The 70,346-nt window shown below is 39.0% G+C and overlaps 2 protein-coding genes across 2 annotated transcripts; both read left to right on the top strand.

Moving 5' to 3' along the window:
* The first annotated feature begins 21,601 nt into the window (after positions 1–21,601).
* Positions 21,602–23,070, top strand: gsx2 (GS homeobox 2). The gene is made up of 2 exons (XM_017428767.3): positions 21,602–22,178; positions 22,307–23,070. The coding sequence occupies exons 1-2, from the start codon at positions 21,803–21,805 to the stop codon at positions 22,642–22,644; spliced, it is 714 nt and encodes a 237-aa protein (XP_017284256.1). The 5' UTR covers positions 21,602–21,802; the 3' UTR covers positions 22,645–23,070.
* A 6,308-nt stretch (positions 23,071–29,378) lies between these two features.
* On the top strand, positions 29,379–46,666 carry pdgfra (platelet-derived growth factor receptor, alpha polypeptide). Its single transcript, XM_017428771.3, has 28 exons — positions 29,379–29,566; positions 31,614–31,689; positions 31,783–32,052; positions 32,401–32,540; positions 33,517–33,679; positions 34,008–34,200; positions 34,437–34,552; positions 34,628–34,924; positions 35,003–35,269; positions 35,384–35,508; positions 35,628–35,796; positions 35,905–36,094; positions 36,244–36,359; positions 36,487–36,613; positions 36,721–36,917; positions 37,376–37,470; positions 37,665–37,797; positions 38,059–38,163; positions 39,775–39,885; positions 40,228–40,381; positions 40,921–41,081; positions 41,352–41,467; positions 41,947–42,069; positions 42,172–42,283; positions 43,773–43,872; positions 44,048–44,153; positions 44,837–45,072; positions 45,161–46,666. The coding sequence occupies exons 2-28, from the start codon at positions 31,632–31,634 to the stop codon at positions 45,306–45,308; spliced, it is 4,128 nt and encodes a 1,375-aa protein (XP_017284260.1). The 5' UTR covers positions 29,379–29,566; positions 31,614–31,631; the 3' UTR covers positions 45,309–46,666.
* The last annotated feature ends 23,680 nt before the right edge of the window (positions 46,667–70,346 follow it).

Below are 70,346 nucleotides of genomic sequence, written 5' to 3'. Positions count from 1 at the left end.
TAATAATCACTGGATGTACATCTAATACTCGTTAACTTTTGAAGTTAATCTGGTGATGATGGCTGCCAAAGCTAACTGACCTTAACAAACACAAAAATGGCTACAACTGTGGGCGGCAGTGGCTCAGGAGGTAGGGGTTTGTCCTGTAATCGGAGGGTTGCTGGTTCAAGCCCCCGCTCCGGGGTCTCAGCCGTTGTGTCCTTGGGCAAGACACTTCACCCGCCTTGCCTACTGGTGGTGGTCAGAGGGCTCGGTGGCGCCGGTGTGATGGCAGCCTCACCTCCGTCAGCGCGGCCCAGGGCAGCTGTGGCTACATTGTAGCTTACCACCATCAGTGTGTGGATGAATGGGTGAATGATTGTAGTGTAAAGCGCTTTGGGGTCCTTGGACTAGATAAAGCGCTATATAAGTGCAAGCCATTTACCATAACTCAGTTTCAAGACATTGAGCTAAACTGTGGTGGGGTACTAGCTGAGTGCAAACAAACTAACAAATTGTAAGGGATTTCTGTTTAAAACTTTGGTGTGCAAGGCAACAGACAAAATGCATTCCTTCAAAGAATAATAGTTAAATTTGAAGTGAGACTGTTTGCAGAGCTTCCTCTGGCATCTTATCTGTAGTTGACACCAGTCATAGGGATTTTAGATTGGAGAATCAGAAAGACAATCCTTTGGGGATGTTGAAATAACCACTGAATAGTAGAGGACCTTTTTGAAGAGGAAATTTCCAAGATCTACAACAACTAAAACCTCTAATATTTCATAACAATTTGAGGGCATTTATACACCGTGTAATTTGTACATGAGATGGTTATTTACATAAACATTTATAGTCATTTCCACTGGAGGATGGTAGTGTTGGAAAATGATTTGAAGTCCTTTTGTTGCAACATGAGTGAGGAAAAAAAAACATTAGTTGCAAAATGTATTGCATTAAATGTACCAAGTTTGCATAACTGTCTAATGGGGAAGTAAACATCTATTATGCATTCACTGAAACAACTAAATATTTTTGAAATAGGAGTTGTTTAAAAAGGTGAAAACTTGCTTTTATATGAGGTCTGGCTCTTTTGAAAAGCTGTTAGCTTAACACAACCATAAGATTTCTCCCTGATTCCCCAAACTAAAATTTCTGTCAGTGCAGGTCAGACTCCAGCGTATCAGAAGTACTGCATACAACCTAACTTCTAAAAATCTGAACTATTCTTTTAAGTGTCACATACATAAACACAAATACTGTAAATTGCCATATCACGGCTGATCACACAAGGGCTGGTTACTTTAACTTTAAAGGGATAATTTGGTCATTTTTGAAGTGATGGTCTATCAAATAGTTATCAGTAGTTAGTACCTTACCAGCTGTGACATCAGTCATAGAGCATAAGAAAAAAAAGGCAAAAGTCCTCATCCAGAGTAGGCTAAATGGCTAGTCAAACAAGGGCCTGTTGTTAATCATTTTTAGGCTTATAAAACAACTATTTAAAACAAAATACATTTGACAGACCATAACTTCAAAAATGACAAGAATATCCCTTTAATGTCTCACTCAGAATGGATTTGTCAAAGACTCATAACTAATGAGAAGATTCAAGACTAAATAACAGTACCATTTACAGCATGCAATCATAAATAAGTCATCACAAACATTTATTTCCATAGTTGGTAAGATAAAAAAGGAATGATCTAATAATTTCAAAGTTGGTAGCAGATAAAACAAGATAATTTATCCTATCTCCTCTCATCAGGCCCAGAGGCTTATCCCTTAAATTGCACAGTTTTCGCTGTGTGAGGGCAACAGATCCACCACCCACAGCCCCACCCTTGCGGTAATGAAAAGTGTTATGAATGTATATGCCTTAATTCTCTTCCATTAATGTCTGTGGGTGGCAAAATTAGGGTGGCCTGTGCTGGGTTTGCCTAAATAGAAAACCGTGTCCAGTTTAACCGAGCTACTCTAAGCCGATTTTTTAAGGTCACATTGGCATCAATGGGGGATTAGTTTGGTTCAGATCAATGTCTGATTGGGATCTTTCTCTCCTCCATTGCCTCCCTCTGTCCAGGGAGAATGCAGCCAAAGTCTTGCGATTTGTACTTGGGGAGAAGAAAGGGTCTCCCCTCCCATGGAGGACAAAGACACACATTAGCTCAGTTTTGCTGTGTTTTTTTTTTTCTTCTCCAGCAGTAAAGCTCTCCGTCAAAAGGATCAAACGTATGAAGACATGACCAGTGATGGCACCCCACTGCAGCTGCTGTAGCTACTGTTGCAGTGTGTGTGTGTCTGTGTGCATGTTGGATATGCTTATGCATATGTGTGTGTGTGTGTGTTAGTGTATGTAAAGGGGAAAAACAGATGCCTTCCCCAAGTGTATACACATGTTGTGAATGTATGTCACATTTTTGAGTCTGTGGGAAGAATGACCTCCCAACAAGTGGAGTCCACATTGGTGAAATGTTGGCCATGTTTCCCACAGGACTTAAAGATGGTTTAGTTAAACCTTCACCACAAATCATTCCACTCAAAGAGAAAATAAAGCAACATTTTTCTGTAAATAAATGTAGAGAAATCCAGTAATCACAAATTCATGAATAATTCCTGTCAGCAGTCCATCTCTTAGAAAACAAATTACAGAAAGTTTGTGTATTAAAAAAATCCTCTCTTATTTATTCACTGTTTTTAAACTATATCAGTTAGCTCCTAACATTATGACCATGAACCTGCAACCTATCCAGGACGTACTCTGCCTCTTGCACAATGACCTCTGGGTACCAATTTCCCTGCAATTATGAAACAAAAAAGTGGGTAAAGACAATGGATGGATTATGGCCACCTTATAGAACTGAATTCATCCCATTTTTGCCACCAAGCTTTAAACAGTCAAATTATAACAAGGAATAACTTGTTATATCTTGAGATGTCTAGTTTGAGAACATCAGTTGTATCTCTTTTGGTCCTTATGGAGGAGTTGGGATCTTTGCAGATTAGAACTAATCAGGCTTGAATTTAAGAGTTTGAAGGCCTAGGGAACACCTTACACTTTTCCTAAAAAGTACTCTCCAGGTTTACTGACATCCTACAAAAGGGGGAGTGCTGATACCATGTGAGAGGTATGACTGGTTAAATGTTGGCACATGGACAACGTTAGTTACATGAACTTGGATGCCAAGATGGGATTTATCAGTTGAACATTATGTTGTAACAAGAGAGCATACTTCTCAGTAATATTATGGTTTGTCAATGTATGTCTTTCATTTCCTTTGACTAGATTATTTTGAAAAGATTTTTTGCACATATTTTCCAGAAAAATACAATTGAAAGGATTTAGCTCATGGCAAAAACAGCAATGAGATTTGAGAAACAACCCCAAAAATTGTGCCCTGCAGAGTAATATTTTGAAGTTGTTAGAAGAGGTTGAAATTTGTCTGTAAACATAAAGCATAGAGATAATTGCTGGTGCCGTTTCACATGAAGAGTGAAATGTTTTATTGTTATGTCACTATGTCTATGTCACTTGTTCATGTTCAGTATGTTATTATCCAATCAAACTGAAAACCAACAAAATAAATGAGGCAGAACATAATTGACGTGGAAGAGAACAAACCTGGGAATGGTCACACATCCAGCAGAATGCATCAGAATTGGTTCAGGTCATGTTTTTTTTTTTTCTCATGCTTCAAAAATTACACAGCTGATGTAACTGGTAGAAACTGGCAGTTTGCACTAAAAAAAGAAATTCAGCAACAAATGGAGAAAAAAAATAAGTGAAGAAACAAAAACTGAATTATTAATAGTGGTAACATATTTTCACATAATAAAATATAAAATCTGACATTTTAAATGCTACACAGATTTGAAATAATGGATCTGATGACAAAAAATGTCAAAAACAACAAACAAGGACCCTAACGAGCCTCTATTGTTAGGGGAGTGAGAACAATTTGCAAGCAATCCAGCTTACATCACATCTCAGCTTTAAAAGCTCAACTCCACACTCTCTATTTCTGAATTGAGAAAGCTCCTCGGATGAGAAGCGAAACATCTTCAACTACAGAATAGAAGTCTAGTTGTTTTTGTTTCTTAACCTTTTTTTGAAGGTACAGAGTAAACAATACTGCGGAAGCCACACCAATCCGCATGTCAGTCTCACGTTCCATTCTTCTCTCACTCGTAAACAAAACCAGAAGATCCTTAAATTCCTCCACTTGGGGCAGCATCTCACTCTCAACCTGGAGAGGGCCATCCACCCTTTTCTGACTGAGAGCCATAGCCTCAGATTTGGAGGTGCTGATTTTCACATTTTATCACAATTGAAATGTGTGGAACCATGAAAAAGATGTGGAAGTTACAACAAAATGTTAAATATATGTGGTATTATGAAGTAAATGTTAAAGCACATGCAAAAACTTGTAATCCTATGGGTTTCACATAGTAAATTAAAAAACTTTGACATATTATTATCATAAAAAATGTTATAAAACCATGTTTCCCAAGTGTAACATGTAAAATTGTGAGGGTTTTTTTTCTGTAAGGAGATCTTTTTCTGATAACATTATTATTATTATTATTATTATTATTATTATTATTATTATTATTGTAGTCCATTAAGCTACCATCCTGACCTATGGATAATTCAAGGATTTAAAAAGGCATGTTGTTTACCATTAATACTCAGTACTATATTAGAGTCATAGTAAAAATAAAGCATGATGTACTGTGATTGTTTGAAAGAAAAAGCAAACTGGGGTCTCTGATAGAAAAGTGTGGTTATTGCAGAAAGCCAAAATCAGCAGATTAGGGTGTGAATATTGGGAACGTCTGCAAAGCTAAAGATTGGGATTATTTATGGAAGCAAAAGCCCAGCTGACTGGCTGATTTGGCCACAGTCACCTCCACAGCCTCAGGCACTGTTAGTGCCCCATGCAACACACTCTGCCACTGAGTCTTTGGACTGAATTGATGATGAGTTTTAAAGGAACATGATTTTATTATATAACGATGAAGCTAGGAACTATCATTTTAGTACAAGCATTTACACTTTTTATTGAACTGTAAAGAAATGTAATTTTCTGCTTTCTCACTGTGCTAAAAATCGACCAAACCTTGACCTCAAAACATAAACTGTATCATGAGCTACACTGTGATGTATCTAATTTGATCTGGAAGCTGCTGGACACATTTCCTTCCATTTTCTCAGCGAGGGAAATAATATGTTTGTTTTGCTCATGGGTTTGGTTTGGATATGAATAGGAAAGATTGACAGTGCACCTGTGGGCTGCCTGTAAAGAAGTGACCCTGAAAAAGAGGGGGGGGCACTAAGGGAGAGGTTCCTCAGCTCTGCAAACCACTTCAGTTCTCACTTGAGTGCCTCTCTTTGGGCCCTCACCCACACGGACCCCCACCTCACCACTTCGGATTCAAATTCCTCCACTCGGCAACACCCGGCCCTCCCCTCTGCTCGGCACACACCAAGGGGCATTCAAAATGCATTAACACCAAATCAATGGGAAACAGTGAAAAAAGCAAAAAAGGAAAAAAGGAGGGAAAAGAGAGAGAAAAAAATCTCCTTAGCAACATAATCTAGACGTCCTGACAAGAGGAGGAGTGAAAGGAAAAGAAAAAGAGAGGGGTGATGGTGGCTTTTAGGGAGGGACAGAGAACACAACACAAAGGCAGGACACACAGACAGCAACCAAATTGAAAATTAACACAGAAGAAACTGTTCCTTTTTTTCCTGGGAACACAATCAGCTACATTAAACCCTGGCCAGACCCCCACCCTCTCGCCTGTGGCTGGAGGCTCCAACAGGACGCCGCTTTGTTTCACAAAACTCCAACCACAAAAAACGGCTTGAGTTCTGATGCCATTTAACACACTTTTAGCTGCGCCAAATTTCTGGTGAACTGCATTTAAACCTACAGCTTTTTTATTTTTTATGTGCTTTTCTTCAATCACCACATAAAATATAGTAAATTGTACCCTATTAGGTAGACTTGAAATATAATGTGACTATAATATGACACTTAGGTATGAAATTGTTCCTGTGAATTTACCTGTAAGCCCTGCAGACTTTTTCTGCAAGTCAACAAACACTTTAAGCTGTCTCATCTCCTTAGATAAACACTTAATAAACTCACAGTTTTACTTTTGAGACGGTGATAAAACAGAAAAAATACTGAGTGATACAGTTTTATTATAACTTAACCTTTAAATAAATTAAAGATTGAAAAACTGAAGCTGAAACATTATGTTAAACTAAAAAAATACCTTTCAGATTGATCATATTTTGTTAAATTGTGTATATTGGCAGAGTAATTAGCACAGAGCAGGAACTCTGGCCACCAGCAGCTCTGTAAATGACCCTTGACCTCTACTACATGATCAGCCCACTGAGAGGAGGGTCTGCTTTAATTAGGAGGTCATTAAGATCCAGCCACTGAACAACACAGAGCTAGTGCCTGCTCTCAACTGGAAAACTATATCTGCACTAAAAACAAAATCATTAATTTCATGTTCATTTCATGCTTAAAACTACCTGAAAATGGTTACTTTGTAAGATACTATAAAATATATTTTGTTTTGCCATTATAAAGGCAAAAAGGTTTAGGTATGTTTATGTTTTTTAATTTAAATAACAATAGAAAAACAAAAATAAGCCCAAAGCTAATCTTCTTTTTTTGCTTGTCTCCATTGTTTTTTACTGATCCAAACAGCTCTAAATGAGCCTGGCAGAAAGATAAAGCGTTGTTTAAATTTTGATCATGAATCATGAGGTGAAAAATGGCAGAAATGGTGGTGAGCACCACCGAGCAGAGGAAAGACTAAAGATAACAAAGTCAAATAGACTCTAAAAGTGGAGAAAATAGATGACAAGGCCAAGAGTGATTCCAAAGCCCTTTTATTCAAGCCTCTGATTTCACACTTGCACAAAGCGCTTTGGGGACGTTTCATCCTTTTCACATTTCTTCTGCATTTGGTCAGTGTTATTCGGCAGGGCCGAGTCTCCAATCCTGGCGAGAGGGAGCACTGCCCCGAGAGGAGTCAGCTCCATTCACAGCTTTATAAATCACCTCAGCATGTGCAGACCGTGGCCAATCAGCCAATTACGCCCCCCTGACACACAGGGGCCGATAAAGAAGGCCCGTGACAATGGGATCACAGGCCAGATAAACGACCCTTTAATGAAGTCGCCCACAAAACAGGCCAAAACCGCGCGCCCCACTTACGTATTCCATCATGCCGTTGCCCTCACATTTCCTCTTGGTCTGTCGCCACGGCAGCCACAGCTGGGGAGAGGGAGCCGCAGAGACAGAGAGGCCGAGCCAGAGAAAAAGGAGAGAAAAATGACTCTGTGCTCTGACACTGCTAAGCCCCCCGCCCAAGGCCCCCTTTCAGACTTTTGGCCGAACAAAAGCATCTGTTGCCATACTGTGCCGCTCAAACCCCCTCCTCCTCCCCCTTACACACTTCTACTCTAGTCAGGGAAGGAGCCTCGCAGAGGTTAGAAAAGACAGCACTGGGCCGTACGCAGCTGAGGCTGCTCACCTTGTGGCACAAGCTATTGTGCAGGCCGTTCCAGGAGCTTCTCCATCCATCTTTGTGTCTCTGGGACCAACAGGGGAGGAGAGAAACTTTCTATGAGAGAGAGGGCGAGAGAGAGCGAGAGAGGGGGGCACAAGACTGCAGCTGCAGGAAGAATAGAGGAGGGAATGAAGAGATGAGGTGGGAGTGAGAGCAGGAGAAGAGGCAGCTGCAGGGTGGTCCCACCGCTCCATCCCTCCACCTCGGCTGACTTGTTTGGCTGCTCTTAGGATTCAGAACACAAACAGTTTAGTCGTCCTGTAACACAGCTGAAAGAACTGAGCAGGATGAAGGAGAGAAAGAGAAGATCTATGTTTACCTACATATTTAAATTTCCCTCTTTTTCCCCTCTTTAAGCAGCAGGAAGAATGAATCTTTTCCCACACTTTATGCTGGATTCATAAACTGTATACAGCATGAAGCTGGTATAGCTCTTCAGTCAAGTCGTAAGGTTTAAAAGAGCAAAACATCAAAACCTCCCATGCATGCACTGTTGCAACTATTTAACACGCCGTTACAAACACTTTCCAAATTCTCCTTCAACAATTTTTATATTCATTTGAGACGCTTCAGAAAAAGCTTAAAACAAAATTGATAAACACAAAAATTAATTAATTGCGACAAGCTAATAAAGTGGCTGCTGCTTGTTTCAGTTTGATCAGTAGATGCAAGCTGACAGAACTCAAAGTGAAGACAAACAAAATGGCAGGAAGCGACTTTTGCAGTCGTTTGCAAAAGTATTCACCTCCTTGATAAGCTTTCCGTTTTGTTGCCAGACAACTTGCAGTTTCTTAGGATCTTTCATTTGATTATAAATAATAATCCTACGAAAAATGCTTCCCATTAATATAGTTAAATAATGGTAATAACTTGTTTTCAGTGATTCTAAAAAATATTAAGTTGAAAACAGGTGTGTGCATATGTATTCATCCCTACAAAATCAATGTTTTCTAGAACCACCACCCATTCTTGATGACCAAACCGCTCCAGCTGCTTCACACTGGATGGCTGCTGTGTGTTCAATAATCTTTCAATCATACCAGAGGTTCTCTGTTGGACTAAGGTCTGGCATTGACTGGATCATCCCAGAACATTTAGTTGGTTGTCTTTTAACCACTGAAGTGTTGCTTTAGGCATGTGTTTAGAGTTGTTGTCCTGCTAGAAGGTGAACAATCTTGGTTTAATCTGATTATCACCCTTCTTGTCCAGCCTGTGAGTTTTGGTGGGCAATCCTGTCTTGACAGATTTGTTTAGTTCTTAATAATTATTAATACTTGTTTTGCTATCTTAATTTAAATCTGCTTTTCTTTAATAAGTTTTCTTAAGACTTGATCACAAACACTGACTCCTGTTTGTTCACATTTTTTTTGTTTTGGTACATTTCTTTTGTTTTCATGTTTATTGCTTTCAGTTTTCTGTCTTGGTGTTTGACATCTTCCAAGGTCTGTTTGTGTTTTTTATTCACAACTTTTTCATTTTCTTTACACTTGAATTGAAAACAACCAACATAGGTTGTTGCACCTCATGTGAAATTATCTTCTTGAAGGATTTTTATAATCTTGACAGCATCCTTGTAGGAATCATGTCCCTGTCAGTGACAAAATCAAATAACTTTAATTTGTTTTCCAGCTCTGTCTTTCCACAGCAGACTCATTTGCATATGTAAGCTTATGCAGGTATGCTTATGCAAATTTTAATAAATTTTCTTTCTTTATTCTACGTCAAAATAGATCCAAATTGCAAGAATTTCTTTTTTTTCCAATGTTTTGCTAAATATTCAGGTGACAAAAAAGATTATCAATAAAAATATTTAAATTAGGTTCATTTAATGGGTTTGATGAGTGTAAGCGTTTGTATATTAGCTGTATGAATTTTTAAAATCTTTTCTATTAAAAAAAGCTGAAAATCTTATATGTATAAAAATTCTATAATCAGTAAGCATTTTTTTCTTTCCATTTTTTCTTAGGAAATGGAACCATCTCAGAAATTAAAAACACCTCATTTTCCATAAACATGCAACAAAAAGTAAAAAAAAAAAAAAAAACTAACTATAAGAAAAGTGAAAAATTAAGCGAACTCCTTAGGCATCATTTTGTTTTATAAATTTGAGGTGCAAATATTTTTCAGTTAAACAAACAAAAAACTGTCAAAAAGATCAAAAGATCAGTCTGCTTTATTTATTCATTTAAGGAGGGATGGTTTAAAAACAGAATTTCCCTATTTTATTTTATTTTATTTTATTTTATTTTATTTTATTTTATTTTATTTTATTTTATTTTATTTTTAATTAAAAAAAATTCAATGCTGCATGATTAAATTTTTGGGATAAATCTGGCACAATGCCTCTGCAGCTTTAAGAGTGTAATGTTTTTTTCTGGATGATCATAACTAAATAAACTAAACCAATGATAAATAAATAATAAATAAATAACACAACTGGTATTACTACTACTAATAATAATAATAATAATAATAATATTTTTTTAACAACTTTACATCTGCTGATGCGAGTGGTGTAAAACAGTATTTGCCCACTTTCTGAATTCTTATTCTTTTGCATGACTGAGTGATACAGTTTTATTATAACTTAACCTTTAAATAAATTAAAGATTGAAAAACTGAAGCTGAAACATTATGTTAAACTAAAAAAATACCTTTCAGATTGATCATATTTTGTTAAATTGTGTATATTGGCAGAGTAATTAGCACAGAGCAGGAACTCTGGCCACCAGCAGCTCTGTAAATTACATTCTATTCTTATTCTTTTGCATGTTTGTCACACATAAATGCTTTAGATCATCAAACAAATTTAAATATTAGACAAAGACAACCCAAATAAACACAAAATTAGGTTTTTAAGTGAAGGTCTTCATTTTTAGGTGTGTGTGTGTGTGTGGGGTTCTAACCCCCCTGTGTGAAAAAGTGATCGCACCCCAGTGGTAAAACATAAATTAATTGTGGTTTATCACAACTTTTAAAAAGCTGAGTTCAATTTCTCTAGCCACACCCAGACCTGATTACTGCCACACCTGTTTTCAATAAAGAAATTACCTAAATAGGATCTGCCTGACAAACTGAAGAAGACCAAAAGATCCTCAAAAGTGAGGCATCATGCTGCAATTCAAAGAAATGAGACGCAAAGTTGAGATCTATCAGTCTGGAAAAGGTGATAAAGTTATTTCTAAAGCACTGGGACTCCAGTGAACCACAGTGAGAGCCATTATCCACGAATGGCAAAAAAAAAACATGGAACAGTGGTGAATCTTCCCAGGAGTGGCTGGCTGAACAAAATTACCCCAAGAGAGCAAGACTCTTACAAGAGTTCACAAACGACCCCACAACAATAACAACATTCTCACTTGCCTCAGTTGAGGTCAGTGTCCATGAATACACCATAAGAAAGAGACTGAGCAGAAATGTCCTGCAAGGCAGAGTTCCAAAACAAAAAGTCACTGCTGAGCAAAAACAGCACAAAGGCTCATCTTAGTTTTACCAGAAAACATCTTGATGAAGCCCCAAGACTTTAGGGAAAATACTCTGTGGACTGACAAGACAAAAGTTGAACTTTTTGGAAGATGTATGTCATCTGGCGTAAAAGTAACACAGCATTTCAGAAAAGGCACATCATACCAACAGTGAAATATGGTGGTGGTACAGTGACAGTCTGGGGCTGTTTTCTGCTCCAGGACCTGGAAGGCTTCCTGTGGTAAATGGAACCATGAATTCTTCTGTCTACTAAAAAATCCTGAAGGACAATGTCCGACCATCTGTTCGTGACCTCAAACTGAAACGCACTTCGGTTCTGCAGCGGGACAATGATCCAAAACACACAAACAAGTCCACCTCTGAATGGCTTCAGGAAAACAAATTGAAGACTTTTGAGTAGCCTAGTCAAAGTTCTGACCTGTATCTGATTGAGATGATGTGGCATGACCTTAAAAAGACAGTTCATGCTCGGAAATCCTCCAATGTGGCTGAATTACAACCATTCTATTAAAATGAGTGGGTCAAATATTCATCCGCAGTGCTGTAAAAGACTCATTGCCAGTTGTTGCAAAAGCTTGATTACAGATCTTACTACTAAGAGTGGTCCAGCCAGTTATTAGATTTAGGGGGCAATCGCTTTTTCAGACAGGACCATAGGTTTTAATTTTTTATCACCCTCCTAATAATAGACTTTAAAAACTGCATTTTGTGTTTACATGTGTTATCTTTGTCTAAAATAAATCTGATTGGAAATATTTAGGTGAGTGAGAGAGAGAAAGAGAAAAAAACGTTTTCAGAGGAGCAGATGTGGAAAGCAAAAAAAAAAAAAACCTGTCCCTCCTTCAGCCTTTGTGGGCATCTCCGCATCATCCTGTATCCTCCTCATCACACCATCTAACTCCATCACATTTCTCTCTACTTTGCTTTAATCTCACACCTTAACCCAAAACATTTCTAACAACCTTTTTGTAAAATTTCTTCATTTTCCATTTTGAGGCTAAATAAATCCTTTTAGTGCAAATTCTTTTCCTGAGTTTTGTGTGTTCTCCTAACACTTGTGTAGATCAGGTCTCATCCACAGATACTCCAACTGTATCATCCCTCAGTCACAGCAAAAACAAATTTACTCTCTCGAGTATTGTCATGCTACAGAGTGACACTTTTAAGAGTGTGTTTAGCATTCAGGTTCAGTCATTCATTCTTCCTGTCTGAGCCCAGAAATCTTTGTTTGGCTGCTCCTCTTCAAACCTTGGAGTGTCAGGAGGGGCGGGGGGATCGATTTGATTCTAATCGGACCATGAAAAGAACATGATCTAACTACTTTCAGAGCGGAGTATATTTAGGCCCACTTTTCTTTACGCTCTCCCTCTTTCCATCTCCCCCCTCCCCTCCCTACTTTAGTGCGGGAACAATGAAGCTGGCCAATTTAAAAAGCTTTGAATGTCTCGTCAATGACTTTGTGAATACGAGGGAGAGGGAGCTTTGGAGAGGAGAAGAGGCAGAGATAGAGGGACGAAAGTGGAGGAAAAGAAGGAAAAATGAGGGAAAAAGGCCAAAGAGCAGACATAAAAATTCCAAGAGTTGTTTAAGCGTGGGTGGGTTCATTTGCATGACAGCGCCATGTGAATAAGGCTGACCTCTTGGACCGCCCCAGTGCTAGGCCGAGCTGCAGCCTGACGTGCAGGCTTTGACCCAGCTCATTGACTCTGAATGGATACTTTGTCAAAAGGAGGGACCTTGCAGCTCTCAGCCGGACAGGCATCTGCAGACCTCCTGTTTGACACCAAGCTACCTCTGTTTCAATCACTACAACTAACACACACACACACACACAGGCATGCAAAAACACACAGATATCCTTAACTTTCTTATCTCTAACTTCCAGGCCTGTAAACAAATCACACACAGACATGAATAGGAGTCCTAAGATGTAAAGGAAAAACGTAAAACACCAGCAGAGTTTTTCTTACACACATGCATGCGAGCACAGATCTGACAGGTGCAGCAAAGCTCTTGCACGTGCAGCCCCATCAACGAGCTTCACTTGATCGCTCTATGATTTACTGCGGCAGGCAGGTGAGAGGACATAGAGTGGACCGAGGGGGGTGGTGATACGCGATGTAGTCTGCATACAAATCCTGCTCGGTTGCACTGAACTCCCCCAACTCGACCCCTCGCAAAGTTGTGACTCTGTGCAAACACAAAAAGCTCAGATGGCTCACAAACAGGATCTCCTTTTATCTGGTGGGCACAGAGCTGGGACGATGGAGACAGGAGTTCTTGGCCCTGACCTCAGCTGTCTGAATGTGCTCAAAAGGAAGCCCACTCCACTTGGAAATGCAAACAAAGTGAAACAAATGCTCGTTAAATTTCTATGAACTCATTGGCGCCCAGAGAAATAGATGGACAAGAGGTACACAATTTTAGGCTGCTTTAGACATGGTTTCAACAGTTTAAGAGAAGACACTGATGTGAATAAATACTGCACAACAAATTATCACAACCTGACCATCAGCCATCACAACTTTCTGTGGCATTATATTTTATACACGGTATAAAATCAACATAATGCATACTTTAAATAACTCCTGAGAGGGTTCATACTTGTTAGGACAGTGAGGAGTGTGTAAATTGTGCAATGAGTTATTATATATTTATTCAACCTTTGTTTAACTAGGAAGGCTACACTGAGATACAAAATCACTTCTTTCATGGTGGTGACTTGGATACATGTTTAAAACAGAGTCAAGTAAAAGTTTTAACGCGAGAAGACAATTAACAGACTTCACATATGAAAACAAAATAAAATAAAGCATGGGTTAAGCACAGAAGGACATCTAAAAAAAACATACAATGTAGTCTAACATGTTTTGCTAAAATCAAAAGGTATACAGGTAGGGTCAGAGGTTCAGATACACTCATTATAGGCATGAATGTCATATAATGACTTAATTAATTTGAATTGTTGGTTTGTGATTAAAACTATTACTGCTCTATTATAAAAGAATGAAGAGGCATCTGGTATCAGTTTCTTGTTAAATATTTCTCAGTTCCTTTTGTATTATCTCTTTTTCTTTTCCTCTGCTGTCAGTGTTTTTATTGATTTCACCTTTTTTATTGATGGATATCCATCCATCCATCCATCCATCCATCCATCCATCCATCCATCCACCCATCCATCCATCCATCCATCCATCCATCCATCCAGCGTTTCCAGGCCAGAGAGGATACATAATCCTTCCAGCGAGTTCTTGGTCTTCATACTGGGACATCCCAAGAAAACCTACAGAGGGAGGTATCCAGGGGGTATCCTAATTAGATGACCAAACCAGATTCCTTTCGATGTGTAGGAGAAGTGATTCACTTCTGAGTGCCCCTGGATGATGGAGCTTCTCACCCTACTGAGCTCAGCCATTAAAGGAAGTTCAGTTTAGCCTCTTGTATCCAGGATCTTGTTCTTTCAGTCATGATCTATATCTCACAGGAGAGGATTGGAACGTAGACAGACCAGTAAATTGAGAGCTTTGCCTTTCAGGCCCCGTTCCTTCCTCACCACAACAGTCCAGATCAGTTTTCTCATTACTGTGGCTAAAACCTTGATCTGCTTCAAACCGCCATCACTCATGAACAAGACTCCAAGATATCTGAACTCCTCTGTCTGAGGCAGAGACTCACCTCCAACCCAGAGGTACCCCCTTTTCCACCTAAACAACCTTTTCCCAGTGTTTACATTTTATTTGGCAACTCAGTGTTCAGATCCTCCTTTTGATTTCTGCCTCTCCTGTTTGTCTCATGTGTTGTTATGCTGCCTAAATTTCCAGCCTCATTAGTTTCTAAAATTTAAGTTTTGATTGTGATCAAATCTGCCTCAGGCTCATCTGCATTTGGGTCCTCACAACTTAATTTTAAATGACGGCATCAAAAAAAAAACCTCCCATCAAGTCTGTGACATATAAAGACATTTTAAGTAAAACATAAAATGGGAATTTGTTTTATTAATTTTAAAGCTTTTACTTTGTTACTCTCTTGAATGTTTTGTTGCTGTAATGTGCAATATTTCAACATTCAGGAGATTAAAAGTAGTGGTTGTTTAAATGCTACCAAATTAAACAGTTTCAAACATTTATTGTAGTTATAAACTTGTGTTTCTGACATTTTAAGTGCCATTTTTACAGTTAACTATGTTTAAACTTATTCACAGGCATTAAAAAATACTAAGACATGTGATGGAGGAGGCTGGTTGCCACTGACCAACCTCTGACCATTTCATGTGAAGTTCCAACAAATAAATAGCTGAAAAATGCTCGATTGGGCTTAAAACATTTTATTGGTTTCTTTGTTATTTTAAGCTTTTTGAGGGATTCTGGTTGATGCCACTTTACCATTACTGGGCAAATGAAAACAAACAAAAAAACAGTCTCTTTTATGTATGCTTTTATAAAAAGCCTGAAAGGTTTTTTTTTCCTGTCTTAACATTTGCAGTGGACTGCAGTGACTCCAAACATGACAATAATAAGAGAGCTTTGTTGGTTTGACAAATTTTAGTAGGTAGAGTTTGCATTCAGCTGATATTGTCACAATATACTGCAAACACTATTGGTTATCTAAAGTGTTCAAATTTAGACATTATTTTAGATTTTTCTATACTTGAATTTGTATTCTTACCATGTTCTCTAACAATATATATATATAAAGTTTTGTTGCTGTAATATACAGCCAACAAGCATTGGATATTGTATACACTGTAGACATCTTTACACCTGACAATCACATAAAACCAGATACTGGTAAAAAAAAAAAAAAAGGTGAAGTGAGTATTTTATAGAGTTATCTTTTCAGTATGTATGTTTCTACAAGCTCAATACATCCAGCAACTGGAATTGTTTTGCCCATTCTTCATGGAAAACCTCTACCTCCATCAAAAATGGGTGTCACTTGTGAAGAGCTGTCTCTAAATCAAAGCAAGGATTCTCAGTTGGATTGAGGTCTGGACTGACTGAACTGCCCAGCTCCATCAGGGTTATCTTTGGTCTCTTGTTTGCTTCTCTGATCAATGCCCTCTTTATTATCTTAATAATTATGTGGCCTCGGAAGGCAGCACAAAGGAGGTAAATAGATATTTTTAGATTTATTTAAAATGAGTCCTTTTTTCTCACTTGGTTTCATTAGTTTGGTGTTTTATTTAGGTCCTGTACTTATAATCAAACTAAAAACCTGTTTTAAGTCCAGGTTGTAAGGCAACAAACTAGTCCCTGAACGTCCTAAAATCTAGTAGAATAACATATGAACTTTATTCTTCAACAAGAACAGAGGAGGGAATACAAACATTAAAATGCCAGCAGCTGTAACAGTGATGAAGACAGAAACAGAGGGTCAGATCGATGTGTTCTTCATTGTCCAAATGAGAAAAAATCAGACCCAGAATGCAGCCTGACAGATTCTCTGCCTTTCTCTAAACTCCTACTAATCTTCCAATGACATAACAGATGGCAAAACATAGAATATGTCTTCATTAGGGAATTAGTTTTGCGTATTTACTTAAAAACTTTTATCTGACCTAAAATATGGAGGCAAACCAGAGCGTCAAGCTGCCTAAGAGACACTAACAGGCAACAATGAGAATCAACATGATGACAGACTTTAGTCGACATGATGCTATTTCAAATAAATAAATAATCGGCAGTACACACACAGACAAATAAGACAAACATCATTTATAAGATAAAAATAGAAACCAAAAAGCTGCAGCTTGTTTCTTTATGCTAAGATGCTAAATTCAAACATTAAATCCAGCAGGTGTAGAAGTGACAGACAGGTGTAACAGGGTGCGGATAACATGGAGTTAAAACATGTTTGGTTTGTTTGTTTCTTCAGGAAACACAGAAATGTCTATTCAAGGCCCTGGCTGCAGACAAAAAAACACAGCCCAGACAAACAATCCAGTCTGCTTCCGCTCCAGCTCACAAACTCAATCCCAGGGATTTTCCCTTTTCAGGAAAGAGAAAAAGAGGCTACAATATCACCTTGTTTCAAGTAATCAGGGACCTGTGTGATGGTGAGAATCCTGTCAGTCACTCTTTGGGACGTTTAGGCTTAACTGGAAGTCAGAGGCTCTCTGTTGTGAGCACAGGAAGGGTGAGAACATTACAGGTTTGGTTGAGCTTCCTCAAATGAGAAGAAGGTGATTGATTTCTATTTTATATGTGAATAAAAATGAGATACTTTCTGTGTGGATGGGAGTTGTCTAACAAAGATTTCAGCTATCACGCCAAGCCCAAGGAATATTCCTAAAAGGCTATCTATTAACAAAGATAAAACAGCATCTTGATCTTCTTGGAAACCAGCGAGGAGCCCGGTAATGAGCCTATACAGTTTATAACTCCTGTAGTGGGGAGTTATACTTCAAAATGACCAACAATGGAATGGCTTCTTATTGCAATATGGACACAAATTCAGGACTATCTGACAACTCAAGCAAGAACAAATTGCAGTAAGGGCTGTTTCGTGCCGTGGCTCTAATGGCACTTGCTCAGTCGTTTGGAAACGAGAGAGGAGATCCAAATGAAGGCTTTAATAAAGACGTTTTTCTGGGAACTTAAGCGTGCATTGGCGTCACTATCATTCGGTGTTTATCTCATTTTCGAGGCTCTTTGATTGTTTGGGGCTACGAAGCGCAGACTCGTACACAAGCTCGCGTTGAGTGCGGACATCCAGACACACTCGTTGGCGCTGGGGGCACACTTCAGTTTGAAGTGTCTGGTCTGAGAGAAGCGCCTCTCTAATTAGAGGGGAGCCTGGTGCAGGACATCTCTATAGGCCATCAACGGGGCCCTCTCCAGCTTTGTTCGGCAACCTCTTCTTCCACTAAGGCTGTCACTTTAGTTTTCTATGGCGCTGAGGGCCCGGGCTCCTTAATGGTGTTGTTTGTGCCCAATCACTGGAACAGTTTGTGGATAGTTTCAAAGATATAACTGCAACACAACAATTCTTATTGAAGGGAACTCTGTTTCCTGATCTATTTTTTTCTCTTCCTGCTCTAAAATGATCTTGAGCAGCAAATTAGAAAAAAAAGCTCCAAAGCTCCTGCTGGGAGACATTAAAAGGCGTTGCTTTGCTTTGTTTTTCCTGGCTAAAGCTGTCACGGTGTCTTAACGTGTGATTATTTCCAACTCAATTTTGCATAGAAACCTAATTATTCATTGAGATATAAATTAAATTCCACATTCATGGACACCGTGACCCCCCCACCCCCCACCCCATGACTCCTGCAGGACACCATTCACTGACAAGCTTCTTTCTCCCTCTCTTTTTTTCTGCAAAACATAAGATGGAGAGGAGGCACTGCAGCTGCTGTTCACATCAAACAGATAATTGCAAATGAAAAGTCATCGCGTGACATTATGTTGTCCTCGGGATCATTGTTCACTCCCTCCTCAAATCACCACTAAAATCTGTAGGACGGACCCGAGCGTTTCGCTGGGTCTTCAGTATCTGTTGCCTGGAAACTAATAAAAGGGGCGAATCATCCTCTGATGGGCCGATGATCGTCCTTGTGCAACAAGTTTGTAAAAACAAAAAAACGTTAATACAAGTTAATGATGTTTGTTTAACCAAACTTAACCAACTGACTGAGGGGAGGGGGGGTCAGCATCACTTTAACAAGTTTTTACTGGAGGTGCACACACCCTTTTTGATGTACTTGCACATACATCGCCAAATAAAATATGCTGAATGAAGTCACAAATCATCTGAAGGGGATACACTTTGTTCCATATTCCCCCATTCAATTTAAATGTCCAACTTTCTGAATAGGCCTTGTGATTAATTGCCCATCAACACGAGTTGAAAAGGGGCTGAATGGTGAAGGGGAGCTGCTACACCATAAACTAAAGGGCGCACAACACTGGAGAGGAGGAGGAGGCACACTAAGAGGTGGAATAGCCAAGGGTTTCTACATTTCTAAATGTAGAAAATGCTTTAAAAAGTCTTTGTCTGTGTGTGTGTGTTTGATTGTCTGTTAGCAAAATAAATCATGAACAGATTCAAATGAAACTCTTAAAAGGTAATCACTGTATACACACACATCTATTACTGATTAACTTTGGGAGTCAGCCCTAATTAATATGATTCCCAGCTGATCTAAAATAGAAAAAAAATGTCTCTACCGTTGTCAATTTGACAAATATTGTGCTAAAATATGATGTGGTAGTAGCTGATAGACATTCACAACACATACTCCAAGCGCTAATTTGCGTGAGATCTCGTGATATTACTTGAGATTATACAGTGTTATTTTCAAGCTTTGACCAAAACGGCTTTAACTCTGTCATCTGTCAATATAGGATGGTCTTGGTTTAAAACGTTGGCATAAAAAGGCAGCGGGCGATATGCATTCCTTCAAAGAATGCAGGGCCTTTTAGCTTTATTATTTACTGTTTAAACAGATCGCACAAGCCCCATTTGCTGCTCAGACATCTTAACCAAAGGAAAAAAACTGCAGCCCTGTCAGCCCGAGCAGAATAAAGAGAATCAAAGATTTTTTTCCTTAAATGGACTAATTTTCTCCTTGAATTATGAAAGTAATGGCGAGGTAACAGCCTGTGCTCAGTACCCGACGGCTTAATGCCTCCTAAATCCTTCCACGTGGCTCCACTAGTCCCGTCAATTAGGCCTCATTATAGCCTCATAAAGGATCTCATTTGTGGGATTTACCTAATAGACAATGAAATTTTTATCTCGCAGAATTATGGAAGAAAATAATATGAGAGCGCGCGTGGTGTGTGCTGCCTAGGACGCGCGCCACGCATCATTCCGCTCGGTTTGCTCGCTCTCCTCTTCCTCCTCGCCTCCTCTCACATCTGCACCGTGAAACAAGTGCGCGTCTTCCCTGTCAGAGGCGGAATTCACTTTATTAGAGCAATTACTGTCTGTGTGACAGACATGCCCGTTTTATCTTTGGGATGGCTGGATTTTTAAAGACTTTCTAATTCTCTCAAGGAGCGCACTTCAACTCACACTCCAATAAGTTGCCTGCTCGCTGGAGTCTTGTGCGTAAAATGTGATCAAAAACTCCACATCAAGTTTGTTTCTCATATATTTTTGCCCCCCTCTACTAAAGTCAGAGAGGAAAAGCTACCTCATGCTGTGTTGAACCTGGACCGTCTGCGCCTCAGATGAAAGCAGAGGGGAAAACCTGCCGGTGAACCCCCTCCTTCCTCACCCTGGCCCGAGGATCAAACTCGCTAATTATTGTCACAAGATGAGGGATTAACGCATTTCTGAAATAGCTGCCTGTTTACCCCCACACAGAGCGGCCATTATAAACACTTTCTAATTGAATCCTAATCGCCGTCAAATAACCGCGGCCCAGACTCTCCATCAGTTCATAACTCTTTCATTTGCTGGAAGTGAAACCTGGACCAGCCGGATTCAAAGTCTGATTAGTGCTTACTGTCGAGTGAATAAGTCCTCAAAGCGCATTTTGAGGAAAACGACCAGACTGTTAGAAACAAATAAGAAAAAGTAGGTCTGGATGAAGTCCATCATATGAAGTACTTAAAAAAGGCAATTAATAACTCATCAAAGTGGCATTGCTTTGAGGGGATTTAGTATTTTGAAATAGTCGCTTCTGAACGTTTCGGTTTTTGAGCCTCAAAAGCGGCAGACTTGTGACAAACTATTGCTTGCTTAAAGGTATAGAAAATTGTAAAATGAAACAAAAGGTTATCCTGAACTATATCAGATGGTGCAGTTTAAAGGAGTTGACAGCAGTAGTTTTCCTGATATATTGATATGCAGTTCTGAAATGTAGGTATGCACTCAATGTAAACAAAGCACTTTTATCTGCATACTTTACTCAATAAATCTGATTGTGAATGTGCCAAAACATTAAAATGTTCAGACTTCTTGTTTTCAAATGGCTCTTCCATGGGCATCGCAATTATTGACTTTTTAAAGTCATTTTAGTTGTTTCCATAGGTAAACAAACAAAAATCGGTTTTCATGACATTGCAGTGGGTACCTTTACAATTATACACTTTGCAGTTAGTCCTATTGAACAAGGGCATAATGACAACCCAAACAGACCCATTTTTACACATTTTTGATTACTGTTTCAATATTTGTGACAAATATGATATTACCAGCCATCTTCACATTTATTTTGATTTTTGAAGATCATCTGAGAACCCTAATTTAGTGTCTTATGACCCACAGTGGGGTCCAGAAACCATCTTTGAGAACCAAAGTTTTAAACTGTAATTCAACTGCGTCTAATACACAAATATTTGATCATCTACTTCATACCAAATCAAAACAAAACAGTTTTCATTGGAACTAAGTATTGTAAAGAGTTTCTTTAAAAAAAAAAACTTTTTATGGTCATTTTAGTCCTGAGGAGTATGAGTGAAGAGCTATTTTTTACTTTAGATTTCTGGAAGAAAAGAAAAAAATATATTGTAAGTTTTACATTGCAGTCTTTTCAAACTGTAGGAAAAAAATAAATTAATAAATTATCAAGTTGTGATCGGAGCCATGGAGAAACATCACGTGGTTTGGGTCACTGACAGTATAAACCCTTGGAGCCGGGTGCGCACGTGGGTGACGACGCAGGGCCAGCCCTCTCCGGGGTCCCTTTTGTTGAAGCATCAAACATAAGCACCTTTGGAGATCCCGAGGGGTTCACATGAGAAGCAGCCATTCTCCTGCGCACTGAGTAATCTCCACAGTCAGCGGCACAGTCATGTCCAAGTCCTTCTACGTAGACTCTTTAATAATCAAGGACCCGGTGCGACCTGGACCGGTTGAGCACCCGGGACAAGACTTCCTGCTCCCCATCAGCATGCACACCCCGGGCATGATGACGGTCACCGCTCCGGTGTGCCCCTCCAGGAAAACCGGGACTTTCTGCGTGTGCCCGCTGTGCGTCACGTCCCACATCCAGTCTTCGCGCAGCGGCATCCCCATGCTGAAGAGTCAGTTTCCAGGGGTGGAGGCTCAGTACTGCCAGAGGATATCCCAGCAGCAGTCTTCTGCGCTCGCGCACCCTGGACACACACCTGTCTGCACGCCCACCTTCGGCGTCACAGACCCGAGGAGGTACCACTGTCTTTCTATTGGTAAGCACCTGTTTGCTGCTGTCTCGACACCTGTTTGAGTTTTTGCGCTCAGATAATCGTGGCTCAACTTTTACGCACAACAATGCGCATCTTTTCCAACGCAACTAATATTTACCCCTCTCCCCCAGGCAGCTCCGAGAACAGCCACATCCAGAACGGCAAGAGGATGCGCACGGCTTTCACCAGCACGCAGCTCCTGGAACTCGAGAGGGAGTTCTCCACGAACATGTACCTGTCTCGTCTCAGGAGGATCGAGATCGCCACGTATCTGAACCTGTCAGAGAAGCAGGTGAAAATCTGGTTCCAGAACCGCAGGGTGAAGCACAAGAAGGAGGGCAAAGCCACTCAGCGGAACGCACACGGCGCCTGCAAGTGCACGAGCTCTCACACGGACTACTCCAGATCAGAGGACGAGGAGTCGTTATCCCCGGCCTCTGCTGAAGGAGAGAAGGTGTCGCCTGTTTAGGAAAAAGTCGACTTCACAAAGTTCCGCTTCTGGCACGCACTTACTCCCCTGCCCTGCATGCTGCAGTTCTGGGTCACGGCATCACGCAATCTCTGAGCCAAAAAAAAACAAAACATCACCTGCATGACAAAAAGTGTTGAGAATATCCACTGTGTGTCTTCCAACTGCTCAAATAAATAATGTGACTGTAGATGTTCGCAAAATATTTGGAGCCAACTTTGTGTAAAACACTGGTAGTGGACTTTTGGAGGAAATTCTTCTGCACCTGCCCAGTTTTTGCTGATTATTCCCAGAAAATGTAAATAATTGCAGATTCCAACAGTGAAATAAATGAATAAATAAAAACAATCCTTTAGAGTTAGTTTCGGTCTAACAAACCTGGAGCCTGTAAACAATATGAATATGTGTATTTATTGTAATAAACATCACGAGTTGACCTAAGCATTTGTCAGTGTATTGACTTAATGTGAGCCTATATTATTAATGATGAATACAACCCACTACCAATGAAACTTTAATGGAAATGAACATAGATGAATTTCCATTACGATTACACCAGAAAATATCAAAAGCTTTTTTAAAATATTAAAATTGTTGCTGTTCTTGTTTTAAGATTCTCACAGAAAAATAAGCTAAACTAAACCAAAATGAAAAATAATTTTTACTATGAGGATAATAAAATGTCTATTTCTTTTACTTGCCGTTTATTAAAGTCTAATTTTAAGATTCCTTTTTATTGTAAAAACACAAAGAGGAAAAATGATCAATAGCCTATTATTTATGTAAAGTAGTTTCAAAAGCAAGTTCAAAATTAATTCTCCTTCTGCATAAATCCTAAGATATTTTGATCAATTTTATTTTTTGCATTTTTGTGTGCTTTTTTTTGTTTTCGATTTCACATCAAAACTCTAGACTTGCTCAGATGAAACTGCCTTCCTTAACGCGCTTTAATCATGACAGATCTTCTTATTAAGCTGTCATTACCCCGGTGGAGGTGGTGTTGTGTTTAATATGCGCTCACTTCATTTAAAAAATCTCACGCAGAATTCAGTTTCTGTGATCTCGCCCATTAAACTCCCAATGGACGGACTTGGCTATGAAAGTGTAATTTTTTCTCCTTGGTTTTGACCACAAAAGGGTACCCGATGACGCCCCCCGGGAGCAGCCAATCGTCCATTAATGTGCGCTTTTGAAAAGAGTTTTACTTGTCCAAAGCGAGTTTAATTGCGTTTTCGGTCCCACGTTGGTTGATTATGCTGCTACTCCCTGAAACCACAGAACAAGGATATATAGAAGTGGGCTAAAGGCTTTGACAGGTTAGATTGTCCTGCCTTGGGACTCGCATTTAGCCCGGGACCCCCGCCGGCTGCGTGCTCAGAGAGCTTTGAGGGACAGCTACGGGGTTCCTCGGAGCTACAGAGGACGATTTAGTCACTGTTTCATTAGGCACTATTTGAACCTTTCAACTTATGGTGAATTAAAGGGGACATGCTCAAATAGGGACAGGGATTAGGTGGGAGGGGCCACTGGAAAATTAGCTGACGCCCAATTTAACTCGTTTCTGTCAGAGTTTGGGATACATTCCTAATTGAGAGGGGAAGCAGGTGAAGTTTTGGTCCCACGCAGGCCCTTTCAGAGCGGGAATAAATGGCCTCCTTTCACATCCCGCTGCTGATCGTATATTATTGGGGGGAAAGCCATCTAATGAATATATATTGAAGTTCCCATTAATTGAATTAGAGTTGCCTTGCAGGTGTGAAGGACCAGTGCAGCATTTAGAGTGATTAAGAACAGAATAACCCCCGGTTTTAAGATAGTCTCCCCCTCCTCCTCTTGTAGCCCCACAGGGCGTGACCTGGACTGTAAGGGCCGCTGTGATGAACTCGAGTTCATTTTCACATATTAATCCAAACCGATCAAATCGATCCACACTGAGCAGAGAGGCTGTAAAACCAAGCCAGACAGAGGTGGTGAGAAATCCAATTTTACCTGCTTATGAACAGGGAAAAAACAAGAACAAGCCGAGACGTTATAGACCATTGAAAACGGTGCAATTACGCATGACAAAGGACAATTAATAGGAGCGCTTTTCAGCCGCTCGCAGCTGCTGTCTCATGCGGAGAGATAGAGGCTGGAAGAAGCTGAAGGACCCGAAAGGTTGATGGTGATGATAGGAGGAAGGTTGGGATGGGGGCGGGATGGTGGGAGAGTGAACAGCGTTGTCTGTTTCCTCTAAAAAAAACGTCCACTTTATTAGTGAACTTGTGCGCCATGAGCTCCACAGGCGGGAGCAAAGAGTGATAATTATTTGGAGGACGGATTCTCCCATGATGGTGAAAACTTTCTACATAGTCATGCATACATCTGAGAGGAAACTCAGAAGTATGCATGACTTTAACTAAATTAAAGGCCTCGTGATCCTTGAAGGAATGTATATCACCCGCCACATTTCAGCCCATATATGTCGCTGATTTGGTCAAATCTTGAAAACAGCGTTATCTCAGGCAAGCTCACAAAATTTACAAAGTTGACTGGGTTATAGCTATTTTTGTGTTGACTAAGGTCAATTATCTGATTTTATAAGAGTTTCATTCAAATCTGTTCTGTGGTTCACGAGGTATTTTGCTAACAGATAATGTTTTACTTGCTGATCTTGAGCAGGGTGTAGTGCTCAGAATATTTGTTGGGGATCAGTCTCAACTACTGCCACATCAAATTTTATCTAAATTTCTGCAAAACAGATTAAGTCCTAGCCATTTTTGTGTTTGGTAAAACTGTTTAGCTGTGGCAGCCATCTTGAGTTAGATTAGTTCTAAAAGTTCATCAATTGCATGTATATCCAATGATTACTTTTTGAGTTGTGTTAAAATCTATCTAGTGGTTCATAAGATATTTTGCTAACATGTCAAACAAATAATCACACATACAGCTAAAAACATTATTGCCCACCTTTCACATATCAGCAGCAGCAATAAAAAGTTATTGCTGCTGCTGATATTATCTCAAGTTATTTAGTTATTTATATTTTGTAAACCATTTGTATGTAATTTCAGGGTGAACTAATTCCTTTCTTAATCTCTGAGAAACAAGTCAAATAGGCACATCCATCTTTGTATGAACAGAATCAGCTCTGTTTACACCCAGAAAAAGAGAGTTTATATATTTGTTTTGATTGTACAAATATGAGGAATTTGTCAAATGTTTGTGTTATTGGTGCTTTTAAAAATTACATTTGAGAGCAGTACAAACATTTTCACCTTTGGACCCATGGGTGTGATTCTGGTCAGATCTATTACAGCCTTCAGATCAGTTTATAATAAAGGCCTTAAGTTTAATGGATTGGGAATCATGTTACTATACTCACAAAATATAAGATGTGCATTCTTAATTATTTACTTATGATCACACATCTGGCTTGTTCATAATAAAGCCCCTGCATTGTGGGAAGTATTTGTGCAGCTTTGTTCAAAACAAATGAGATCCTCCACGTCTACTCACTGAGGAGGATGTAGAATCTCTGCAACCCTGCAATCCGCCATTCTGTCAGGTTTTGAGAAGAGGTGGACTCAGCAATGCAGACCAAACACAGGGAGCTCAAGTAAAACTGAAAAGATTTCATAATTAACAAAACAAAAAGCTGGCATGGCAGCAAATATGTAGAAAATACGAAAAAAAATTGCTTGAGGAACACAGAAGGTAAACCAAACAGGGCACAAAACACACAATAGGGACCTGCAGATGAATCAAGACTTAGCAAATAAGTGGACTGGGGCTGATGAGAAGAGTAGAGACACCTGAGCTTATGGACAACTGGGAACAGGTGAGAGAGGGCAGAGCAGAACCAAGGAGGGATGGCTGACTGAGGAAAAGCAATGAGCGTGCCTAGAGAGACAAGGAGATACAGGAGGAAAAAAACTGAACACAAGAGCACGCTAAAACAGGGATTCCCAACCCTGGACCTCAAGGAACACTATCCTGCATGTTTTAGTTTTTTCCCTGCTTTGACACACCTAATTTGAATGAGTGAGTGATTTACAGGCTCTAAATGATGAACATATGACAATAAGACAAAAAATAAAGTACCAAACACTAAGAAAACATAGATAATGGCAAAACTCCTCCATCTAAAAGTTCAGGCAGACGGCCTGGGAACCAGCAAGAATTCATGGGGACTCCTGGATTCTCTTAGACTCGGAGGAAGGCGTAAGTGAGGCCATTGCCTGAAAGCTTTAGAGCAGGGGTGTGAAACTCCAAGCCTCAAGGGCCACTGTCCTGGACGTGTTTGTGTTTTCTGCTCTGACACACCTGATTCAAACAGTCTAATTACCTCCTCAACAAATCATCAAGTTCTCCAGAAGCATGTCCACAAGTCATCCATTTTAACCAGGTGTTTTAAAGCAAGAACACATCTTAAATATGTAGGAGAGCTTGCCCCAAGGAACGGAGTTTGACACATGTGCTCTGATGAAGATAAAAAGCTACTGAGAGCTGGAGGTGTGGAGGCGTGGAGGCTCTGAAGACCTGAGGAACTCGGGAACTGGAGAGGTGGAGCTCTCTGGCTGGAGGGCTGGGGACTGGGAGGAGTGGTGACTTGGGGCTCTCGGGGACTGGTGTGGGGAGAACAAGAGAACACAGATTATGGCAGTACGTTAACCTGCCTATAGGAACTGCAAAGAGAAATTAGCCATTAATTAAATCTGGCACATCTCCTTGTGTAACCCTAAACAATTCAGCTAAACTCAACTAAGATAAACTACACTAAACTATTTAAAATAAGATAAAATAGAATAAACAACAAGGATAAGCTAAGCTAAACTAAGATAGATAAGTTTAACTAAACTAAAATAAAATAAAGATAAAGACTAGACTAAGGTCAATTAAGATAAGATAAGATTTTGTGCAGTTAGCCAGTCGACTACATGCGGGCTGGGGCAATAAAAATAGATTGCATAAATTATCTTTATTCAACTTTTTTGAGTGAAGTTTATAATGTGTCTACTCCGAAATGAGTTGTAAAAGTACTTAAGGTCTGTTTTTATTCATGAGTGATTATAAAAAAAAATCTTCATATGTTGTTTATTAATTTGATTTAGATAGATAGATAGATAGATAGATAGATAGATAGATAGATAGATAGATAGATAGATAGATAGATAGATAGATAGATAGATAGATAGATAGATAGATAAGATTTCAGCAGTTGGACAGCTCCCATAGTCTTCCACCCACACCGTCAGGCTTCACAAACACATGACCGGACTGCAGCTCATGAAGCTGATCACAACATTTTAGCTGTCTGATGACAGACATGAAGACAGAGGAGATCAGAAACAAATTATTATGATACAAACCCACCTAAAAGCTCAAACTATTTGAGCAGCAGAAACAAGATGGTCGGTATTCCAGATTGTGGTCTGGTTTGTTACCATGAGGTATGAACCTGTGTGTATTTTTGAATATATATATATAATTTTGGAATATGGAGAATGAAATTTTGGCTTAAGAGTATAAAAATTCAATACACTTTTGTATCACTCCAAAGCCCCCTGTTGGACATTTGAGGCAGGGCAGGGCGGGCTCATTAAAAGCTCTGAGGAGGCAGGGCTCCTCTCAACTGCCTGTGCGAGCAAAGAAGAAGAAGAAAAAAAAAAACTCAGAAATTGCACTGCATGTTTTCAGACTGATCCTGGTAATTGCTTTTACGCTTGCCTCACAATTATGAGATTAAAGAAACAGCAACAGCAGTTTCAGACAGAAAGTCTAAGCTGGTTTGGAGCTTTAAAGCAGTTTACCTGTATCTTATCTATTTGTCATCTCAAAACTGAGAGGCTCAGCTTGGTTTTAGATGAGACCTTTTGTTTGTAGAGCAAGGACACTGTTCATTTCGCTAACATGTGGAAGTAATTGCAGTGAGTGGGGAAGAGGAGGGGAGAGGTTGGAATCGGCCCCGGGGCCCTGCTCCACACACACATCGGTCTGATACTTGTACTCTGTGCCAAAAGATAGGTGGTTCACAGGGGCCCATTATTCCTCTGCTGCCCGTCAGGAAGCCCTGGGGTAAAGAGGGTTTATAAAAAGACTCAGTTAACAGCGGATGCATCCAAACAGGGGTCCCGTGAGTTTCTTTTGTCTTTTTGGACACACAAAAAAAAGGAAAAGGGAGTTATCTTCTTTGGCTCAAACTGAATGGAGGTGTGAAAGCTGCAGAGGCAAAGATGTGAGCTCCAACACTGTATGGCAGTGTTGGAGCGCCCTCTGTGAGATTCGTGGATCATTTCTGCTGGCTTTCTGTCTGATGCACAAAAACTGTCTCCTAAATACCGAGCTGTGGCGCACTGTGCAAAACAACAAACAGACAAGGAATGATTTTGTGTAAAATGCTGAAACTGCTTGGTAAAGCGAGTCGCTCAGAAGTGTAGCCTTAAAACATTTTTTAAAAAAGCTAAATTATACTATTTTAGGAGAACAAAAAACACACTTTGGGCTTCAAAAAGAAATCCGTGCGCTCTCGGTGATCTTTTCGTTTCATACAAAATGCCCCCTAAAAGTCTCTTAATTTGAAAAGTTTTCAGAGAGAGAGAGAGAGAGAGAGAGAGAGAGAGAGAGAGAGAGAGAGAGAAGGGGTGTCATTTCCTGAGAGTTATTTACTTTGAGCCAGATGATGACTTTTTGGGCGAGGGGGGAGGTTTTAGGTGGGGGAGGGGGTTTGGACTGTAACATTGAGTCAGTTACAGGTCGCTGTAGCTGCAGCGCAGTTGTGAAGGCGGCCGTGGATGTGGACAGAGGGTCCGTATGTTCTCACAGCGCAGGATTTTTGAGGATTATAACCCGCCGCTGAGGACCCTCGCTGCGCCTTTTGGAGGCACCGATTCACTGTGGATATACTGACAGGAGGGGAGTAGAAAGAGGGGATTAGGACAAGGTAATTGAAAGGTCAATTAAAACGTTTTAGCGTATTTAAAAAAGGTTTCAAATGTAAGAGAAACTTTCGCAGAATTTTGTGGGTTTGTTTACAGATACTTGGAAAGTTTGGCTGCGTCTTAATTAGCTCATCAGCTGATTGCAGCTTTAGTTTCATTCACCGAAAAACAGAGCACTCCGCCACTTTGGAAGTTAACTTCTGCACAGGATCTTTTAGTTGGAGAGATTTTTTTCCCTCTCTCTCTCTCTCTCTCTCCTGGTGCTCCATATGGTCCACCCCAGGATGTCGCCTCACTCTGCTGGACAAAAGCGCTCGTGTTCGGCCTCACAGCTGGAGGTGTAACCTCCGAGACTGAAGGCACCATTGTGGGATGCTGCCCGGCGTTTAATGGGAAACACATTGGAGTTTGTGCATCACTTGTTGTTTTCAGGGGTCTTAAAGTGGAATACATGCAATGGGAGCGCTGGAGTGAGAGTCGGGACTGTGCAAAAGGATTTGATCCCAAAAGGAGAAAAGAGAAGAGCTGAGGTGGCATTGGAGCGCATTCTTCTTTTACCACCTACCCTGCTGTGTCACTAAAAGGGTCTGCAGGGGGAAAAAGTGCCTGTGGTCAGATTTTCACATTCATTTAAACTAAAAACACTAACATTTCCTTCTTTTTTTCCTCTTTGTGCACAGCCTTTTAATGTGGACACTGATTTTAGACATTTTGGCGCTGATCTGAACATTTGAAGTTTACACAAGTTTTGTTGCACAAGTCTTTTATTTTTACTTGCTCAAAGAGAAGTGAGGCGTGAGGAAAGTTTATTACCTCTGCAATCTTTTCGTTTTTGTCAAATAAAGTTTTTAGCTAAAACTATTTTACCAAAACTCGTTTTGGACGAGGCGTCTGCGTAAAAACGTCCAGACCCATTAGGCATTTTGTCTGCAGATTCCCACGCCAGTATGTTCTTTTGTGTGGAGTGGGTGCGCTAATTATAGAGTTAACAAACGCAATGCCGACGGATTATTCAAGCTGTCTGAGCTGAGCCAGAGCGGACAACCGCAGGAAACAGTGAAAGGACCAAGAGAGTTAGTTTTTTAGGCGCAGATGAACACCGGACACACAGCATGTCTGTGTCAAATAATAATAATAATAATAATAATAATAATAATAATAATAATAATAATAATAATAATAATAATAATAATAAATAAAGATAGAACTTGAGAGAAATGATAAAGTGTTTGCCGTGGAATAACAAACCAGGCAGAGCTTTTTAAAATGGAGATTCAACTGAAGCTACAAGGGCCCCTCAAACTTTGTGTCTCCGATCAAGACCGTGATCCAGATTGCCCAGACCTGGGGGGGGGGGGTAAATTGTTTCCAGAGCTCGTCATCATAACTAAACATCAGGTAGTCTAATCTTTGATAAAATAGAAAAGATGGAGCAGTGGTATAAAATGTTTTTATTATCCATCCAATAATATTTGTAATTAAAAAGAAAGGAAAACATAAAGACTTTTGGACCTTGTAGCAGAATTTACAAAAATCTGATGTAATAAATGAAGGCTTAAAAAAATATAAAGATGCTTTTTAAAAGAACAAAGTTTTTTTTTTCTTTGTTTTTTTTTTAAACAATCATCGTGAAAGGGTTGGGAGGGGGAGGGGGGGGGGAGTTTTGGACCTTTGAGCGCCGATTAGACTTGATGCCCCTAAATGACGGACTGTGTCGCCCTCTACTGGCAGCTACCGTGAAGCGCAGCTTAAAAAGCTCGGAGTTCGGTTTCCCGTCCTCTTCATCCTCACGAAACTGTGCAGCAGTCTCAGGAATTCTCACCCCCATCAGCAGATAAATTATAATAATAATTATTCTCCAACAAATTTAGTTACAATAAACTAAAACACGTTTTTTACCTTTAATTATAGAATTTGTATTGTTGCTCAATGTCTGTTCATAAATATCTTGAAGTCAGTGATCAGTTGTTGTCTTGACTGAACAGTGACTGTAGAATTTCTTCCAGTATGGAGACAATGATTTTAAAAAGTTGCTGTTTTGCTTCACAGGTCTGATCATCCATAGACATGGATGGGAAGAAGACTTTCATGGTCTTTGGGGTTATTCTTGTGCTGATGGTTTTGGGTAAGCACCTGAATAAAGCGCAGACACACTGTTTACTGTCTTTTTATATTTTCTGACAGCTTCTCTTTTGTTGACCCACTTGTCTTTTCTCAGTTCCGCCTGGACTGGCGTTACCAGTCATCAGTCCGGATCAGCACTTTCTGCTCGTACAGGCCAACTCCCTCATTAACATCAGCTGCTCCGGGGAACAAGACGTGGTTTGGATTGAGCCCCTGCCGAAAGATGCCAAAGTTATTCCAGGAGTTTTCTCCTCAACTATATTAATTTACAACGCAACTAAGGCGCACACTGGTCCTTATGACTGCAAATATGCAAACCCGGACATTGACAAGGATCGTCCAATGATTTTCCTCTTTGTCCAAGGTAAACAAATATTCAGGAGGCTGTGTAACATTTATGCATGCTGGTCCAGAATAAATGTAAAAACTAAAAAAGTAGGATGATAGTTGTGTGGTAAGATCATTAACAGATTTTTTTTTTTTGATGGAACCAGAAACAAAGAACCATGGAAGGAAGGTCCTTACTTACTTCCTCTTAGGTCCTCTTACTTTATCACAGAATTTGTTTAAAGATTCCAAACTATTGCAGCTCGATGCATAGGAAATGTCAAGTGAATGAGTTAGGATAACTGGTTACTCTAAATTGTCCCTGGGTGTGACTGAGAAGGTGAACGGTTGTTTGTCTCCTTTGTCTCCTTTGGTCCTCCTGTAGAACCTGAGATTGAGGTGAAATTTGTGGTGCTGGTTAAAGCAAGTGAAGAGAAGTTGAGGGCGAGGCAGCCTCTCAACATCTCCTGCATCACCCCATTAGTGCCAAACCTCCATCAACAATGGATCCATTCAACAAAACAGGTAACCTACAGAATTTTTGCTTTTCTTTCTGTGCATTTTTTTTTATTTCAAACTAGTTCTTTGGGTGGCTTCATCCAGGAATCCACTTTATCAGAATCAGAATCAAGTGTGTATGTCACGCACACAAGGAATTTGACGCTGTTCTTACATTTAGTCTTGTACTTATTGCGCATGATTACAAAACACACCAACAAATTACTAAACATGTAGGTGGAGAATATAGACATAAGTGAACATGAGTAGGCATGAAAATACACGAGAAGACAGAACACATAGACATAAAACATAAGTAAACAAAGTTTGAAGCCTACAGATGATATTACAATATTATTTGCATAAGCAAATGTTTCCTTCAACCTCCTGTCAAATTTTCTTTCCTAGTAAAAGTGAGCTATTTCTGACCAAATAAGTAATAAATGACTATTGAAGTGTAGCTCAAAGGGCAGACTTTTGGAGGAAACGTTGCCTTGATGGAGAGGATGTAAGGCGAACAGCTTGCTGTGACAGCTAAAGGTAAAGTTCATGACAAACAGCACAAGGGAAGGAGGTAGTTCAAAGGAAGGAGGAAAAAAAGGGTAGACCCGGTGAGCTTGAGACATGTATGATAGATACTGTCTGCACATGACAGCCAGCTGAACATTTGATGCTTTTATATGCAATTTATGTTCATTCATGCTCATATTCCTAATCTATTCTTCATGTCGCTGGGTTTTTTTTCTGTGCAAGGGAGTTCTTAAAGCCTTTCCAGAGACCTTGAGATAGAAACACAGAAGACCTGGGTCCTGGTTTTGGTCTCAGCTGCAATTACAGGATTTTAAAAGACTCCTGATTTATCTCATGTGGCCCACAGTCTGTGTTTGAGTTGTTAGCCTTCAGCTGGACCTGTAAACTGAAAAAAAAGCAGAGTTACAAAATTTAAATACCATATTACTTCAGTTTATATTTGTATGTGTTTATTTTAATTTTTTTCTTATAGGCTCTGAATGCAATTCAGACAAAGGAGACTTTTCACAACAGGGTCGAGTACACCCTCAGCATCCCACAAGCCACCTCTCAGGACAGCGGCGTTTACGAATGCTCCGTCACGCACACAGTCAGCGGAAAAACCAGAGCCAGCAGCGTGGCTGTGACTGTTTTTGGTGAGTCTCCCAATCAGAAACATTTCCAAAATATCTCCAGCTGGACTGTTAAACTTCTGCTCAAAGTGAAGATTTATAGTGATTGAAACATATCCGATTTTCTCATCATCATTCATGTGAATTTGTGCATTCTCCAATATGTTTAAGCTATGTGCGGAAGTCATTTTCAGCCATTTAGTCACTCTGTTTTTAACATCAGCCACTGTGTTTTATGGCATGGCCTCAATAGATGTGTCAGGCCTTCATTTCACCCCAACCCTCACCGTCACAACCTCATTTTCCTCTTCTGAAACTCTCATTTCCTCACCAAGCTTGTCTCTTTACTTAGAGGAGAATTCCTTTCTGACCCTGGACCACAGTGGGATTCTAACAACGGAGTTTGTCAACATTTTAGAGGCGACAGAGTACACTATTCTTATCAGCGCTTACCCTGTCCCCAAAGTGTCATGGCTGAAAGATGGCAAAGAAATGTCTGAAAACTACTACATCTCTACTAAAACAAGCCACATTGAAGGGAATCGGTGAGCATAAAGATTATGATTCTACATTTTAAAGATGTATAAGGAGGAAGTAATGGAGGTGTTGTTTCTGAGATAACGTGGCCATGAGTTCTGACTTTTGAGGTTAAAATATACAACATTAATGTCGGGATGTGTTCATGTTTCTCTGTAATATTCAGCAGGAAAACTAATTTGCTAAGATGTCAGTTGTTCCTTTCAATGACTGCTCATAACTGAAAGGTTTTTTCTTCTTACAGGTATGAGAGCATTCTGACGTTCCGGCATTTTCTGGAGAAAGACAATGGAAATTACACCATCAGAGTCCAGAGTGGCTCTCACACAGCTCAGTTCTCTTTTGTCATCAAAGTGAGAGGTGAGATCAACAGGTAGATGAATAAACGTCAGATGGTTGAAGGTTCTCAATCTCGCTTCTTTTTTTTTTCCCCAGCTTCGGCCGCATCAGTGATCCCGCCTTCCTCAGCCCCTGTGATGCTGCCAGATATGGACGAGATGGTGGTGCCTCTTTACACATCTTTCAGCTTGACGTGTCGCGGAGTGGCACAGCTGGAGTGGGATATGCCTTTTGATGTGCCAGAACAAACGCAGGAGGACAGCAGTGGTCTGTTTGTCACCACCATCACTGTGGACAGTGCAAACGTAATGAACACTGGCTCCTATACATGCTTCTACACCACAAACAGCACAGATGACACAGAGGAAAGCAGCATCTACGTCTACGTACCAGGTATGGAGTCAACAACTACTTCAATATATTTTATATGTTGCCTTTTCTGAATGAATAACTTATTTTATCCTAACACAGATCCTGATGCTCTGTTCGTGCCGTCACTGGGGTCTTTTATGAACCTTGTCCTGCCCGACCACGAGGAGATGGTGATTCCATGTAGGGTGTCTAACCCACATGCCCATGTCACACTGGTGAACGTTGACACCCAGCAGCCTGTACCTTGTGTTTATGACAGTAAAAGGGGTGCTTTGGGGGTATTTACTGCTGGAACTTATGTCTGCAAGGCCACCCAAAAAGGAAAGGAGTACTACAGCGAGGAATACATCGTACATGGTGTGATAGGTGTGTGTTCCAGTGTTTGTGACATCTCTAATGAAATCTGTTTCATCCTCTGCTTAATTTTGGGGGGGCTTTCTAACCTGACATTAACATTTTGCTGGTATTGTTCTATCTTAGGTACATTGAATGTTGAGTTGTGGGCCAAAAAGACTGCTCTGCTGGTGGGGGACACAATCACTGTCAGCTGTCTGGCTCGAGGACCTGATATATTGGAAGACTACTGGAAATACCCTGGCAAAATGGTGCGGGCACAAAATCATTTTGTAAAGCACAGAGGATATCACAAATTTAGCATATGATTTGATTGTAAAGTACAGTAGTGATGATCTCAAAATACTTGATGTTCCCTTTTCTTTGACAGGCCAGTCGCGGCACCAAAACTGTTCGTGAAAATAAAAGAGACCAGGAGGTCATTTACACCCTGACAATTCCACAAGCCACAACCAAAGACAGTGGCATCTACTCCTGTTCCATCACTGACATTATTTCTAATGAAAGTCAGATGAAGCAACTTGCCATCCAAGTGTTTGGTATAAATTAGCATTTTATATGCTTACAGTAAACATTATGTTGCATTATTTAAAAAAAAAGTTTTTAAAGTAGTGATGAGTAATTGTTGACGTCTCTTTTTCCAACAGCCAGTGAGTTTGTATCTATCAAGCCAGAGTTTAGGGATTATGAATCTGCTGAGCTGGACGAAGTTCGGGACTTCAGAGCAAAGATCGACTCCTTTCCCGATGCTCATGTCACTTGGTTTAAAGATGGCATACCACTCGGTGAAGTGACGGCTGAGATCGCCACCAGCCTGCAGCAGATCAGTGAGATCAGGTGAGTCTCCATCCGTAATTGCAGACATAATGACAGCTTCAAGGAAACATTCCCACGCATTGTCCAGCCCTCTAATTAGAGTTTAGTGTTGCTGTGAGCTTCTGTTACTGTTTGGTAAAGCCAGTTTCTGCTGTTGTTGCTCTGCACAGCTACATAAGTGTTCTCATACTGATCCGTGCCAAGGAGGAGGACAGTGGGAACTACACTATGCACGTGCAGAATGGAAACCAAAGTCATGATGTCAGCTTCACCCTGGAGGTTAAAGGTCAGCCTTTATTTCTTTGGATTTCAATGCTAACAATGTTTCAGACGGAGCTACAGTCTTTTGATATTTCATGTTTGCTAACACTGCTTAGCTTAGCTAACATCTTATATGGCCCCTGATGTTAAAGTGCCTGCAGTCATTGTGGACCTGATGGACCTCCACCACGGTTCAACCACAGGCCAGTCTGTGGTGTGTATCACCAGGGGGCAGCCCACTCCTGTGGTGGAGTGGTTCATCTGCAAGAACATCAAACAGTAAGATCCATTTTCTTCAGAATGAAAATGCCCGTGGACCTTTGTATCAAACAGATCTATTTAACTGATATGACTTGAGTTTATTTGTTTTCTTTGCTCCTGTCCAGTTGTGCCAATGATTCGTCGTCTTGGCTGCCCCTCCCCACCAACTCCACAGAGATCACCACGGAGTCGCACTTCAATCAAGCGAGCAACCTGGAGAGCCAGGTCATGTTCGGCCATCTTGAAAGCACTCTGGCAGTGCGTTGCCTTGCCAGGAATGAAATGGCCACCGTCAGCAGGGAAGTCAAACTGGTGTCCAATGGTAAGCACACACTCATATCAAAATCTCCAGAGGAACTTTCCTTCTTTTTTTACACAGCTTTGAATTGAATTTTGATGGTGTCTCCCACTAATTTTCTCTCTCTAAAACTACTGTCGGTCATCTAAAGAACAGTTTAATAGCCTGTCAGAGTTGCAGGAGCTGTAAGATTATGAGTTTGTGAGCTCTGAGGAAAAGACTGGTGTTACTGTGGCAGATAATTCAGGGAAGTTACATCTCTTAATGCCATTTGATGCTTGCAGATGAGCTTTACACTCCTATCCTCACCCCCCATCTTGCTCTGCCAATGTCTAGCCTCCTCTCGTGGCCCCATTTCCATCTTAGATTCTTGAAAAACCCTATCTCTGTGCAACATACACAGCATATTTCACTGCATGCTTCCATGTTGTTAATGCATTCTGTATCTAACATGTGTGACCACTGGCTTTCCTCATGAACAGGCCCTCATCCTGAGCTGACTGTAGCTGCTGCTGTGCTGGTGCTCCTGGTCATAGTCATCATCTCACTCATTGTCTTGGTTGTCATCTGGAAACAGGTACTCTTGTGATCATTTTGCACTCACTTTATTTCAGTCACTCATTTCCTCATTTTCAGTGTTCATATCAAGAATTAGATTGAAATGTGTTTAACAACAAATATAAACAGCTGCATAATGTATGTTTGATTTGCTGCGCTTCTTTCAGGGTTTCTTATAAGCAGCCATGATTTTATGTGTTCTCTGTCTTCCAGAAACCAAGATATGAGATCCGTTGGAGGGTCATTGAGTCCGTGAGCCCAGATGGCCATGAGTACATCTATGTGGATCCCATGCAGCTTCCCTATGACTCCAGATGGGAGTTTCCCCGTGACAGACTTGTCCTCGGTGAGCTGAGTATCTTTTTAAAGTCCTTGAGCTGTAATTGTTCCCTGCAGAGATATTCCAACCTGTAAATCTTACTTTGCCTTTGAGGTTAGTCTATGATAAGATAACTTTGACCTGGAGAGTGGGGGCTTGCTTGCTGGGATTTGAACCAGTGATCAAGGGAACATTCAGCAACTCAAAGAGTTCCAGACGGGAAGGCAGCATGTATGTGAACTATTTCAACCTGTATAACTGACTCTATCCCTGCTTTGTGATTCTCAGGTCGCATCCTGGGCTCTGGGGCTTTTGGGAAGGTGGTTGAGGGCACCGCCTATGGACTCAGCCACTCTCAGCCTGTTATGAAGGTGGCAGTAAAAATGTTGAAACGTGAGTTTCAGGACAAGAGAACTGAGCCAAGCTGCTGTCTGTCAATGATAAGTTGCAAGTAGTGTCTATTGATTATTGAGATTGGTTTGGTAACAGAAGCTATTTTCTCTTCTGGTGCACATTCAAGCCAGTAAGAGGTTTTCAAAATGTGAATTAAAGCATGTAAACACAATCAGCAGTAGCACCATTAAATATTGAAAAATTACTTCAAATATTGTAAAGATGATAATTGTAGTTTCAAAAGAACAAATTATGAATAATATTGTAATGTTTTTGTAAAAACATGTATGATAATATAGTGTTCTGATCTAAATTGAGTGCCACTATCCTGCATGTTTTCCTTGTTTCCCTGCTCCAACACACCTGATTCGGTGGTTAAATTACCTCTTCATGTTCTGCAGAAGCCTGTTAATCACCCATTGATTCAAATCAGGTGTGTTGAAGCAGAGAAACAAGTAAAAAATGCAGGATGGTGGCCCTCGAGGATCAGGATTGCCTACGCTTGATCTAAACTAACAAAATTAAATAATTATTGGTTGAACATTGAGGTACAGATATACTACAATTTCTAGAGTTCCAAGTCTGTTACTTTAACTCTAACACAACCATCAAAGACAAAACAGAGAGAAGAAAATAAACAAAATCTCTAGAGCAGAAAACAATAATCTGACAGTAGTGTATTTTAAAAGTTTTTTTTAATTCACTTAGCATTGTTAGCATTGTTGTCATCATGAAAATTATGAGCTAATATAATCATCAGGAGCGGCACCGGGGGGAATAACAGACAGCCTTAATCTGTGCAGTGCATAATCTGTCTGTTAGCAAAATTTTGTGTGAACCATTGAATAGATTTTAATGAAACTCTCAGAAAGTAATTACTAGATGTGTATCTGAAATTGATTACCTTTTTGAGTCAGTCTGATTCAAGAAGACCTCTCCAGCTAATTGACAAAACAAAAATGGCTGTAGCTCTGTCATTTTTACAGATATTGAGCTAAGATTTAGTGTGATGTTAGCTGACAGCCACCCCAAACACATACTCTTAGCACTAACAGATCACATGGGATCTTTGTTTTAAACTTTGACATGCAAGGCTGCAGGCAATATGCATTCTTTTAAGAAATGCTAGAATCATTTATGAATATACATTTTTGAGAGGAGAGAAGAAGCTTCAGTAAAGACAAAACAAAGTAGCCTATCCCTGAATCAGAAGATAATTCCCTAACTCCCATATTGCAGTATTTTTAAATAGCTCATGTACAACAACAGCATAATAAAATTCATAAATTTCTGTTATGAGTAAGAGTTAGGCGTGCCACCCTAAAATTAACAATGGTGTCCATCTGGCAACCCTTTGATAAAAGTGTGTTTTCATTAAGAAGCTTTAAAATACTACTAATTCCTATGTGTACACAAATTTTTTTTTTAAATTGTTTAATTACTACTAATATTTAAAATTACTGGGAAAAGACTGAAAAATGTAGGTGTGAAAATAATAAAACAACAAAGTAATTTATAGAAATAAAAGCGAAAACCACATCCTGATGCACGATTTGTTGACTTGCTTTGATTGAATGTGGTGATAGTCACGGCAGCTGTACCTTCTTCCAGCCACGGCTCGGTCCAGCGAGAAACAGGCCCTGATGTCTGAACTGAAGATCATGACTCATCTCGGACCCCATCTAAACATTGTTAACCTCCTGGGAGCATGCACCAAGTCAGGTGAAAAGTACACCCATGAACAGCAGCTGGAAACAAACGGGCTCATTCAAAATACATATTGTTTAATAACAGTGTAGTACAACCGTTGCTGCATCTACAATATCATCAAACACTTACGTTCACACAAACTCATTCAGATTTAGCCACATTTACAACTCTACCAGCCACAAAAAGACTGACAGTGCTTCCTCAGCTCTCAGTGGGTGTGCTATTTTAATGGGCTTTTTATGGGAAAGTAAAGGCTCGCCCTTCTGACTGCGCTTTCAGCTTTTACGAGTCTCTGATAAGATTAGCCTGCAGACTGACGCCGATGCACGACTTTATCTGCTGTGTTGTTCCCAGGCCCTATCTACATTATCACCGAGTACTGCTTCTACGGAGACCTGGTCAACTATCTGCACAAGAACAGGGAGAACTTCCACAGCATGAGCCCAGAGAAAAACAAAAAGGAGCTGGATATATTTGGTATCAACCCTGCAGACGAGAGCAGCAGAAGGTACTAAATTATTTCTAAGTTATTTTTTTAATTTTGTTGTTGTTAAGACATCTATGGTTGAAAAAAATAAACCAAATCACATACTTTCTGTCAAACAAACACTCAGATTTCCCCCCTGCTCCTAAACTGTAACTCAATCACCATTCTCTCTGTGGCAAAGGATATTGTCTAGCATCTTTCTCTAATCAGATCAAAGTCTGAAGTGGTCTCAGCTTTCAGCCTAATCTTGTTACCAAGGGGCTACCTGTTAATTGTGCCCACCCAAACGTTCACAGTGAAATGGCAGCCTGTCCTCTCCCTCTTTGAGGCTCATCTGTGTTGATGGATGACTCACAGCGACCACACCTCAAAATGACCATAACCTGATTTTATCCTGGCCACCATGTTAGCCTCAACCACATCTCCCACTAACCTCAGCTCGAGGAAGTTAGAGGACAAGTGCCCATATTGACGTAAAGTATGCTCAGTGTGGGGCTGAATCAGATCTGCTCAATGACCTGTCATCACTAACAACATTCTTCTCTTGTCTGTGTTCTCAGTTACGTGATCCTATCCTTTGAGAATAAAGGAGACTACATGGATATGAAGCAGGTGGACAACACTCAGTATGTCCCCATGCTGGAGATGAGCACCTCCTCCAAGTACTCTGACATCCGGAGGTCTAACTATGACCACCCTCCCTCACAGAAAGGCTTGAACGGTAAGCCCTGCAGCTCCCTGTTCTCTTTCTCAGAGTTATTGGCCTTGGTGTTGTGTTTGAGTCATTGTTGGTTGAGGGGTACACCCTTGTCAGAATTTAGGACTGGAAGTGGCCTATAATTACACAGAGAAGATAATTGTAGCGCACACATAATAATGCCCAGTTTCTGCCTGCCATTAAAAGCCAGGTCTGAGAGGAGAGTGCTATATTTACAGCACATGTTGAACCCATGGAAATCCTCATGGTGTGTCTGTGTGTTTTGCAAAGCAGAGTCTGAGATGGACACCCTGCTGTCAGATGACTCGAACGAAGGCCTCACAACCGCTGACCTGCTGAGCTTTACCTACCAGGTGGCCAGGGGAATGGAGTTTCTGGCTTCCAAAAACGTAAGTTTGTATACATTTCTAAGTTTTTCTACATTTTTACAACCTTACAGCTCGTTTCTCTCCAGGGCGCTAATGGCAGGTTGTGCTGGCCGTAGGTGGGGGTGGGCGCTGAGGAAACCAGTGGTTGTATGATAAGCTGCCCTGTGAATGTTGCTGTATCCACTCAGGAGAAAGGCCAGACTCTGAATATAGAAATCAGAGCTAGAATTACCAGACAGGAACTCTCTGCAGCCAGAAACTATTCATCCAACCATATAGTTATTATCCTTAAATATCCAGTGGTCACATCCATCCCTCCAACTGGCATGTTTACATAAAGATTATGCTTCATAAAGCAAAATGAAACAGCATTAAAAAAAAATGTATTTGGCTGGAGTGAAATACAGAAATAGTCAGTAGCTGCGGTGGAGCAAAATGTGCCAGGCTGAGAACAGATGAAAGCAACTCTTCCACCAACATGGATTGTTCTTCCTTTTTAGTGCGTGCATCGGGACCTTGCAGCCAGGAACGTTCTCCTCTCGCAGGGCAAGATTGTTAAGATCTGTGACTTTGGACTGGCCAGAGACATCATGCATGACAACAACTATGTCTCCAAAGGAAGCGTATGTTTCTACTCAGACATTAATTTATTCCTAAACCTTACTGTGGCTTTTCTCATGGTTTTTACAAATATAGTAAAAATACTGACTTCTCTTTCATTATAGACATTTTTGCCAGTAAAATGGATGGCACCAGAAAGTATTTTTGACAACCTCTACACCACTCTCAGTGATGTTTGGTCGTATGGCATCCTCCTCTGGGAAATATTCTCCTTAGGTAAGCCTTTGTAGACCTCAATGATGCACTAAAATTGTATTCACAGACAAACGGAGAGCAAATTAACCCAATTTTAGCTGCTCTGCACTGGCTTCCTGTCACTTTTCTAATTGTGTAAATGCTTATAGAGCATTTACACTATTGAGATCCTGTTTCTCCTTCTTATTATCTATCGTTACTTTAACTATTCCATATTTCTTTCAGCATCTAACTCGTCTCGCAACTATCAAGCTATTTCAGCCATTCATGTATCAAAACGTTCAGCTTTTTAATGCCTATGACTTTTGGTATTGATATATTTTAATGATTTAAAAATATTAAGGTTTTTAAGCAATATTTTTCTCATTGAAATACATTGGAAATCCGTTTTAAACTGTCAAATCTTACTGCTGTTTGAAAGCTCACTACTTCAGCAAACTTCCTCCTAGAAACACCATTCAAGGTTTGAAGAAAACATAAGACATTCAACTCTTACTGTATGTTTCAGCTTTTTGATATCTTCTACAGTTTTTTATAATCTCAGTTTAAAAAAGGTGAAAACGTTTGGTCTGACCCTCGTTTCGCACTGCGTTGCTGTTGTGATAGAACTTAAAATGTTCAGATGTGACATCACTCAGAGCCTGTGTGGGTTTCAGTGTGTGTACTTTCATCCTGTTTAACATAAAGGCTTTGTTCAGATATTTCAAGGTTTTTTTAAGCTGTTTTAATGTTTTTTCTGCTGTTTTTAAAGATTGTTGTTGTTTTAAGAGTTTGTTTTTATGTTTTTAGGTTATGTTCTTCTTTTTGGGATGATTTCAAGGTTTTTTCAGCTATTTTTAAGGATTGTTCTGCTATTTAAATGTTTGTTCGGGTGTTTTAAGGGTTTGTTCTGCCTAGTATGAGCCTCTTCAGCAAGTTTCAGTAATCATTGATTTATTTTTGGCTACATTTTTAACTGCTCAAAATCAACTTGCATTGACCTTTCATCGATTAAAACATTTCAGCACAGTTTCAGCTTCTTCAGCAGCTTTCAGCCATTTCATTCAGAAATACGCATTCCCACTGAATTTTCGCATGCAATTTCTCAAGTTAATTTTAAGGTCCCTGTCCTTATATACTGTAAAAAGCTCTTAATGGCCAAGGACCAAGTTACATGACAAATTTCCTTTGTACATTTATTCCCTCTGTGGTCATCTTTTGCCAGTATACTTAAGTATTAAAGTATTAAAGGCACTTGCCATTTATACACCAACACTTTGGAGCTTTTTACCAAGCTTTTTAAATGGTTTGCTTTTGTGTATGCGTGTGTTTTTTTAACACTTTGAATGCCATTCATTTGTGTAAAAGCTGCTTTGTAGATAGGTACTTTGCAGTTCACTTTAGTTATTTACTATTTTTGAGGAAGGTCTAACATTCACAAGATGCTACAATAAAATATTGGTTCTTTAAACAGTTATATTCCAGAAAATAAGGTTAGTCAACTTATCACAAAATCCCTCTTTGTCTGTAGGGGGCACACCGTATCCGGGGATGGTGGTGGACTCCAGCTTCTACAACAAGATCAAGAGTGGATACAGGATGTCAAAACCAGAGCACGCACCACATGACGTGTACGTGATCACACGTAGCACAATGGCTATACAGCTAATGTGAATTTATTACATGAAGAAACACTGGCTTAATGTTCCTGAGCTGTGATACAGCGACTCTCATCAGTCATGGTGAAATTACAAGGCACAGGACTGTTTGTACTGTTTTCCCTGAGAACGTTGTGTGCTTTTTCAGGTATGAGATGATGATGAAATGTTGGAACAGTGAGCCGGAGAAGAGGCCTTCCTTCATGGGTCTGAGTGACTCTGTTGAGTCTTTGCTGCCCTCCAGCTACAAGAGGGTGAGTCTGGTCGTGACCTCTCACCTCCTCAGACATCTGTGCATGTATAACACCTACTTTTTCAAATTTACTGCAAGTCATCACAGAGAGGTGGTTCCTTGTAGATGTCATTTTGCAAAGCAAAGTACAGGTTGAAAATCATTTAAATACAATATTAAAGTAGCAGGTTTGTTTAAAACCCTTTCCACATCCTCTGTGAGGGCCTTAGAGGTGTCTCTTTAGGCTCTCTATATGTTTTTGTGTAAAATGTGATTAGAGCCCCAGTACTGCAGCTGGATGTCACAGCGCCTGGCCTCAGTGTAGGTAATGACACAGCTTCAGTTGTTGCCTCCACCACCCAACCTTAATTAGCCCTCCGCAACACACATGGCACGTCAAAGCAGCTTTACCTCCACCCTGCTCACAGCTTTAATGGCTGGCAAAAGAGAAGGAACCAATTCAGAAGGAAACAGTTTTAGCACATGGGGCTAGGCTGCGATGTTACAATATCACCATCCAGCTGGCAACAAAACCAGCGATCACAAATTCTCATAAAATAGTCCTCAACTCCTGAGGGTTCATTCATTCTGTGATCATGTGTGTACAAACTTTATTGCATCATTATTCTTTCTGTGCAGCAAAAATATATTTTGTTTTGCTTTGTTTCTGCGATCTAACAGCATCTTTTTTTTTGTCTTGTGCAGCATTACGAGAGAGTGAACCATGACTTTCTGAAGAGCGACCATCCTGCTGTGACTCGGGTGTGCAACGAAACTGACGCAGATTACATCGACATCCCATACAAGAACCAGGGCAAGCTAAAAGATCGGGAAAGCGGCTTTGACGAGCAGCGCCTGAGCTCTGACAGTGGCTACATAATCCCACTCCCGGACCTTGACCCAGTATCTGATGAAGACTATGGAAAGAGGAACAGACACAGGTAAATAGACCAGTCATTTCCCTCCTACAGCAGTACACAGCATCAGAGAAAAGATGGTTTAAGCTTGTCTCATTTGCTGCACTTTTAGCTCTCAAACATCTGAGGAGAGCGCCATTGAGACAGGGTCGAGCAGCTCCACCTACGCCAAGCGTGAGGGCGAGACTCTGGAGGACATCACGCTGCTGGACGAGATGTGTCTGGACTGTAGTGACCTGGTGGAGGACAGCTTTCTGTGACAGTGGAGCAGGAGCAGAGCAGGGAGGGTGTAAGGACATGGGGCACAAGAGAAAGGCCTGTAAACCAGCCAAAGACTCTGACCACGCCACTCCTCCTCCTCCTCCTCCCAGACCGCCAAAACTAAAACCACTGAACGTTCTCAGTGAGTCCGTGGTGACCCCAAGGTACGCATGTCTCTTCTCCCCTTTTAGGTGAAGAAGTGGATTGAAAACTCAAAGGAAGGACTACAATAACCGCTGGGCCTTCAGTGTTGGACGTTTCCAGATAAAAGATCAAAAACTTTATCTTGAATTTGCAAAGCTATTGGGCATTCGGAGAAAAACAAGACTGAAGCAACAAATTAAGCAGAAACTTAAAAGGAGCAAAACAGGATATTTAACCACTACAGTTGCACTATATCAGCTAGATGAGCTCAGTTCAAGAAACAGTGTTACAAAGAACTGTTACAGAAAGAAAGCACCTGATGCTGGCACAATCAGTAGCAATACTTCAATCTAAAGCACAAAATGTGGACTATGTGCATTTTTTGTACGTGACCATATAATGTCCTTATTAGTTACGTACATGTGGTAGTTAAATTTTATTTTTTTACCTATACGAACATGTATTATTTGTGAATAAATAGACACAGATCATAGCAGCTGAATGGTTATGAAAGAGCTTCTGGGTTGTATGTGTCTTTGCTTCATCTCTCCTTTTTTGCTCCAAAAATACAAAAAGTCTTCAGACTTTCCCACTGATAAAGGCCCAGGTCAGATGGGACATGTGGGCTTTACCAAATGAAGTGTTTGTATTGTAAATATTTCCAGAGTTGTTTTATAAGAGAGTATTATTGGGATGAAACTCGAGTATATGATTTGGAGTACATGTTAAGCTTCTGCACCCTTTTCTGCTCATGTGAAAGTGTTGCTTTGGACAAATCTGTTACGGTAACATTCCTCAGAACAACATATGAACATCATAACATCGGTGGATCAGAATTTTGTGTGAAAAATACTTGTTTTTTCACGTCAGACAGGCCTCTGTCTGCTCCTGTTCACAGTGATTTAAACTACAATCAAATGTTGCACTTTCCCTTTTCCCTTATTTGTGATGTTTTTGGTCATTTAGCAAGGCTGAGCTTAAAAAAGAAGAATAAAACAAACAATCGTGTTGGCGATAGATGTTTAAAACAGAGCGAATGTGGATGTTTGTACTGTGGCTGAGTGATGTGCTGATGATGATGATGATGGTACCTTATCTGTAGTCATAAATAATCACATGCATTATGACGTCTTATTACCATATTCCATTATTTTATATCATGTACTTTCAGATGATTTATATTGCAATAAATGCTTTATAATGTAAAATAGAAGGATGTTCCATTGGTTTCTATTAATATTAAACACAAAATGATCTGACAATGTAATAAGAATGAAATATTAGATGCTTGTTTGTGTGACATGGAGAAAACAGGCATATAAATAACACTTCTGTGTTATTTTTATTCATAGAGAGGTTGCAGGCAGAGAAATGTAAATTTAATGCATAGATAAATGGTGCTTATTTTAGATATGCGACTGTTTTATATTTTGATACACAGCAGTAATATAAATCAGAAAGCGCTTTCTCCTTTTATATAAATTCTCATGTAAAAGAAAGAAGCGATCCTTAAGGGAATGCACCCACCACCTTAAATGCCAAAGTTTTAAATAAAAATGTTGTATGATCTGTTAAAACTCAGAGTACCTGATGGAGAGGACAATCAACTCCAGTCCTATCACATTTTAGCTTAATATCAGTAAAATATCAGAGTTATTGCCATTTTTGTGTTTTCTCAGGTCAATTAGCTGTGGTGGCTATCTTGAATTGGGTTGACCCCAAAAGTTAATCAGTTGTAGATGTGCATCCAATTACTGACTACTGAGAGTTTCATAAACATTTGTCTAATGGTTCTTGAGATATTTTGTTAACAGACACACAGGCAATTACACAATCATCCACCTGTTCGGCGATGGGTGATAATCAAATACTGACACAAACACTCAAAGGTGAAAAGTCAGCCCCAGATCCTGACAAAACCTTACCAACATCAGAATTTATTTACAAATTAAAGTATTTAAGCATTTCCTGCTAAATTTACTTTAGACATAAAGTGATTAAAAACAACCTCTGCTACTGATATAAATTTATATCACTGTTTCCAGTTAAAGTAGTGCAGGAGGCAGCTATGCTCAGTGATTTTCATCCCACCATGTACAAGTCTGTTTGACAACTTGTTAAAATAATGATTTGTTTCTGATTTAGTTATAAAATATTTCTGCAGGTATGAACAGAACTAATACACTTAGCGATGGTACAGATGGGTTGAAGGGGTTTATCATATTTCTATGAAGGGCTCTGGTAGCTTGGTGGTCAGTGCTGTAGTTTCATGAGTTTGAGGTTGTTGGTTAAAGCCTAGGTTGCCTCGAAAAGGGCATCTGGCGTAAAACAATCGTCAAATCATTCATGTGAGTTCACTCACTGCGGATAGATGGATTGAGCTTGTTCTTTTTGGCTCAGCTCCTTTTTCACCATGACAGACTGGAGCAACACACTCATTACTGCAGACGTGGTCCTGCTCCATCCTGTTATCAATCATGAACAAGACTCCAAAACAATTGAAGTCATCTGCTTTAGACAAATACTTTTTCCCAACCCAGTAAGAGCATTTTAACTGTAAAATTAATCTGGCTTTGGTATAAAAAACAGAACAATAAACATTTCTTTTTTTAATATGGCATTTATAGTAGATTGTACATTCATCCATGTTCAGAGTCACGCACAGTGGAAAATACATGCTTACATGCTTACACACACAGACAGGTTTTAAGAATGATGGAAAGATGAAAAAATACGCAGAGAAAACACCTCAAAAGAGCACCTAAAAAAACTACTAACTGCTCATAATTTGTGTAGCCAAGTTTTCTTCACTCAGTGTTCAGCAGGGTGTTGAAACTAAAATCATGTTCATCAAGAACTAGAACATTAGTTATCATTTTCTTCTAGTACCACTGGAGGGAGCTAGTGTCCAGCTCATGCCTTCCAGAGTAGCACTCAAACAGGAAGAAAAAGGGGAGTTAAGTGTGACATGATGCAGGGTTAGAGCTGCCGATCTGAGCCTGCAGACATCAGTGGACCCCTATAAGCTGGACACACCAGCCTTGGATTTAATCCTGTCTCCTGATGAGGATGCAGCAGGAAGAAGCTACAGCTGCACATGATGGCATGAGGCCACAGCCAAGATAGACCTGCAATTCATCACTTAAGAGCAGTAAATGCAAAGCTGTAATCTGATGTCATGGTGTTTGCTGATATGAAATCGGTTTAAACAGTTTAGAAGTCATTAATTACACCCTGCTACCCACACAAACATCCATTCTTTACAAGTGGCTTGCACTATTCATGTTGTTCTTTTTGTAGCTTTTCCCCATTTTTAAAATTCCACAATTGCCTTTCTCTTCATTCGTCCTGCCCATTTATTTTGCTTCCCTGTTTTTGCAGAGTTTATCCTGTTTGGACAAGCTGGTAAATCCAGAGTTCAGATCTGGGATGAACACAACAGAAACTTAATTTGCTCCAAATAACAGATGCATCTTAAGGGAAGGAAGATGACAGTTTTTGTTGGATAGACCGGCATTTAGCAGAACTGCAGTTTTGGCTTTTTAGTAACCACATTTATAAGGTGCAGCTTTATTATATCTGGAAGAAATAATGGTTTAATACATCTAAAATTACTATTAAAACAATTTTTTCTATGCTTTATTAAGGACATGGAACAAGAAAATATCCATTAAACCCAACATGATCCGGATAATACTTTAAGTTTTATTTATTTTTTTATTTCTTTGGAATGAAATGTCTGCTCAGATTGACTACACAGGGGGCTTTGTTCTGCAGAGAAATGAAGTTCCTTGTTGGTGGGGTGGAGCTCGCCCCCATAATGATAACAAATGTGGCATTCATCGAACTTTGCCTAATGCGAGAGATGCATGCAAAGTGTTTATGTGAACATGCAACAGTAAAAATAACCAAAGCTTTAGTAGAACTAACCTCAAATAAAGATATGTTTTTAAAAGTACATAGTTTTTTTAAGACATAAACAAGAAGGATACTTAAAAAGAAAGCTGATATTTAAAAAAAAAATAAACCTAACTATGGCATGTAGCACTTATATGAAACAATGATTCACCTAATGTTGCTGTAGTAACAACAGTGCTAAAATACACACTAAAAAATAAACTTGTTCAATAAAAAAAATTAAATTATTCTAATGACTATTTCAGTATTTTTAAAAATAAAAGTATTCTTATTTAAAATCAGCATGATAAACTCAGTTCATGGTTGGTTCTAACTGGGTTAGTTAAACTGATTTAAATAACATGTTGATTTAAATATTGGTTTTTTTGGCAGGTTTAATCATATCAGATTCATTGTTTCAGTTTAATCTGTTTTCAATGATTGAACAAAATTTACACAAATGGTGCAAATAAAGTACCTGCTTCTGCACAATAATGTAATTTTTTTAAAGGTTTTTTTCACCTTTTTTTGCGTTTTCCCCCCTTTTCTTTGTTTGTTTGGCTCTTCACCCTTACGTTTTCTTGTAAAGGGTAGCTCTGAATTTTGACTTTTCACAGAGGCTTTTCAGTGACTTGGTGTCCTTTGCCACCTGCTTTGTTAGCTCAGCATAATCAGTTTCTCACACAAATATTAAAAGCTGCTGGTCTTCTGCTTCCTGCGTCCTGCATTTGGGTCCTTTTTCCCAACCCCCATCCACCTTAAATCCGAACATGTGGACACATTTCAAACTAATCTGATTATTCGTTTTAAAAGATCAATTTACCAACAAATAGTTTGACAAACCCAATTAATATGAATCAGACCCAGCTAAAGTAAAACCTTAAAAGATTATATTGACCTGGCCGAGATATTTAGTGACAACAGAATTCATTATGAAAGAAAGCCAAATAATGTCTTTTTTCACCACATTTTTATGATGATTGCATTCTTTTGTCTGCAACCCTTCACAGTGTTTCTCTTTCTCCTGCTGACAACCTGTTATAATGAGGTTTGTTTTGTTTCATGCTGCCTTGGTTCAAACTCTATATGTAAAAGCTGCGATAACGTTTCTGCACTGATTATTTGCAAGAAATGTCCCCCAGGACCAAGTGAAGGCAAATGAATCTTATGTTTTCTCTAATGGGATAGACAGTTTTTCTAAAGCAATAAAAAGTTATTTTTTCTACTACTGACTGAGATGTTTTAATGATTGTCTTACAAGCAGCTGGGAGAGCTGCTAGACAGTTTTTATTTTCTGTAGAAAAAAGTCAGAAGTTTGGTTTTCAGTCATTAGAGTTCAAATTCCAACTGGAAGTCAGAATTTCAACCTAAATATAACACAGCGTCCCACTTTTTAAAAAGTATTCTTTTACTAAACTAAACTGCTCTTAAGGGGTTTTAAAGACTTGCTCTGAGCAGTCGACTTGTAACAGCTGTTCTGGTGTTATTGTGTGCTTTGGACACCATAGATCACAACCTTCTTCTTTCACGCCTCAACTCCTGTATTGGTATCAAAGGTAGTTCTTGAGTGATTCAAATTATATCAATCTGACAGGACTTTCTCTGTGCTCTCCAGGCTGAATCAGAAGACTGCTCCCCTCCTGACAGCAAAGAAATGTCACAACCACATTACACCCTTATTGGCCTCCCTGCACTGGCTCCTTGTCCAGTTCAGAGTCCAGTTCAAGATTTAATTTCCGTTTTTAAAGTTTAAATGGCAAGACACCATCATACCTGTCAGAACTCCTGCAGCCTCATACTCTAGCCAGACCACTAAGGTCTGCAGACCAACAACTAAACATTACTAAGTCCAGGCTAAGAACTCGGAGTGACAGAGCATTTTCAGTGGTGGCCCCAACTCCCTGGAACAGCCTGCCTTTACAGATTAGATCCATCTGGACTCTTGAACATTTATATTTGCTCTTAAAACACACTTGTTTTCTTGGCTTTTTTATCCTGGTTGAGCAGAAGCTCATGAATTTTACTGTGCTGGTTTTATTTGTTTTATCTTTTCAATTTCTTTTTTTTTCTGTTTCAGTGTTTTAACTGTGTTTCTGGTATCATTGATTTTTATTCTTTTTGGATTTTATCTTGATTTATCTTACAATTTTACTAAGAGCACTTTGTACAACTGGGGTTGGTTAAATGTGTTTCAGAAATAAAGTTTGACTTGGCTTGACTTGAGCCTGGTGAGGTGTGAGTTTAGGTCATCTGAAACCTATAGTGAGCAATAATCAACCATTAAAGCAGATACATTTACATCTGTCAGCTGTAAGATAATAGCTTTCCCTTTTTACTGGTGTATTATCTTCAGTCATATATTTTGTGTGGAAAATTTTATGTCAAGCTATCAACAGTTCAGATGTTTTCATTTAAACATGACACTGACAGAAAAGTTAGAAGATTATTAAAGTAATGGATTCTTCTGAGGACCCCACTTATCAAAACAAAAGAATCATAATAGTTTAGTTTGAACAGGATTAACAGATCAATTTTAGGCCTCACAGATAATGACTCTCATTCATTTTGATTTAGGGGACTCTGCGAAACTCAGAGTTTGGTTTGTTGATTTGTTTTGTTAGTTTTTGCTGTGAAGATCTTTCACTTTTCTTCTTTGGACTTTGACTGCTTTTTCACTCATTCTCTGCTCATTATTTGTACCTGATCCTAACAGCAGATTGTGCAGCTTGTACCTTAAAATATTAGGAAAGTTTACCAATGGAGGACACATTAGGAAGTGTCAGGTTTAAACAAAAACTATCTACATGTAGACGTACGGTTTCTGAAAATTATGCCTTTAGGAATCCAGCAAAAACCTAACACAGGTCCTAAGGAGTGCATCATCCTTTAGTTGCTCAGGTATGTCTAGTTTTCTGGGAATCAACTTGTTTGTGCTATTTTATGTGTTAAACCTATCTTTGTTATTTCCATAAAATAAGAAATAAAAACAAGCGGTGTCTTTATAGCAGACTATTAGTTATAAAGTGCCTAAAAATTCAATTTAACATTGATACGTTTCTAAATTGTCCGTTATGTGTCGACAAAACTTTAAGTCTGAGAGCCTTTTTTATGCCTGAATGAGTTAAATGGATTACCAAACAAAAAATAAATAAATAAAAACTCTGAAAATGGTCAGATACTGGACAGAAAATGAGTGAAAAAGTAGCCAAAGTGGAGCAAAAATACAAAAAATAAGAGATGATTTAAGACTTTTGCACAATAATATAGATTACATTTTGAGCTTCTTATGGTGACATGGTCATCTCATGTCATATGGATGGAGACTGCTGTATTTTAAATGCCCCCTGGCAGTCCGCTCTTTGTCAAAATGTGTCAAAGGCCTCCCACATACCTTTAAAACAAAAAAACAGCTGTTGGGCAAGTTAGCATGCAGCAATATGTAAATATTCATGTGACTGAGGTTTCTGGTTGACCCTACATTTCCACATGAACAGCTCATTTAGTTTTGAGCTGCAGATGAGGGTCAAAGTAGAACATATGTTGTTGTAAACAAGGCACAAGGCACACCATGTGATGAAGTGACCAAAGGCTTCGAACAGAAAAACTGGCAGTGGATTGGATTTAAAATGACAAATAAAGATCTCTTTAACAATTTGGAAAGACTCAGCGATATCTTCCCAGATCATAAGTCACAAAAGAGATTGAGGGAAATTCAATTGTATAATGTTTTACTTTGCAGAGTGAGAGGGAATCTGATTTTGATATATTTGGCTGCAAGAGTGAGTGTGAGACAATTAGATTAGTGATCTCTTTGGTTTGTTTGATATGTAACATCAGTCTCCTTCGTGAAACTCGACGCCTTGTTGCCGTCAGTGTAATCTCCATCCAGTGCTCCCCAGAGACAGCAGGTCCAGGAGAGGCTCAAGGTTTGGATATGTCTGTTGTACAAGACCTTTACCTCTGCACCGCAGAGTGTCTTGGTGTCTTATTTCAAGGTTTTTCCTCTGAGGAGCGTAGCCAGTGTGTGCTTCTCAGGCTTTTTGTTTAACAGGAGGCATCATATCTTGATTAAAACACCACCACTGTAAGAGATACTGACATTGATTTGTCTAGCAAGGATGAAAAAAATAAACAGCCATAACAAAAGAGTTCTTTTAGTCGGACCTAAAGCACATATAGAACACATAGACCAAAATCCTATTGATCTTGGTCTCAAATTTATAGCTCTAATCACACAGGACTTGTTGTTGGGAACTTGCTGCAAGCCAGGAAAACATGTTAACTCATGACTATGAGGAGAGTTTGTTCTTAGGAATCATATGAGTCCGCTGCAGGCTGGGATAGTACAAGTCCCCAAACAGGACTTTTAAGAATTCATTTTTAAATTTATTTTTTTTTAAGTTATTAAGACAACGTTTTTCTTTGGTCACACTTTTTTTTTTCTTCTTACTTAGCACAAGACTATCAATGGAAAAAAAAGAAATTGTTTAACTGAAAAACGATTCAACATTAGTACGTCTGATCTTGAGTTGAATAAGCTATAGTGCAGCTTGGTTCGTGATTTTCAAAGTAATGTTTTGCCGCTTCAAGCTGAACAAGCTTTTCATATTTTATAGCAGATATTTTCCAAGTTGTAATGGCTTAGGAGCAACCTTTGTATCACAGCAATATATGAAATGTAAAATGATGATTTGTCTCTGCATGCTCAGTCTTCTCTACTTTTTTGTTCTCCTAGATGCAAAAATACCTGCAAAGAGAGATACAGTCTGGAGTCACTGTGTGAAATTATAATAAAACACCCGTTTATCACATTTAATTGGTGACAAAACTCCACACTAGGAGGTTAGAGGAACTTGGAACTTGCCTCAGGTCCCCAAAGTACTAATCCTTCATTCATTTCATTATTTTTTTCAGTGATTTTCTTGATTTTATCATCATATTTGCTTAAACCAATCTATCTCTTTGAGCTAAACACACAAAAGATGCTACAATTGTGAATAAAAAGTATATAACTTTGAAATGTACTATTGAAAGATTTTAACAGTGCTGTAGTACATTAACTAAACATGGAAAGCTAACTGAAAATCAGTGGTTTGATAAACACCACTTAATTTGTGGTTCCAAGTTGGGAATTCAGCTGCACAGAGTTTATTTAAGTTACTTTTGTACCCAGGTTGCCTGAGATTATGGACAGCACTTACTGAGTGAGATTTTAGAATAATTTTCAAGAAGTAAGTTATTACAGAAGTAAGACTGCAGTTTGTGCTCCATCTGAAGAGCTCTGTTTCATTTGAAAATGTAAAATAGGTGCATTTGTCCACATTTCCAAAACATGATTGTGTCACAAACCTTTGTTAGAAATTATAAAACGGAAATCTAACTCCCTTGTTTTGCATAGTGCAAAGTAGATGTCAGAAACTCTCCCTCTGCCAAATCATCATCATTTACCCATATATTTTAGCTACTAAAAGAAGCCTTCTGTTTGGGCATTTCCGTCCCTGAATTTGCTCACTTTATACTTACTTTTGTCCATTTTGGACCCACCTTAGCTACCACTCCAATGCTGATGATTTAATCTAAGGAGCACATTTTAAAAAGAAAAATAGCAAATTTGGACCAGACTTATTATGGTTTTTTTTCTGAATAATCCCAAAATGTCAAGACAGATAATAAATAAATGTACTTCTATTCAAATCAGGCATAAAGCTTCTAAAATAGTATGACTAAATCACGAGCAGACTATGTTGTGTTTTCTCTATATTTTACAGAAGCAGCATTCACTGCAATACACCTGCACTGCTGAGAGTTTGTGACTGACACGTCTATTTTATTACAGCGACTGAGCAATTTTGATGCACCCAATACACTGGTTACAAAAGTTAGAATCAGGACCTCACAGTGGGTCATAAAAGAAGAAGTAAAGGGTCTTGAAATGATTTCCAGAAATCACAGTTTTGAAAAAACAGCTGTCATAATGTGATCAAAAATAATAGCTGTGTAGGCTGTTAGTGTTCTTATCTTATCTTATTTATTTTCTTTTTTCACTAATTAGTTATGTTTGTATACTTCAACCAACAATATTTGGGATTTTAAGTCTCTATTGCTATCATTTTGTGGGTCAGAACCTAAAAGGTTTGGGAAATATTGGTTTATTTTACTGATGTTCACTTTTGAAAGTGTCTGGCTGATAACTATGTGATGAAAAAATTACTATTATTTTTTTTTTTACAAAGTGTTGAAAGTGGATTGTAAAAAAGTGCATACAGGGTTGGTCACAAGAATACATTCAATGCAAAAAAAAAAAAAAAAAGCATATATGCACAATACAGTACATATGGTACGTTCATACGTGTGACATTGTAATCCTTTTTTACCCAAGTGGTAAAATTATTGATTGTCCATAATTGTTTTCTTTAGTCCACTGTCACCTTGTTCTTTTCTGTTTGGGTGTTAATGTTAGCTTTTGTTTGACTTTTCTTGATGTAAATCCAATTTCTTTCAGGTGATTTCTTACAATTCTGTCACAGACATTGACTCCAGTTTCCACCCACTAGTTTCTCATTTTGTTTCATTGTGCATTTTCTGTTTTTAAGACATTTTGCTTTAAGTTTTCTATCATATCAATTTTCTATTTTGATGCTTTGATGTCTTCCTCGGTCAGTACGCTTCCCTTTTACAACCTTTTCATTTTGTTTGTACTTGGTTCAGATTTTAGACTTTTTATTTGGAACAACCAACAACTTTTTACCATTCTTTGATGATTTCCCTTCTTGACGAAGTTTAATAAGCCTCTCCTTTGTTTCAGCTGACACCTCTGGTGTTGGAGCCATGATGTCAATCTGCTTCGTTCAGCAGCTCTTAAAGGTGGGAGACTCTTTCTTTAACTGAAGACTAATTTGCAGATTTATGCTGATGCAGGTATTTGTTTTAGAACTGCAATATACTGAGGGAATTCCATAGTTTTTTTCCTCTACTTGATCTACCCTTTTTCCTTTCTTTATTGTTTCTTAATGCCAGATGGTTAGCATTTTGAAACATGATAGATTTGTGGCATGTTTGTAATTAATTTTTATATGTATAAGTCATAGCCATTTCATATTCAGTCATGTAAGTGGGGTTTTCTTTACTTATTTAAGACAAAGTTTTCAATTACGTTTGGGAGGGAAAGTACGTGATTAGTGTCACAGTTTAGTTGTGGTTAGACCCAAGTATGCAGACTGATACAAGGACTCTGTGAAAAGAAAAAAGTTTTAATAAAATAAACAAAAAGGCTGACACGGCAGCAAATACAAGGTAACATAAGCCACCACACCATGCCAAAAACCACAAAGGAGAGCCAACATGGAACCCAAAATGACTAGGCAAAGTAAGGACTGAGAGAATAAATAGGCTGGGGCCAACGAGAACGTGGCTGCAGGTGAGACTAATGAGTAACAAGAGACAGGTGTAAGCGAGTGAACAGGGCTGAGGAGCAGGACTGACTGAGGGAAACTTGACAAGGAGGCACTGAGAAACTAAACACAAGGGATCTTAAAACAAACAAGGAAGTGTCAAATGAAAAAGCAAGAAGCAACATGTCTACATTAAGAGCATCAAACACGCAAAACAAGACACACAATGACAAAATAAACAGTAAACACAAAGCACAAAAAATTTACCACAAAACTCAGGATCCTGACAAATTGGGTTATTAAATCATGACTTTGGTTCAGGTAAACTTTGTGTAGGCCTAATATCATTTTAAACTCTTTGTTATAACAGGTGCAAACCAGCGATTCTCTTCTATATCTTCTTATGAGACTGAATTGTGTCTGCCCTTCAGTTGTACATACTGAACTAGCTTGCTGACTGTCCCCTCCAAGCCTTCACAAAGGAGCACAGCCCACGGCACCCGTCTCACCCCTAACTCCTTCCTCTCCACCACAAACACACCCATTTATCCTAAAAACTTTAAACAAAGTCATAATTGTTTTTGGTTTATTTCAATTCTTTCTCCCAGCCTTCCCCCCACATCCCTTTCATAGCTTTCTGGTTGGAACACCATAACCCTTGATGCCTCTTGGTGGTTTAACCTGAATGTTTACTCAAAGCAAGTGTACGGGATACTTGTTTTTTTTTTACTTGCCAAAGCTTATTTTTCCCCAGAACTGTTTTTGTGTCTTACTGTATTTTTTGATAAGGCTCTAGTGAGTTTTTGTAGCTGTTTGTGTGGGTTTTATACACACTTGCATGCTACCAAGTCATTGTAGTAGTCATGTGATTACTGACTTGTGACCTTGGCCTGAGGACGTTATCCTTCGATTCATGTGATCAGTGACTGTGGACTGTGTTGGCGTTCCTGTGGGCCTCAGTGGGTTAAACAGACTATTTTGGGATTAATAAAGTATTTTTGAATTGAATTGAATTGAATTGAATTTGTCTCCTAAATTGTTGCAATGAGGCCATTGGCTGTTAAAATGATCTCAAAATAGGTATAGCTTATTCTTGCACTGATCTGGCAAGATTAGTTACATTCAAGTACATCATTAGTTACATTCAAGCTGGTTATTCATATTCAGTGGGACACCTTCCTCTACAACAGTGACTCTCAGACTTTTATAAGATGAAAGACCCAGTATTCATTAAAGCACTGTACATCACCTGCCAGCTTTTATGCCATGGTTTTAACTGAGAAATAAAGAAGTTATAGCTGTTTTGGTCAAACCTTGAAAAAAACATTTGCTCAATCTGATGTAATATTGCAAGATCTCATGTGACCTGTACATTTGTACATAAATTATCAATCTGGTCAAACTCCTAACCCTGACTGAAGAGAGCAACTAAAAATGTGACAGTTCCACACATTCATTGCGGAAAACATTGCCACTTAGCTCTTGTTCTACTCCACAACTGAATACAAGTTCAAGATAACTTGAATCAAATGTCCTTGCAGTTTTGCAAATTTTGTTGATAGCCGGTCCTTTAGAGACTCCTGGTTTGTGAAAAAGTAGCCACTAGCATGTCAGTCAACCATCGTCCTCTCCAGTTTCTACATTGGTTCTCAAAATATTCATTGCATTTTTATTTTGGGTATTTTCAATTTACAGGCAAAATCATATTTTGCTTGAACCACTCATCTTTTTAGCTATCTCAGCTTTAAATCACAGTTTAACTTATGACAGTTAATTAGCTTGCTGTTTCACTAAGTACTTGATCCCAAAATTTATTCTGAGTACCACTATAAGAATCCTGAGTGGAAGGCTGCCTCTCACTATAATCTTTTTTTAAATTCTACAAGAAACATGAAGCATATACAATTAACGAGTAGATCAGTTTTCTAAGCAGTTTAAAAATAAACACACAGCACGATTAAACAGTGAAATTGTTATTCATGCAGCACGTTCTTACAAAATTTGCTTGTCCTGCCTCTATCCAAAGACATCCATGTTAGATTATTCAATGATTCCAAATTGTTGTGAAAAGTAAACATTAGTTTGAATGTTTTTATCTTGTCCAGTAGCCTTTGAATGGATTGGTGACATGCCCAGCCTTTTATTCAGTGTCAGCTACAGAGCTATAGATAACCTTTAGCCCTTTTCTGACCACCACTAATGAATGATTGGAATTTCAGTGTCAACAATATAAACCCTGTTATTTCATTGTTACTGTGTATTTACACATTAGGTACTGAGAACCATTTACAGGCTAACCTATATACCAAGTGTTATCAGCAAAATTTGCTCTAGGGCCAGAATTTGTGTTAGAAGATAGTATAGAGACCAGTGTTTAATTCTCACCCACTGCTGAAAAGGAAAAAGGCAGGGCAATAATATTTTTGTCCATGTCTGTGTGTATGTGTGTGCATATGTGTCTATTGGCTAAGACCCTGCAGTTGTTAACCCTTTTTTAATCTGGACCACAGCAATTCCTGTATCAGATTACTCACTGTGTGGATCGTATGAAATGAGGCAGTAGACCATATATGGCCTCGCGGTCACCAGTTGACTATCACTGTTTCATTTTCATGAACAAAACTCTGAGAACCCAAATCAACCAGCAGCATTTCTATTAAGTAAACACCATATGACAATGAAACGGGTACAGGAAATGGGAAAGCTAAATAAAACCAGAAATCTGTTGTTTATAAATTTAGCAAGATAAATCTGTTTTATAGCATATCCAGATTGTACCCAGATAAAATAATAATAATAATAATAATAGTAATAAACATTTAAAAGTTCACATCCTGTACAAGGTTATGACTGTCTGCCTTGTTTCAGCCTCAAATAAGACAAAGCTGAATGTAAATGGAAAATGAAAATCCAAATTTTTGCATTTAATGTAAGGTATTAATCCGTAGACAGTATGAACCCAAGATTTTTATTGCTTTGTCATCAGCTTAATTCTGTTCTTAAATAAACATCCCTTCATGGATTTCAGGCCTGTAGCACATTCCAAAAGTTGTAACAGGGAAAATTTTAGGTCAGTTTTACAGATATTGACCCAAAAGGTGGAGTGGTAGGAGCTGAAATATAGTCTTACTCTTACTCTTGTAGCTAACACTTCTCACATGAGATTGTGCATAACATCATTTACAACATTTGATCTAAACAGATAGAACTCCCTCACGTCTCGTGATAAAATAATCTTAGTTTAAAACTCTGGCATGAAAGGCAGCAGGCGACATGCATTTCTTTAAGGAACTCGAGGCCTTTTTTTCAAAAATTGAAATGTGTAAACAACTTTAGGTTTTTTTGATATTCTCATTTTTCATTCCCTCTCATGGTCTCTGCACATAAAAGTGATTAAGAAATTATTTTATGTGATGTATTATGTGCTCCAGAAAAAGCACACTAGCAGCTTTTTTTCTGAGGTGCTTAAAAATTAGAACGTCCCCAAAAAAATCCATCAACATAAAAGCATATGATCACAAAATACTGATTAGAACTGTGAAAAGTGACTCTAGAATCAATGGATCACCACGACTGCAGCTACAGGACATCCACACCACCTGCTGCAGGAGGAAAGGGTTATGTATCATGAAAGACTCAAGGTTTTCCATACAGAATCTTTTCTCTCTCCTTCCCCCAGGGAAGCACCATATGCTCTATTAGTACCCAAACATCAGACCTCAGAGTTGGTGTTTACCCTACAGCTGTCAGACTCATGAACACTGACTCATAAATGAATGGGGACTATTGAGACAGAAAGATTTATGTATGTTTTTTACAAATGTCCTCATGGTTCCACAGGTAATGTTTTTTAGGCTCTCTTTTATTTGTACTTTAATTTAGTTTTATGGCCTGAGAGAGCCAGTGCAAAACAGGTTTCATAGCATTTCTTGTAAACTGTACTTAATGCTGAGTGGAAATCTAAATGAAACCTTAAAAAAATGAAATATTATATAATATAAAATAAATAAACAAAAATATTTTGATAACAATTCGAGTTGACTCCAGTGGTATAAGATGAGTTTCAGCTAAGAACACACCACATTTTAGCTCAATATTTATAAAATTAACAGACTTGCCTTATCTCTCCTGAAGCCCTCAAAAGAGAGAGAGGTGGAAAGAGATAGAGAAGCCCTTGTAACTTTGGGTCAATTTGACCCGAAGGCCACAGGAGGGTTAAAAGCAAGATGAGGTTACAAAAAATACACGGAGACAACAAAAGACCTGGAGATAATTAGAGTTTGATACAACTCTGTTTATTTAGTTTATTTTAGAAAGAGCAATAAGCCTGAGGGACCTTCAAAAATTCTTTATCCCATTGCTTCTCTATTTATAGTCTTGGAAGCAAAAGTATACATAGCTTCCACAAATCTTGGCCGGAAGAAGGCAACGTGATATCTTTGTTATGTTAGTAGGTAAGCGCTAGACAATGATGGGTTGAAAACAAACTAAATCCAAGTATTTACTTACTCTTGACCAATGTGTGAGGGAAAGATACGTGTAGAACTTCACTACTGTTGAGACGGACCCATATGAGTTGAAAAAAGAGGAAATGTTGGACAAGCCTGACAATTTGCCGCTCATCTTTTACTAAAACATTGTTAATTATTTACTGTACATAAAGAGTGCCTACACCATAGAGGAGCAACGTGGCCTGAAAGCAATGGACTCAGTGTTTCAACATATTTGTAAAAGGTTGTCTGAACTCTTCATATTAATAACAAGGTTCTGGTGACTGGCAGGGTAAATAATAACAAAATCGTACATATACATGTAGGCATACCTTTTCAACAGTGTTTATGGATTAGAGTCAGACCTAAAATGACATCAGTGCTGTATTTGTAACTATTATTCAACCATAACGATTTTTATTGTTAAACTATTTGTTATATTACAAAATCCATTAAGGTTTAATGTAATTCTTTAACCGTAATATTAGCTTTCGGGTTTAGCAAATAGCTGATTTATCTACAGTAGAGACATTCATGAAACTGGTAATTCAAGCACACATACAATTAATATTACTTAACAGAACTTGTTACTTTTACTGGAATAAAAGTAGTCTGAGCCGGTTCTAGACGTCATCGAAGGCTGATCCTTGCATTTGATGGTCGCCAGTCAGACTCGCCAATGATCTGCACTCAACTCCTCTGAGGTCCTACATGTTTCTTGATTTTTGGATGGTAGTGAAAACTACACTCTGCCAAACTGTTTGCGAGGTTAGAACAACCTTTATCCCAGACATGAGACGACCATTGCGACTATAGTTGAAAATAGCCGGCGATTGGGGAAAAAATGTCTCCTCTGCTGTGGCTGAAGCTATTGCCTATTGCAGTGGCAAAAAGAGGGGGAGTGTGACGTTATACAAGAAATATGTATAAAGATATCTGAGAACATTTTAAAGTTACTCAGACCCTCGTCTGTATTCAAATTTTGTCATGTTTTGACTCTTCTGTGCTCTTTTTGGATCATATTAGAGAGCAGTTGACACACATTTTGTATCAAGAATGGTATGCTAAATGTAGTGAAATAGATGGCTTTAAAATTTGCATATTTAAAGATGATTTACAGTTAGTATGTACGTATCTGGATTGTTTAACTGTTAGAAAGAGAGGAGCTTTTATGCAATAAAACTGTGAACTAAATGTGCAGAAATAGTTGACAATTAACCAAAAAATGGAAGCTAACGACAAAATATATCTTGAACTTGTGATGTCTGGAATAAAATAATACCAAATGTAATCATTTTTGCTTTATTTTCCTGCATTTTTTTATACCATCTCAACCTTTTGAGATTGAAGGCTATAATAATATTGATGTAAAAATACAGAGACAAAGACAGACAGACTGGTATATACCAGTGATGCCTGTGGGAAATTGTGTAATCGTGCTGCAGCTTGTTTTCACAGGCCTTTTTTTCACCTGTCTATGCCTGAGAATTGTTTGAATAAAAACATAAAACTGTGGTGGAAATTTAAAGCTGCCTTACTTTTCCAGGACAAAACGCTGTAGTAAAATGTCAAACTAGCCACAGTTGAATAAATTTCCTACTATCATAAAACTGTCTCTTTTCTCAAAGCTTCTAGTTCCAGTCATATTTAAGTCGTAAATATGACTAAAGTTAGCAACAAACAGCCCTCCCTGACTGGGAAACTAGATTTTTAATACCTGTAGGGTAATACATATGCAGCAGCTGCTCCTCCGTGTTATGTGGAGTAGACAGTATTAAAGTACAAGCCTGCTACTTCCTCTCTTGTGACTTTCAGAGGTTCATTGCTGTCTGTTAGCATAATGTTGACAGTTTTATGACCCATGACAAACAAAGCATTATATTCTGAAGAGACTGCAGCAAGTTCATGTGATTCATGTAAAACTAAAGGAAGGGTTCAGTAGATAGGGAACAAAGAGTGAAGTTTTAAGGTTTTAAGGTTTTAAAAGAAGCAATTACTGCACTGTGGCATGTGCAACAAAAGATACCAATCAAAATAAAAATGATTATCTGTATCTGTTAGATGCTGTGTGACCGAATAATACACTAATAAAATATATTTCTAACATATAATCAGAGATAATTCATGACCACACAGTAACAGCTTGTATCTTTATGGCAGTATGATTTACCATCCTCCGGTCGTTAACCAGTGAATGACTGAAATTAGGGACATTTGACAACATAATTTATTTCCGTTCACATTTCTGTTCTTGGACTCACAGAGCCTTTTACTTAACCCTTAAGCCTTTTTACTTTAATCTCAACAATTCAACTTTCATTTTGAAACTTAGAAACAACAGTTTTTACCTCCATCAAGAGGGTCGTGTCTTTGGTAGCGTCTGTTTGTGTACAACATTACTCCAAAATTTAGGAAGGAATTTTCAGGAAACGTCGAAACATGGTTCAAGAAACAAATAATTACATTTTGGTGGTGATCCAGTTTAAGGTCAAGGTCAGAGGTCAATGTCACAGATCAGCCCATGCTCCAACACTGCAACTGTATAACAGGAATGTTAAACTCTACATCTGGACACCTCATGGGTCAAGGATGATGCCCGTTGATTTCAAGGTTCATGGGCTCAAAGGTCAAGGTCACAGATAAGCCCTTTGTTAAAAACTTGTCTTTGCTCCTACATGTTACCCTTCTGTTACCACTGCCAAGGAAGCTCTGTTTCCGGTTGTGTCCATTGGTTTATTTGTCTATTAGCAAAGATCAGATAAAAACTAATGAACACATTTGGATGAATTTTTCAGGAAATGTTGGGGTTGGAACAAAAAACAATGGATTAAATTTTGTTTATGATCCGGATTGCACTATTTTTTATTCACGTTGTGAGATTAGTCGATGTTTGCTCTTTCCGAGTGTTTCTATGTATAGTACTAAGCCTTAGAGTTCTCACGAGCACACTTAAATTGAACTTATATGACCACACACACCAAACTAAATTCTTTTGACTGGGAGTTTTAGGTTTAGCCTTTATTGCTCTGTAGTTCAGCCAAAAAGAAGTTGGTACTAATATGTCTTTAAACCACAGACTTGATAAAACACCCTTGATGTACTCACCAGCTGATTGCTGGTAGATGAGTCAGTATCACATTGTAAATTCTCAGGCAAATTAAACTCAGCAAACCTTTCACTATGAATCATGATGTTTCAGGTTTCCAGAGTTACACTTTTGTTTTGTGGGGCAATGTTTCATATTTCATTAATGTTTAAACTGCTTTTAGTAATTGTAACTTCTTCCATTTTGAATGACAGGTCTGTTTTTGGGAGGACTCAAATGCAGGCACCAAGGAGGCAGATTCAGGCTCTCAGCAGCACCTTTTAATAACAAGGCGAAGACAAACAGAGCAACTAGTAAAACAGCAGGATGCAGAGATGTAAGCAGACAGCATGACAAAGACTGAAAAACTGAGGGGTTTTAATACCTTAAGGCAGTATTTAGTGAATGACAGCAAGTGTGCTGATTACTAATGAAAGTCCGGTGGTTTGTAAGGAGCTGGAACAAGGACTATTGGGGGCATTTCATGAAATCATGGTATGAGAATAATAATTTTAAAAAAAAACAATATAAACAACTAAATTAAACTCATAAAAATCATAAGAAAACCAATTCAAGCAGTTTCAAAATACTTTATTAAAGATTAGGAATAAATACACATTAGCTTCTGTGTTATGTTCATAGTATAGGCATGTTAATTATGCATTCAATAGCATGCTCTAACTGGGAAAAACCAACAAGAATGTTGAAAAAAATTTTAGAATTCCAAGTTTGGAATAAGTAAGTAAGTTTAATTTATCACCCTTAAAATTATAAAAGTAATAATAATAAAAAAAAACCTTCTGCTTTCTATTTGTGATCTAATAACAATCCTCAGAAAAAGCAATATATTATAAGAAGCTTAATGCTTTATTAAGTTAACTAAAAAACAGATAATGAGCTTTTTGTTGGTAACAGTAAATCAGTTCTAATTTCCCACTTCTGAAGTAAAATAAATGCAGCATCATTTCAAGTTCTGTCCTGAAGAGATATTAACCCTCCCGTGGTCTTTGGGTCAAGTTAACCCAAAGTTACAAAGTTACCTTTCTTTCTCTCTCTCTCTCTCTCTCTTTCTTTTGAGGGCTTCGGGAGGATTAAGTCTGGATGATTCTACCCCAAACTTGTTTTATAATTTTAACTTTGCTGTAAGCATAAAAGCATCACTGAGTGATATACACTCACTGACAAAAGAAAAAAAAAGAGTTAAGCACCCAGACAGAGTGGAGAAAAGGAAATAAAACTGCACGTGATGAAAGATCATTTGACTGTGTTGCAGTGATTACATTATCAAATCAAATGGATAACAAAGTTGGCAGTACAGGCACAGTGTTGGTCCCATGTTTGTAGGGTGGGGCACCCCCTTGGGCCTGAATACACACAGAGGTTTTGTGTGAAACAAAGTCATATAGTCATTTTATCAGCAAGTCAGCTAACAATGGTTGTAATTGGCCCTCGATATTTCATACTGGTACTGAGTTGGAGTTGACATTTAAGATGATCTCACAAGTTTGATTGGAGAAAGATTGAAGAATCTGTCTGGGCATGGGAGGACCTCAACACACCAGAGGCACTCTATAGACACACATGCTGTGTGTGTGTTGTCCTGTTCAACGACTGTATCGGGTTTTCTCTCAGGAGGTGTAAGATATGTGGATGGAGGATGTCAGTTACGTAGCAATGTGCCATAAGGATCCCAAAATCACTACCAGAGGTGACCTGAAGTCTTACCCTATATGTTTCCATACATCGTAATGTCAGTAATATCCCAAGTGTGTCTCCTCACAATGCTGGCAAGATTGGTCTTGCTGCCACCTGATGTAGATGGACACAGTTGTCAACTGTGGTATTGCAGAACCACTGTAGTGTTGATGGTAGTCTAGGTATAAGATGGTAAACCTATTGTCCATAATAGGTTTATTCAGTGGTTCCAACAACAAACCACTGAGACATTCTGTAATCCTTACATGCTGAGCAATTGAACAATACAGCCACCTGGTTTCATGCAAACCCACAATGTGACCCTTATCAAACTCTGTCAAGTGGTGGTAATGCTGTCTAATGAGTCTATGAAGTATTTTGTCTGGTGAACTTCCCTCACTGTTGTGGTGGTCAGTCATCTTCAGACTTCATGACTGACATCACAACAGTGAGTGAATGTCAGATGCTTATGCTTCCTCCGTCACACTCCCTGCTGGTGGCTGGTGCCTCTGCCCACCGGTGCGTTGATGGCTCTCCGTGTCTGGGGCTGGTGCTCGGGTATGTGTCGGCTCGCCCTGGTGACTACTTGACAGGGCCTGGGCCCCCTGGCTCTGTCGGGCCTCTGCTGTGGGGTGGTATGCCCTTGGGATTGGGGTCTCTGTGTCCTTGCACGGGTCTGCTCGGGTGGAGCTGGTTGCCACCAGAACCTATAGGCTTGTTGCTGCAGCCCCCTGGGGGTTCTGCCTTGTGACTGCTGAGCGGGTTCCCCCAGGGATCCCCTCTGCTTCTCTCTAGACGGATTTTGGCTGTCCTTCCGGGGGGTGCTCCCGGGGATCCGTACCCTGGATGTCTGGGGCTCTGGTCTTCCTCGTGGCCACTTCTGTTCCTGGGGGGCGGATCTGTGGGTCCCCACACCTGCTATTAAACATTCTTGTGAAGAAACCTTATATACACAAGCATACTCACAACCACACACACACGCATAGGTGTTTGAACTCAGGTGTTGTTTTTGATACATTCTTCATTGGGCTGTGGTTGCCACTTAATACAACTTGAAATAACATGTACCATGTACCTTACAGTGGTGCTGTAATTGTTACTTTTATATATGCATATGTTGATGGTTGCTATGGTTTGTCAGACTCTTATCTCCTTCATTCCCTTTAAACCATTTCCCCACCTATCTCCCTTTCTTTTCCATCTCTGTGTCCATTACATTTGAAATAAACTCAAGTTAAAGTTATTTTTAAATTTTGTTGAATTTCTCATTTGCTGTTTTGCTTTCTTTCTCTTGTCTGTTGGACAAAAATGCTATTTACTTAGGTTAACAAAAAATAACGAGACGGAAGACGAGACTAGGAGAATGTCATCACGAGACAGACAGAAAAAACAAACTGACACCTCAAGACAAGCCGAGGTTTTTCTTTTCACTCCCCCCCTCCTTCTTCCCTCCTTCTCTATCTTAGTAATAATTACATCGGCTGTTTTAGCGGGCCACTGGTACCATTTAGAAATTCGGTACTGTTTAGTTTAGCTTTATCTTTCTGTACGCTTAGTTTAGTTCTGTACATTTAGTCATGTTTAGATCTGTTTAGTTCAGCTACTATTTTTGACTGTCTTAGCTCATGCTTAGATATGTCTGGTTTTACTTCGGCTGTATAGCGGGCCTGGGGTACTTTTAGATAGTTCGGTACCGTTAGTTTTAGTTTTAGCATTGTCATGTTTTAGATTATTTAGCCTTCCTGTACATTTAGCTTAGTTACTGTACAATTAGTTATCATATTCACTGTTAGCTAGATTCTTTGTGCNCTTGGTTTAGTAATATCATGTTTTAGTAGTTTAGTTATCCTGTACCTTGGTTAGCATTGTCATGTTTTAGCTTAGTTATCTTGTCATGTTCTGTAACTCTGTCTGTAATTTTGTTCTTGTGTTGTAAAGCACTTTGAGTCGCCTTGTGCTGAAAAGTGCTATATAAATAAATGTACCTACCTACCTTTTCAATTTGTTGTCAAAACAAAGTTTGTCAGTTGGTGGCCACAGCTAACTTTTAGGGAGAACAGTTACTGGCAGACAATTTTAGGTCAGAGGTCATAAAAGGAAGGATGCCTTTATGCTACATCTGTTTTGTTATCAATCTCCTGGAATAAACAGAAATTTGTTGTTGATTCCATCTATATTTGTAATTTATATTTTATGATTAAAAAAAAAAAGTCAAACAGTGAAAATGTGCACTTGATTGTCCTGTCTACCTAAAAGGCAGATGCAAGACATCCCAAAAAACCTCCCACTGAAAGACATTCATTTGAACATTATGCTGGTTGTTGCAATAAGAAAAAGAAAAAATTACACTAGTCCATCAGCACAAACAAAGTTGGTATTATTGATGGTCTAATTGTTGTTTTGCCATGAGAACATGTTTGTCAGATGTGGTCCTCCATAAAGAAAACAAGCAAGGTTGTGATGTAACTTGCGGTCCTTGCAGCAGCTCCTGACAAATGAGGTTTTGCTCAGTCAAATGAATGTGCAGAAATACACTGTAAAAATTGGTAAGTAGGTTAGTCTAAAAACATAATTAGACACTGCAAATTTCCTGAATTTACAATAAAATATTCTTCATATTTCTACCTTTATGCAGCTCCTGGTTCGTGATAATTTCATGGTAGTATAAAACCTAATATTAGCTTTTTAATTAGCTTGGAATGACCTGTGACCAATGTCCGTTTAACTTCAATAAAGATAGTGATTCAATTTTATCTCTGTTGCTACGAAGCTTTTATATTACAATTACTTTCTGGTTCCAGTGAGACCAAGAAATTAATCTCATCCTGAAAAGAAGCCATTCTTATAGTTTTATACGGCCAATTTATTTATTTTTTCCATTCCAGAGGCATTGTCCCTTGATTTTTTTTGTGAGTTCTTGCCAAATTTTGTGTGCAGAAAATGTTTAACTTCCCTTGCCTTGTTTTTCCTGTGTATGCGTCGTTTTTGTCTTTGTGTGTGTCAGTGTGGTTTGTCTGAATGCCAAATTGTTCCCTCTGTTAACCAGGATATGCTTGTGCCCTAACAAAAAACTTCCATGTTTTATTTTTGCTCTAAAGCTGAATCGCTGGCCCTTCAGCAGCCTGAATGCCCTCTAGTCAACCCAAAAGCTCCCTTTGTGGTAAATATGTCATGCTGTGGGGACTTGTGGGAAAAAACACAACTCAAAATATTATTTTGTACACAATATGAAAACCCCATAATTAATTTTTCCCCTGCTCTTGCTTCTAAAAGAGATCTACTAAACCACTCCGTGCTTAGACATATTCGCTCAGGGTGGTATTAGCATACATGATGAAGTTTGTGATACAAGCTGCTTAGCATGCAGACTAAATTTAATATGGTTTATTAATAAAGAGTCAGTTTACAACAAAAGTCAAGTAATTTTTATGAGAAATATAAGCATGTAACAAAAGTTATTTTAAATACAGTCCAATTCAACTTCATTTTAATCAAACTTCATTCAATCTAATTCAATTTCAATCAATTGTTTTATCATTTCTGATTATTCTAAATACATTTATCATTGTATTTTAGGGAATATCAATATGTATAAAATGTCAGTTTGTTTAAAATCTGTCTTGCTGAGGAAATTGACAGCTTGCTGTTATTTTATTTTTATTTTTTTTTACTTCGATTCTGTCTCCCAATCTCAGTTTGCGTACGGGCGACCATTCAGAGAAAACTTTGTCTTTTCAGAGAGAGAAAACTCCAGCAGTATCAAACACAGGGAGATTGGTCATCTGCCTCGCCCCGTGTGAGAGTGAGAGACACAAGCAAATACTCAAATGCTAGGCCACGAATGTAAGCTATAGTGGCATAAGGAAACGAAAGAAGACAGATTGAAGATAACTGCTTCAGCATCATGGGGTATCGTCAAGCTGCCCTTACCAAAGACAGTATAACTACACTCTCTGTCAACGTAAAGCATCCAATTGAAATGGTCCAATTTAAACATAATTTGGTACACATGCAGACTAGTGAATGATATGTACAGTAAATGATTGAATTTGCAAGGAGAAGCAGAGGGCATAAGTGGTGGCATCATGAGTGAAGTGCTTATGGAGTATCCCACAGTCAGACAAAACAGGGAGGAATGGACTGATGAGTAGTGGCATTATCTCACGTTCAGCACTGAATCTTGTGTGTGCATTTCCACAGATGCCAATCTTGTGCACATGTTACAACACAGGAGGAGAGAACCAGTCCTGTCAGTGTTGTGGACAGACACACTGTTATTTCTGGCATCATGATGTACAAAGCTATGGAGTACAACTTTTTTTTTTTTTTTTTTTT

This window comes from Kryptolebias marmoratus, linkage group LG24, assembly GCF_001649575.2.
Source record: "Kryptolebias marmoratus isolate JLee-2015 linkage group LG24, ASM164957v2, whole genome shotgun sequence".
NCBI lineage: Eukaryota > Metazoa > Chordata > Actinopteri > Cyprinodontiformes > Rivulidae > Kryptolebias > Kryptolebias marmoratus.
The sequence above is the reverse complement of the archived record's forward strand: the minus strand, read 5'-3'. Positions and strand labels throughout refer to the sequence as shown.

Excerpts from the sequence above, each read along its gene's own strand:
- pdgfra (XM_017428771.3), top strand. The coding sequence starts at position 31,632 with ATGGATGGGAAGAAGACTTTCATGGTCTTTGGGGTTATTCTTGTGCTG. Across the intron at positions 34,201-34,436 it reads AGCCACATTGAAGGGAATCG|GTATGAGAGCATTCTGACGT; the intron begins GTGAGCATAAAG and ends TTCTTCTTACAG. Across the intron at positions 38,164-39,774 it reads GGCAGTAAAAATGTTGAAAC|CCACGGCTCGGTCCAGCGAG; the intron begins GTGAGTTTCAGG and ends ACCTTCTTCCAG.
- gsx2 (XM_017428767.3), top strand. The coding sequence starts at position 21,803 with ATGTCCAAGTCCTTCTACGTAGACTCTTTAATAATCAAGGACCCGGTG. Across the intron at positions 22,179-22,306 it reads GTACCACTGTCTTTCTATTG|GCAGCTCCGAGAACAGCCAC; the intron begins GTAAGCACCTGT and ends CCTCTCCCCCAG.